This window comes from Sodiomyces alcalophilus (genome assembly GCF_042370955.1).
Source record: "Sodiomyces alcalophilus JCM 7366 unplaced genomic scaffold ACRALscaffold_5, whole genome shotgun sequence".
In the NCBI taxonomy this organism is placed as follows: domain Eukaryota; kingdom Fungi; phylum Ascomycota; class Sordariomycetes; order Glomerellales; family Plectosphaerellaceae; genus Sodiomyces; species Sodiomyces alcalophilus.
Window position 1 is genome coordinate 2321911 of NW_027263536.1, and position 72089 is coordinate 2393999.

The 72089-nt window shown below is 39.9% G+C and overlaps 3 protein-coding genes and 2 pseudogenes across 5 annotated transcripts; 3 read left to right on the forward strand and 2 right to left on the reverse strand.

The window, feature by feature from the left end:
* Positions 1 to 27818: 27818 nt before the first annotated feature.
* On the forward strand, positions 27819 to 36855 carry ACRALDRAFT_211872 (uncharacterized protein; the record flags this gene model as incomplete). The annotated part of the gene is made up of 5 exons (XM_071023800.1): positions 27819 to 27826; positions 34474 to 34535; positions 36571 to 36621; positions 36679 to 36690; positions 36731 to 36855. 5 exons carry the CDS (start codon positions 27819 to 27821, stop codon positions 36853 to 36855), a joined length of 258 nt encoding a protein of 85 aa, XP_070874230.1.
* ACRALDRAFT_t201 lies at positions 33549 to 33624 on the reverse strand (annotated as a pseudogene). The gene has a single exon. The product of its transcript is annotated as a tRNA-OTHER (tRNA).
* Positions 36856 to 39715: 2860 nt separating the features above from the next.
* Positions 39716 to 43223, reverse strand: ACRALDRAFT_1064907 (uncharacterized protein). Its single transcript, XM_071017063.1, has 6 exons — positions 42970 to 43223; positions 41367 to 42922; positions 41098 to 41285; positions 40893 to 41037; positions 40735 to 40843; positions 39716 to 40672 (listed from the first exon to the last, which is right to left on the reverse strand). Exons 1-6 carry the CDS (start codon positions 43145 to 43147, stop codon positions 39936 to 39938), a joined length of 2913 nt encoding a protein of 970 aa, XP_070874231.1. The 5' UTR covers positions 43148 to 43223; the 3' UTR covers positions 39716 to 39935.
* Positions 43224 to 49484: 6261 nt separating this feature from the next.
* ACRALDRAFT_t186 lies at positions 49485 to 49560 on the forward strand (annotated as a pseudogene). The gene has a single exon. The product of its transcript is annotated as a tRNA-OTHER (tRNA).
* Positions 49561 to 55964: 6404 nt separating this feature from the next.
* On the forward strand, positions 55965 to 58101 carry ACRALDRAFT_2053973 (uncharacterized protein). The gene has a single exon (XM_071021690.1). It carries the CDS (start codon positions 56092 to 56094, stop codon positions 57868 to 57870), a length of 1779 nt encoding a protein of 592 aa, XP_070874232.1. The 5' UTR covers positions 55965 to 56091; the 3' UTR covers positions 57871 to 58101.
* Positions 58102 to 72089: the final 13988 nt, after the last annotated feature.

Sequence of the window (72089 nt, forward strand, 5' to 3'; positions counted from 1 at the left end):
GTCTAGGTAGCGCTATAGCCCCTTATTAATATATTATTAAAAGGACACGGGGGCACCACTTAGTCTAAAAGGGTATACTAACTATTTAAATAAGCCGAATCGGGTTCGGAATATAGTCCTTACTTCGTGGCTAGCAGCTATTCGGATCTTATAGAAGGCAGCGACTATGTTAAGCTTCGTGAACCACTTAGCTCGCTTTAGGTTCCGGAGTATCTCTATAATTAAGGGAAGAGGGTAACGGTCTCTTTATATAATCGTATTTAGGGTATAGTAATCGTAATAGAATCATAGCCTACCTCCTGATTTCTTTACGAATAGAACTAGGGCTCCGGCGGCGGAGCTACTAGCTTATATAAACCCCTTATCGATTAGGTCGGTAAGGGTCTTCTATAGAATTAGCAGCTCTTCTCTAGATATATTATAGAGGGGGCCCTAGGGCAGTTCTAGTTCTTTGCTATTAGGCCCCGGAATAAGGTTTACTTCGTGATTAACTCCGGGCCGATAAGGGGGTAGGCGGTTCGCTTATAAGTTAGAGAATAAGTCGGGAAATTATCGTAGGATCTCCTCCGGGATATACTTCCGAGGGTTAACCGGGGACTTACCGCGGAGGGCTTTATTAATATCGTTAATACTAATTACGTAAAGCGCGAGTTCCTCCTTTCTAAACCATTATTTCCTTTATAACCGATATATAATACCGGCGAATACCGATCCGGTTACTACTTAAGCTCCACGAATTACTCTAATATTATTAGGCTCTGCTTCGCCTTATAATCGGATATTAATCCGGGCTACTCTATAATAGAGGCGACGCCTCTTTATATAATAAGTGATATTGTTATATTCTATCCAGGGTTTCTCTAGGAACACGTTATAATCTAATCCTGGTATTATATAAGCGAATAGTCGTTATATATATCCACCGATCTCGAGATCGTATACGGCGATACCTAAGCTTTTAGTAGACCCTATAGTATCGGAGAACCCCGAGAGGGGTCTTTTAGTCTTATTAACTAATAGGAGGCGGAGGGACTTTATAAGACGTTCGCTTATAGCTACGTAATAGTTATGTTTAGTATCTATAAGAGCGGTAATTAACTTCTTATTAATCCACGCTCGTATAAAAGCTAAATAACTATTACGCGACTACGATATAAACTCTTTTTGATCCCTTTATTCCTTTATAGTAGGCTTTAGTGCCCGATTTCGTACTAGAGCTATTCTTTTTCTGAATCTTTATTATTATCCGTAACTCCTATATAGATTATCTTATTATCCGAAGCTACTAAGACCTTAGCCACGCGGCCTTCCTTCTAATCTTCGGCGTCCTCTTTCTTTAAGCGGTATTTCCTAGTAAGGTGTCCCTTCTTCCTATAGTTATAGCACTCTCTTATCTCTTTTCTCTTAGTCTATACTCGATTAACCCCTCCTATCTTTACGTCACCATTATAGTCGTGAGCGTAATTATTATTATTATTATTATTACGGGGTATTTAACCGAAATATAGCCTTATAGCGAGGGCTTCGAGTCTCTAAGCGATACTCTATACTTTTACTACCCACGCGTAGTAGTTATTTAGGAGTTTCGCGGTAATAAGGGCGGTATAGAGGCGACTATTAGAAGCTCCCTTTAAGAATATAATCTTCGCCGTATTATCCTATTAACCTCTACCTATAATAGCTACTTATTATTTAAAACCGGGTATAAAGTTACTAAACGCTTAATCTTTATATTATCCTAATATTCGTAGGGCGTTAGCAGCGCGAGGGTATTCGTTAATATCCTTATAGATACGATTAAGGTAATTAAGAAAGTCTTCGGGGTTATAATAACCGTTAGTTCCGCCCGCCGCCTAAAAGGAGGTAATAACACGGTAAGGGGCTTTATTTAGATAGGCGTTAATAAAGTACCACTTCTCGCGAGGGCTCTAGAAAAGGTGTTAATCTAATAGGAGCTTCTCGCGTATTTCGGATAACCAGCTTATATACTCTAAGCGTTTTCCGTTAAACCTTTATAATAATAGGAGTGCTTTAGTTTATAAGTTCATAGCGGGCGTCGGGTTAGACGTATATATCGGGGCAGGCGTTTAGGAGCCTTATATAACCTCCTCTAATAGGGTAGCTAGGCGCGGCGTAGCTATACGTTATTAGTCTTATATCGCTTATAATAGTTAGTTAAGAGCGTTCTGTTATTCTTGGATCTGGGTAGTTAAGGTAGCGACCTAAGTCTATAGAGGGTTAATAATCTCCCTCCTCTACTCCGTAGCCTTAGGCGACTCGCCCGCTAGGCGTGACGGAGCGCCGGGAGGTGGATCGAACTAATAATCCATCTTTATAGGCGTAGCGTATAGGTTTCGCTAAGCTTTAGATATATAAGCGGCTGGTTATAAGTTATTTATAAAGTAAGGCCGAATAATTAAATTATCTAAAGCTAAGGAGAAAAGGAGGAAAAGGAGAAATCTCTATAGGCGCTTACGGCCTAAATATAATATCGCGGCGACCTACTAGATACGCGATATGATTAGTCGGAAGATCCGGTGCTCTACCGGATGATCTCCACGGGGTCAACCCGTAATAGTCGTATAGTATTAAAGAAATCGTTAATTTAAATCTCCTAGGGTTCGTTATATATCCCGACGTTATAATAGTCCTAAAGCCGGTCCTACTAATCGTTTAGCTAGGCGGCCACCTTCTATAGGTTAGTAGGCGGCTTATTCTTATAAAGATCGTAGTTCTTTTAGGAGTCTTTTATACGGGTCACGATATAGGGTGCGGCGTCGGCTTACACTACTGCGTAGATCTCTTCCGGGGTCGTGCCTTTTATTAGGGCCTTCTATCTCTTCGCTGCGATAGACTCTTCTACTTACTTAAGTATGCCGTTAATACCCTTCTAATGGGCCTTATAGTCCTTACGATCTTCTTTATATCGGCGGTAATCTTCGGTGTAGGCGGCCTTACCTATAACCGTTAGCTTAGAGACATTAGTAGGTTACCTGTTAACGTTAGCGATAAAGGCGTAGGAGGTAAATTCGGGGCGGGTAGCCCGCTACGGCCTAGGGGCTGGATCGTCAGGGCGTAGGAAGTCCTAAACTCTATTACTACGGGCCCTAACTTCGTAGAGGCGTTGCTATAGCTCCTAGTCTTCGTGGCTTATATAGATAGTCGTATTCAAGGTTATAGTGGTTATAGCTATAGGCAGCTCGGCGTAAATAGCTTTAATAGGTTATTAAGTAAAAATAAGACTCTTAATTATTATAAACAGCGTATAACTTAATTACGTTAAAAATAAGCAATCGATCTATTAATTTAATTAACTCTATAAAAATCTCTGATCGTAGTGTAAAAATCCTGCCCTTATTCCTATAGCAGGTCTTACGGGTTGTACCCCGATGACTAAGATCCGGTACAAGACCAGGATCCACCCTTCCCTTATATACGCAGCTCGTTACTCTGACAGGCAGTCAGAGTAATGCAAACTCTTTTGCCGGTTCCGTGGCAGAGGGGTTATGCTTTTATATAAACGGCCGAAGCGAGAGCTACCGCTTTAGCCCCCTTAGGGGGCCAGCCCGTTATAGCAGGTCTAATCCACTTTCGGGCCCGGAACAACCTGTTCCGAGCCTGTATTCGGCTAGCCTATGCGACACTCTATACTTCTAATATAGCTAGCTTAATTTACGCGATAATCGCGGGGTAAAGTAATCCGCGAGTAAAAGCTATATAAGGTTACTTACTCGGAACTATTTAGCGGGGATATAATATTTATTCGCTAACTCTTTTTATTATAGTTATATAGCTATTATCGAGGCTTAGGTAAACTCTATGGCTTCTTAGAGGCGGCGGAGCAGGTTATAGGCTATAAACTCTTAAATATCGCCGCTTAGTTTTTCGTGGATTTAGATCGGGTCTATATAGTATCCGTATTCTAGGAAAAACAGGCTTATCTTTATAATCAAGCTCTCTTAGTTATTTAACACTAGTTAGGCTATAGGCAGTAACTTATCCTAATTATCTTAGGCGTAGTAGATAAAAGCTTAGAGGTACGCCTATACCTTTTAATTCGCTTACTTAGTAGCGCTATCAGTCTAAAGGTAATAAGCCATACTTAATCGTTATTTAATTCTAGCTAATTTATAAAAGTATTACTAAAAGCGATTTATCTAGTTAGAACCTTCATCGCTTATAATTAAATAAGGTATACTATGAAACGGAAAATAATAGTATAGGGACTATTTAGCGTAAGCTTCCGCTTCTATAAAGTCTATCGCTTTAAGGGTAATAGCCTTCGTAAGTTAGTCGGTTATAACCTATAAATACCTATACTTTTTCTTTTTAGCGGGCGGTAGATCCGTTATAAAGTCTATTAATAGGTTACTCCTTATTCATTTAGGGATCGGAAATAGTTTTAAGAGTCCTTATCTAACGTTCCTCTACGCGTAACTCTAGTTATAGATATTATAGTTCCGTATAAACCTATATACGTCTCTATTTATCCCCGGCTAGAAGAAGCGTCTTATTATAAAAGCGATTATATTCTCTCGCCCTAGGTAACCTCTAATTATAGAGTCATATATAGATTAGATTACTCGCGTTTATAATATACTCCCTTCTTAAGCTCCTAGTACCTATAGACGGTCTTAGATTATTAATAGTCCTTATAAGGTAATCCCCTATTTAATAATCTAAGCTTAGAGACCTAATAAAGGGGGGAAACTATTAATCGCCCTTAAATACGGCTTATATAGCTTAGCGGTACTAGTTATCCTCTTTTACCGTGATATCCTATAACCGTTATAGCTTATCGTCGGCTTCGAATACCCGTGGGTTCTAATAAAGGAGGCGGATCTTTATAGGGATTAAGGTCTCCGGAATTAACTATATATACTATACTTATTCCCGTTTATTAAAAAAGTCTTTTAGTTTATTTTATTCTTTTCGCGAGAGAGTATTAGTAAGATAATTATTAGCACCCTTATAGTATTCTAGTATAAAGTCGAATTAGGCTAGTTCGCCGGCCTATCGGCTTTATCTCTTATTAAGTATCTTCTTTATTATAAAATACTCTAAGGTATTATAATCGGATAGAATTATAAAGCGACTATAACTTAGGAGCTCGGCTCTCTAATACGTTACGTAACTTATAATCGCTAATATCTCCTTATTATAAATAGGGTAGTTATACTCGGCTCCTATAAGTCGCCGCGTGTAATAGGCGACTATATAATGATATCTCTATTCGTCTTCTTAAACCAAAGCCCCGCCTAATACGAATCCTAAGTAGTCGGTTTCTATGAAGGTCTTATTACTTAAGACCTATTATTATAGGATCGGTTCCTCTTGGAACTTCTTCTTAACTTCTTCGAAAGCCGCCTATTTATCGGGACCCTAGGAGAACGCTTAGTCCTTCTTCGTTAGTCTTATTAATACTACCATAATATACATAAAGTTCTCTACGAATATACGATAATAGTTTATAAAGCCTAGGAAGCTTCGGACTCCCTTTACTAAGGTCTAGGCTTCCTATTCTCGGATCGCTTTTAGTTTATATAGGTTATATAAAACACCCTAACTAGCGGTAACTATAAACCCTAAGTACTTTATAGTCTTTATACTAAACTCGTACTTTACTGGGTTAAGCGTTAATCCTAGATCGCTTAGCGATTATAGTACTAGTTTAACCTTCTTCTTATAGTCACGGAGGGATCTACTTAAGTAAATCAGGATATTATCGATATAAGCGATAACGAAATCGTCTAGGTAGCGTTATAGCGTCTTATTAATATATCGTTTAAAGGACACGGGGGCGCCGCTTGGTCCGAAGGGGTATACTAACTATTTAAATAAGCCGAATCGAGTTCGGAATATAGTCTTCGCTTTATAGCTGGCGGCTATTCGGATCTTATAAAAGGCAGCGAATATATTAAGTTTTATAAACTATTTAGCTTGCTTTAGGTTTTAGAGTATCTTAGTAATTAATAAAAAAGGGTAACGGTCCCTTTATATAATCGCGTTTAGGGCGCGGTAGTTATAATAGAATTATAACCCACCTCCTAGCTTCTTTATAAAGAGAACTAAAGCTCCGGCGGCGGAGCTACTAGCTTATATAAACCCCTTATCGATTAGGTCAGTAAGGGTCTTCCGCAGGACTAGTAACTCTTCTCTGGATATATTATAAAGAGGGCCCTAGGGTAGTTCTGGTTCTTCGCCGTTAGGCCCTTATATGAGGTTTACTCGTAGTTAACTCCGGGTTAATAGGGGGGAAGGCGGTTTACTTATAAGTCGGAGAATAAGTCAGGAAATCGTTATAGGATCTCCTCTAGGATATACTTCTAAGGGTCGACTAAAGACTTTCCTTAGAGGGCCTTATCGAGATCTTTAATACTAATTACGTAAAGTATAAGTTCCTCCTTTCCGAACCATTATTTCTTTTATAACCGGCGTATAATACTAGCGAACACTAACCCGGTCACTACTTAAGCTCCAAGAATAGCTCTAATATTATCAGGCTCTACTTTACCCTAAAGTCGGATATCTATCCGGGCTACTCTATAATAAAGGCGACGCCTCTTTATATAGTAAGTAATATCGTTATATTCTATCCAAGGTTTCCCTAGGAATATATTATAGTCTAATCCTGGTATTATATAAGTAAATAATCGTTATATATATCCACCGATCTTAAGATCGTATATAGCGATACCAGAGCTCTTAATAGACCCTATAGTATCAGAGAACCCCAAGAGGGGTCTTCTAGTCTTATCGACTAATAGGAGGCGGAGGGATTTTATAAGACGTTCGCTTATAGCTACGTAATAATCATATCTAGTATCTATAAGAGCAGTAATTAACTTCTTATTTATCTATGCTTATATAAAAGCTAAGTAACTACTACGCGACTAAGATATAAACCCTTTTTAATCCCTCTATTCCTCTATAGTAGGCTCTAATACCCGTTTTCGTACTAAAGCTATTCTTTTTCCGAGTCTTCGTCGTTATCCGTGACTCCTATATAAGTTATCTTATCGTCTAAGGTTACTAAGACCTTAGCCACACGGCCTTCCTTTTAATCCTCGGCGTTCTTCTTTTTTAAACAGTATTTCCTAGTAACGTATCCCTTCTTCCTCTAATTATAATACTCTTTTATCTCTTTTCTCTTAGTCTATACTCGATTAACTCCTCCTATCTGTATATCACCGTTATAGTCACGGGCATAGTTATTATTATTATTACTATTATAGGGTGCCTAATTAAAATATAGCCTCGTAATAAGGGCTTCGAGTCTTTAAGTAATACTCTATACTTTTACTACCTACGTGTAATAATTATTTAGGAGTTTCGTAGTAATAAGGGCAGCACGGAGATAACTACTAAAAGCTCCCTCTAGGAATATAATCTTCGCCGTATTATCGTATTAACCTCTACCCGCGATAACTAGCTATTATTTAAAGCCAGGCATAAAGCTCTCGAATACTTAGTCTTCGCGTTATTATAATGTTTATGGGGTATTTGCCGCGTAAGGTTATTCGTTAACGTCTTTATATATACAGTTAAGGTAATTAAGGAAGTCTTTAGGGTCGTATTAGCTATCAGTTCCGCCCACCGCCTAAATGGAGGCGATAACATAGTAAGGGGCCTTATCTAGGCAGGCGTTAATAAAGTACCACTTCTCGCGAGGGCTCTAAAAAAGGTATTAATCTAGCAGAAGCTTCTCGCGTATCTCGGATAACTAGCTTATATACTCTAAGCGTTTACTATTAAACTTCTATAAAGGTAGGAGTGCCTTAGTTTATAGGTTCGAAGCAGGTATCGGGTCGGGCATAGGCGTTAGGGTAAGCGGTTAGGAGCCTTATATAGCCTTTTCCGATAAGGTGGCTAAGCGCGGCGTAGCTATACGTTATTAGTTTTATATCGCTTATAGTAGTTAATTAATAGCGTTCTATTATTCTTAGATCTAGGTAGTTAAGGTTACGACCTAAGTCTATAAAGAGTTAATAGTCGCCTTCCTCCACTCTGCAGCCTCGGGCGATTCGCCCGCTAACCATAACGGAGCGCTAGTAGGTAGATCGAACTAATAGTCTATCTCTATAAGCATAGCACGTGGGTTTCGCTAAGCTTTAGATATATAAGCGGATAGTTATAAGTTATTTATGGAGTAAGGCCGAATAATTGAATTATCTAAAGCTAAGGAGAAAAGGATGAAAAGGAGAAAACTCTATAGGCGCTTACGATCTAAATATAATATCGCGGCGACCCACTAGGAACGCGGTATAATTAGTCGGAAGATCCGGTGCCCTACCGGATTATCTCCACGGGGTCGACCCGTAACACTCATCGCCTATAGCAGGTTCTTAAGAGGGATAACGGAGACATAGATTATTAACGATAGTGTTAAGTTAGGGAAATAAATTTTTATATAAGCAGAGGTACTTTATTTTACTAGCGTATTGCTTATATTATAAGGTATAGATACTTATATATATTTATAGTCCCTAACCAGTTATATTTAATTATATATACACTAACCTTCTTCATCATTATAGAGGTATAAATACAGTTATACTAGGACGGCTACGCAGCGCGGTCTTAGGACTCCGACCTCCTAGGCTATTAGTTAGTAGAGCAGGTATAGCTTATAGATAAAACAGGCTACTAGAAGGGGATTCCGATTAGTTATATTTAGCCGAGGCATAGCCTATATGTAGCTTAGCCTTTAGAAGCCTAAGGTTAGAAAGTAAGTTAATTTATTATATTTATATAGCTCGGTTCGGTTAATTATAGGTTTATATTATAGTTATAAGCCCGGGTAGTAGTAGTATGCTAGTGACTTCCACTACTTATAAACACCGTTCCGAGTTATAATTCCTTTATCTCCTTTTTATTTATTTTATCCCTTATCCAGTTCTATTATATATCACCTAGTCCCTTATACCTATACCTCGCTTACTTTTCCTTTTTTAAGCACTATAGCCTATACTCTAGAGATCGACTATACGGTTAACGCATCGGATATGCCTAAGCTTATATACTCGAATCACTGGACCGGCTAGTACTCTACGGTTAAAAGCGCGGCGCGCACGCTAGAAATATAGTATATAATCGATCCGGATAACCCTGATTAGTCCACTGATATCCTACTAAAGCTTAATCCTATTTCTGAGTATTAGATCCGCGAGCGCCTTATGGTTTATAATAATAATACCGTCGTTAAAGAACTAACCGAAAATAAGGTCGAAGCAGCTCTGCTTAGGGCGTTATAGTCCTCGGATTTAAAAAGAAAGGAATACTAACCCCTTATTAGAAAGCTCGAAATAATCTTATCGCTTATCCGGAAGACTATTAACGCCGCCGGCTTTAAGATAGCTATCGCTTAAGCTATCTCGGGGACGCGGGCAGAGCCGCTTATATCTATAGTCCGCGAAGGTTATAATACTATTCGCTAGCTACTTAAAGCTCTTAATGACGTCTATACTCTTAATAAGCTCGCTATTATTTCGACTATCCAGAACGACTATCGATCTATTCTACGCGGCGCCTAACACGGAAGTATTAAGCCGGAGGCTTAATATAAGACTTAGATCTATTAATTATTATACGCTAGAAATTAAAAATAAAAGGAGGTTAACGAGATTTTGGTAATCCATGAGTTTATATTAGCTATATATTATTTTATACCCTAATAATCCTTTATTAAGCTATTTAAATTAGGCGATCATTATAACAGGAATATTTAGCCTAAGAGCCTCGATTATAGCTAGTCCTTTGTCGACTTTATCCACGATTTATAAGTAAACGCTTATAGTGGCTTAATACTATACGCTACGCTTAGCGGCTATTCTAACTAACTAAAGAATAGCGGTTAAGGGGGTCGGCGGAACTACGAATACCCCTATTAATACTGTATAGGCTATTGGTTTTGAAACCCAAAACAGGGCTAATGGTCGAATGTACAGGCGTAATAAGGCACTATACTAGTTAAAACAAAGCCCTCGTCCATAGTATTAGTATCTTACTCAAATCCTAAATAATTTAGGAATTAAGGTATTATCTATAGATAATGGAATCTTTACGTATTGTAAAGATAATGAAAAAGCTTCATGTTTATGTCACGTTGATGATATAATTATAATAAGCCGTGATGAAAAGACTATAAATTGGTTCTATGAAGAATTATCTAAGAATATATCTCCTAAAGATCTAAGAACCTTGAGTACGTTTTCAGGGTATTAAATTACTATTAATTCCCAAAGGAAAGCAATATATATAAGTTAAACGGCCTATACCGCTAGAATACTATAGCGGTATAAAAGACAAAGCCGTAAACCGGCTGATACTCTCACTATTACTAAAACAACTCTATTTTCTAACCAGGAAACTGCCTGCTAGGCTGATATAAATCAATATTGACAGGAAATAGGAGTATTATTATATTTATTACTAGATACTAGGCCTGATCTATCCTTTGCAGTTAATAGATGTGTAAGATTCATAAGCAATCATTCTAAAGACTATTTTATGGCTTTAAATAGGATCTGGGCTTATTTAAATACCTATCCTGATATCGGTCTTATTTACGATTGTAATAAGGACCTTAATATATTCGGCTATTCTGATTTAGGCTGGTTAGATATACTAGAAGACAGAACTTTAATAGGCGGTTATACCTGCTGTATAGGGTTAAATAATTCTATCAGCTGGAATTCTTAGAAATAAAACTCTGTAGCCTTATAATTTATAGAAGCCGAATATATGGCTTTAACTGAATCCTGTAGGGACGTCATACATATCCATAACCTATATTAAGACCTTATTATAGGCCTCGGGTTGGATAGATCTTTATAAACCCCTATAGTTTTACTTGATAACGAAGGGGTAAAGAAAATAACCTAAAATCCCGAATTTTATAAAAGGGTATAATATATTGATACGTAATCTTATTACTGCCCTTAATTATGCTTATACAGGAAAATTAAACCCGTATATATTAATACGGACTATAATATAGCCGATATATTAACGAAGGGCTTAGCTGCTCTAAAGTATAAGACTCTTAGTGGCTATATAAATTTGGGTACTATAAAAGAACTTCTAATAGAGTATAAAAAACCTGATTTTACTTTATTAACTGAATTTAAATATTAACAGTTAATTAATTAATAAAATCGGGGAAAGGTATAGGTTTTTCATTCTAACAAAAGGGAATTTTCCCACAAAGACTTAGTGGGTTTTTACCTATACAGGTTTTTCCTACTATAAATATACTTAGGATAGTTTTTCCCTAGTATCATGTTTTTTTACCTCAGTTAAAGAATCATCTTTTATAAGCATAAGTTGCTTTGAATTTGTTGACTTATCATAACTAATAAGAAGAAATGAAGAAAAAGGAAAGAACTCTAATACCTTTTATAACAGCTATTAAGTTAATCTAAGCTAGATAGTCTAGCTGATAAGAGGGTGTTAATATCTGCTATTAATAACTACTTTATAGTTATAGGCAGAGGAATCAAGAGTAAAAAGATATATATCTTTATACTGATTTACCTATCTTAATATCTGATTATTAATATAGGTATTTAGTAATACAGAGATATAAGATATAAGCCGAGATAAAAAGTCTATTATGCAATAAAAAGTCTACTACGTACTATAAAGAAGGCTATACTAAGTCTACTATATAATAAGCAAAGCTTATTATTACTGCTTTAGGACTAGTCTCCTTATATCCTGTTTGTCTATATATATCTGCTTTATCTCCTTCTTCTTTTACTCCCTTTCTTACTCTTGTTATAAACTACTATTATATTCTACTATCAGTATTATAGAATATTACTCTATTGAATTCACTCGACCTTCTATTACTTAAGCACCTCTTAATGTCTCCTTCTTTAACCTACGGCTTCCAGTTAAGCTTGTTGATTTTATCTAAATGGTTATATTAACGACCTAGATTAATAATAAAGATTGACAATGAAGATTAAAGATATACGAAGTAGATCGATAAGGTAGTAGGAAGATTGGGTCTGATTGGAACTATAGTCGGAATAACCAAGTGGTATAGTCGGAATAACGGGCCTCTAGATAAGTGGGTTAATAAGATAGGCAGTAAGCGTATTATGACCACCCCTTTAATCAGTCAGCTAAAGAGGTACGGTTACTATACCTATCTATTACCTGCTGACTACTAACGTAGGCGCCAGAGGAACGAGAACCTCGCGGGGAGGGCTTATATCGGTTATTTAATTGGTTATAAGAGCACTAAGATTTACCGGATTTAGGTGCCGAAGCTCAGAAGGGTCCTGTGTATAAGAGACGTTAGCTCTAAAGAAAGAATTCTATATAAGGATCGTGATATAGACCCACCTATTCTAATTAAGCTTTTTAAAAAGCCTAACCTGCCTAAAACCAAAGCCGAAAAGGACGCTGTAAAGACCCTTAGTATAATACCGGTTTATAATTAATTCGTAGCCCTATAATAGAATACGCTAATAGAGCTATTCCCGGATATCCGGAGGCCGGAATAGGTTAAAGTAATTAAGAGAGTTAAAACAGTTAAATAGGTTAAAGAGGAAGAATTTAAAGCAGCTATTAAAGTAATAGAAATTTAACTCCCTCCCTTAATTTTAAGGAGGTAGGCAAGTTATTATAGCCCTCGTAGCCGCGTAAAACGGTAGCTTTAGAGGCTATAGCGGTTACTCCTTCTACTATCATGGCTATAACGCCAGGTATAGTTACTACTATAATTGCCTTTATAACCCCCCTATAATAACGCCGCCAGCTTTACGTTAATTAACGCCCGCTATAGCTATTCTGCCTACTACTGCTTACTAGCCGGCCCTTCTAGCCGATCCTCTAGCTCGGATAAAGACTTCTCCGATTCCGACGGCTCTAATTATTACAAACAGCGTACAACTCAATCGCGTAATTTTGGCTATCGATCTCTTGATTCTATTGACTCTCTTAAAATCTCTGATTATAGTTCTAAAATCCTGCTCTTATTCCTGCGGCAGATCTAATTCTATTTTCGGGCCCAGAATAACCCGTTCCGGACCTACTTTAGGCCAGCCTATGCGATACACCCCCCTAACTAAATAGCTATTGAGCAGCTGCTTACTTACAGTTACTTATAGGTTTCCTCTATCGATATATCCTCTTCTATAATATCCACGTAGCTTTTACTGAACTTCTTTTCTAGCTCCTCTAAATACTCCGGTAAGATCTCCTCTAGCTTATTTATATAGAGACGTCCCTATATATCCATTACTCCTACCTATTTCCTAAAGCTTATAAACTTTTCTCTAGATAGTACCTTCGTTAACCCATTAGCGATTATATTAGCGCTTATAACGCAGCTAACTTTAATCCTTTTACCCTACTACGCCTCTTATAACTAACTATTATATATATCCACGTGCCGTAAATATATGTTTAATTAAGCGATCTCCGCTATTAGTAGGCATATCGTTTAGCTATCATTGTATCGTATCTTTAGTCGTGGATCGTCGAATATCACGCCTATCGCCTCTAGCAGCCTCTTCGTGAATATCCCTTCCTTCGCACCTTATACTCGCAAGAATAGCTCCGCCTCTATTATTAACGTTATGACTATTGCTTACTTATTTGCTCGGTAGGCTACTATACCTCTAAATAGACGTATTATAAATATCTGACTACTCTTTCGATTAATTAAGTTATCCGTAAAGGACGCGTCGGTGGATATACCTTAATAGAGTCGCCTCTACCTAATTCCAGGGCGTAGGTTTATATAGCTAGTAAATATTGGATTAAATAGTCGGCTGCTTTATAATACTAACGGCTCGGGTTTATATTAAATCTATAAAGTCGAGATACTATAAACGCGATATCGGGATATGATATTATTATAGCGTATAGAACGGATCCTATTTTACGTAAATAGCTTTTAACGGTAGTGGATTTTCCTGTATACGGTAATAGATTTACCGGCTTTATAGGGCTAGCGGGCCTATGGTTCGATACCGTTAATAATGGGCCTGACTAGGGAGCCTAGACGGATTGATATCCGGGCTATAAATTGAGGCTGGCAGTAGATTCATGGCTGTACGGCCGAAAGCTCTAAGTACCACAACTAATTTACATATACTGTTCGAGTCTTATTATACCTACCTAAGTATCTAGACACACTATATAAGTTCATTCATAAAGACATACCTAGGTACCCTTATTATTATAAGCCCGTAGAGTCAAATAGAGTTAGGATAAAGGCGGACGGTTTGAAACCTAAATTAGCTGAATGGAGATATATGTGTTTTGATAACAGGTGGAATTTGCTACTTAAGATATACATACAAAGTAGCTATGATATATATATAAATTGGCTGTGGTACTTGGGGAGATAAGGGGTGGCGTTATTGACCCACATCCAGCCATATTCTATAGCCCGGATATTAATCCATCTAGGCTCCCAAGTCAGGCCCTTAATAATAGATATCCTACCTTTATAATATAATCCCGTTATAATAGCTATATCTTCTTCGAGGCACGGTCCCGAATAACCTTAATACTAAGGAACTATTATAGTGGCTACCCGCGTTATAGGGCGTAGTGCTTTCGGAGGCTCGCGATAGCTTATTCTATCTTTTCCTTAAAGTCTTCCTTAAAGCCGATCACTATATCGTTTATATAGAAGAATAGGATTAGCCCACGGCGTATAAACAGCAGGGCTCCTACGGCACTATGTTAAACCCGTCTCTTTTTCTATAAAACAGAAGATATCTATATAAACTAGTTTAGTTCTTTAGTCTCGAGATCCTAGTCGGCGTCGAAGTATAAGGGAGGCTTAAAATCGCCTAAATTATTAGCCTTAAATCAATATATCCGAGTATTATACTAACTAAGGATAATAAGTACATCCGACTATTATAAATATAGGTATAGTTCCGGGTAGCTAATATCTTATATATTCTTTTTAGGGGGACCCGCGTTAGGAGGGCTATATCCGGGGGCACCGTTACCGGAGGGGGTACTCGCTACTATTAGCGTTCCGGATTCCGACTATTTCTAGTTCCGATTTCCTTTACTTAGTCGCGAGGGTAATATATAATATCGGAGGGTATAGGGCTCCTATAATCGTCGCGCTAGCTTATAATATCGGCTTATTAATTTTCCTAATTAGAGAATAGTATTCGGTTATTAGGCATTAGAGTATAGTCGGGTACTCCTTATAAAGGTTTAGCGTACTTTAAGGGAGGGCTTTCCGTTATATCTTCGGGGATACTACCAATTAGCCGTTTAACTATACTTATAGCGGGGCAGATTAGAAGCGATTCCGATCCCTTAGCCTGAATCTTTAGTTCTACTAGAGGAGAGTTTTAGCCGGCGGTAAAAGGGGCTAGCTCCTTTCCCTTTACTACGCTACAGGGGGTAACTATAGACTTATAAAGCTCTATATACTTAGGCTCTTTTTTTAGCTAATTATAGAATACTTTTACGAAGGAGTCGTAATAAGTAACCCACTTTGCGGGATAGGTTAGCTAGGGAGGCAGGATAGCTTTAGAGACTTTTTCTCTAAAGGTTATAGTATAGCTAGCTTTACTAGTACTAGGGAGATTCCTTACTTACTCGGCTATAAAGAGAAGTAGCCGATATTAGGGTAAAAGAATCTTTTCGGCTATATCTAGATAGGCGTTCGCTATCGCGGCGAGGGGATATACGCCTTTTAAATTCCTTAGTATTAGGGAAGAGTCTAGGAGGACGGGGTAAGGAGCGTCGGTTATTATTACGCGGGTTCCACGATAATACTATTTAGTATTAAATAAGTCGTTTTATATATAGGCCTATCCGATCACTAGCACTTATTAACTCTTATACTTATCGCTTACTCGCCTAGTCCTAATAAAGGGGAGGCGCTTTACTTAGTAGACTATAGGTAACCGGTACCGCTTTGGCTACGTGTCCGCTTAAGGCGCTATATACAGCTATTTAACTAAATACGGGTTTTAGTATATAGACCTCTACATATAACGCTAAAAGGCTAGTAAATATAATAAAGGGTATATAAGTAAGTAGTTCCTTATTACCGCTATTAGGCTATAGCTTAATAGTCGCTATTTATCGCTTAATCCTATTTAAGGGGAGGCACTTTATTAATAACGGATAGTTACTTACCTAAGGATCGTGTAACTAGAATAGTCTACACGGTCAGTTAATGGAATCGGTACACGAACCTTACTAAGATCGAATAATCTTCCTCTAGTTACTATTATTTAATATACACTAACCGTATATATCTCTGGCCAGCTAGTACTATAGGACCTATAAAAGGATTTAAGTAAGATAACCTTAGGGTGTAGTAAATAATATATAAATAGGATATATTCTCTAAAGGAGAGGGCGAGGTTCCCGTTCTATATAGCCACAGGGGAACCTCGGTCTATCTAGAACTAGGATGATGCTAGCACTAGTCCAGCGCTATACGGGTTTAGGTGCTGGTGTAGTACTAGTACTGATCTAGCTCTATACAGGCTTTAATACCGGTATAGTACTAGCGCTAATCCAGCTCTATACGGGCTTTAATACCGGAATAGTGTCGGATAATAGTGCGTAGCAGAAGCGTATAATAAACCTCGTACTAAAGGTAAAGAAACAGCATGCCTTAGATACGTCTTTAGGAAAGGAGAATAACGAGTTTACTACGGTTAATATAATTATATATTAGTAGAATTAACCGTAGAATTAGCTATAAAGAAAAGAAAAAGAATAGGAAGACGATAATAAAAACGAAGAGGTTAGTATTATTTTTAAAGACGTCCTCCCTGCACCGTTTCCTCTTCCAAACCGTCTAAATCCTTTTACAAATAATCTAATAGATATAGATCAGGTATTTATTATCTCTTCTAAAAATAAAGATACTAATAATACTAACCGTAATATAGGTTAGTTAGAGGAAAGGATTAATGGACTATAAGCAGAATACAGTATCAAATTAGATCTGAATTTCTGTGTAGATAGCGGGGCTATAGTATATATTATTATAAATAAAAGACTCTTTTCTACTTATAATACTAAGGGAGAACTGTTTATTAGAGCCAGGTAAAAGAAAGAAAAGTATAAGGTGAAGGAGACTACGTTATAAAATTCAGGAATATTAGAAAGCTTCTGGTTTTAAAAGAGTGCCTTTATATACCGGAAATAGGCACGAATATTATTAGCCTCTCCCGTCTTAATAGTAAAGCTCGCGGTCTTACTAGAAACAAAAGCTCTTATTATTTATTAATAAAAAGTCCCTCTTTCTTTATAAAACGGCTCTGCTTTATAACGGGCTATACTAGGCTATCGCATAGGCACTGTCGTACGGGGGGATTAAGTCTTATAAAATAAATATAATAAATATAGAAAAAACACAAAGAAACTGTTATAAAGAGCTATTTTACCTAGAAAATAGTCTTAAGACTTAACTAGGATAAAGAGGTTATACAAGTTTAAAGAATAAGTTTTAATGAAACTAAATAAATGAAGAAAAGGGTTAGTTAAACCTTAACTAAGGAATAATAAAATGAAGAAACGTTAGGAAGAGCTTTATAAATAAAGAGACCGTAATGACCGTCGAAGGACTACTACTATAACCAAAAACACATTGCTATGGTATAATAGAGTAGGTTATATTAACCCTGCTACCTTCAAAAGTCTCGATACTAATACTCTTTAATAAGAGTATAGTATCACTAACGAAGAGTTAGCTAAAATACAGAGCTGTGATGCCTATAAGAGAAGTAAGTCCATTACGCTTGCGAATAGAGATTTAGTTAATAAATATAAAGGCTGTTTCCATTTAGAAAAGGTTTATATGGATCGTTGCGGACTGATCGAACCGCTTTCTTATAATAAAACACGTTGGACTTTACTTATACTAGACCATTCCACCCGGTTTCTGTGGGTATAACTACTCTTAGATAAGTCTAAAACAACGGTTATAACAGCTATAAAAGAGTGGAAAGCTCAGGTGGAAAATGATAATAATAATAATTAATATCACTTCTTTATTAAAGAAGTAGATACTAACGGTGGAGAAAAATTATTAACGCCTCTTTTTAACCCCTCTATGCAAGTACAAAACATAATATAAAGCCACCGTACACTTATGAAGCTAAAGGCTCTATTAAACGAGTTATAAGAACTATAATAAAAAAGGTCGAGCTCTTCTTTTCCACTCAAGGCTACCTAGATACCTTTAGGGTAAAGCTATTCTTTCAGCTCTTTATATATATAACAGATCACCCAATTCGGCTCTTAATTCTAAGAGTCCTTATAACCTTTTATAAGGTCAGAAAGTTATTACTAATAATATATGGGTTTAGGGCTCTATTGGTTATTATAGAAACAACGACCTCAATATAAAGAGACTAGATATAAGGGCAGTATAAGGTGTTTTAACAGAGTTTAACGACTATAACTATAAGGTTTATAACCTAATAACTATAAAGACTGGTTGGCATTAAGACGCTTATATTTTAGAAAATCAGTTTCTTCACTCTTCTTCAGATAATTATAATAATAACTATACGCCTAAAAATAAATATAATAATAACCTCCCTCCTTATGTTAATACTCGGGCATATACTCAGGTTTCCCACTACGGGCCTTATTAACCCGTTAAGTATAATAAAGGAATCACTTTTAGTGAAAATACCGGTTAATTTTTATAAAATATTTCTTCGCGCGTTTCGAAACGGTCTATTAAGTCTATTCAACTTAAAGAGGAGAATAATAATAGACGACAGAGTCTACGGGCGGCGGGATATAAAGTTCCAGCTATTAATCATAATAATAATATTAATATAAACCATAGCCCGGCTAATAATAAGAATAGCCAAAGTACCAGGCTAGAAGTCTAAATACCTTTAAAACCATCTAAAGTGGACTATAAGGATTTAATATTCTATAATAATAGTGCGCACTTACTATATCTTATAAAAGATGTAATACCTAGAAACCTATAGTTTTAAGAAAATTACCTATTTCTTTTATCTATAAATTCACTTAGTGAACCAGCTACCTATAAACAGGCTATCAACTGCCCGGATGAAGATAAATGGACAGACGCGATAGTAGCAGAGATAACAGAACTCGAAAAGAGAAAGACCTAGGACTTAATAACTATAAAAAACACGCCTAGTAATTATAATAAAATAAAAGAAGACTACCATGTACTAGGAGGTTGTTAGGTCTTCAAAATGAAATATAATAGCTCTAGCGAAGCTATTTAATAGGAAGTTCGGTGGGTTATTTAGGGGTTTGATCAGGTTCTAGGTCTTAATTATCTAGAAACCTTTTCCACCACCTGCCGGCCAGACAACTATAAACTACCTTTGATACTAGGTGTGTCGCACGTCTAGATATCCAGGCAGTTCGACGTTAAAAATGCGATTATTAACGCCGATATAGATACACTAATATACGCTATATAACCTATGGGCTTCGAGAAAGAAGACGGTTCAGAAAATAATAATAATAATGACATAGTACTCAGCAAGCTTAGTAAAGGTTTATAAGGGTTAAAACAAAGTCCTAGACTCTAGTATAATTATCTGGTTAAGATATTATCTAAACTAGGTTACCGGGTCTCTAAATACTATAACGGACTTTTTACCTTTTATAAATATTATAACATTAAAAGAATAGAAGAACGAGCTATTCCTTTATGCCACGTAGACGATATCGTGGCCCTGAGCCCTTCTAAAAGCACTTTAGATTATTTCTTTAAAGAAATATTTAAAGATATTATACTTAAAGACTTAGGTAAAATGAATACCTTTCTAGGTTATGTAATAAATGTAAATAAAGAAAATAAGACTCTTTCGATAAGTTAGTTACCTTATACTAATAAGATTTTTAAAAGGTATAATAAATAAAGTCTAAAAAGGGTTAATACCCCTTATATACATAAGAAGGTCCTAGTACCAAATCCTGAATAAATGTTAACTAATAATATTTATAAATATTAATAGACAATCGGGGCTTTATTATATCTAGCCTTATATTTAAGACTAGATATAACCCACGCAGTTAACTAGTGTTCTCGCTATATAAGTAATCCCTCGCAAGAGTATTTTACTATGTTACATCGAATCTGGGCTTATATAAATATATATCCTCATATTAGTCTTCTATATAAATCTAATAAAGAGGACCTTAGTATTTACGGTTATTCTAATGCCAGCTTTTCAGATATAATCGAAGATAGAACCTCGACTTTGGATATATTTCCTATATAGAAGTAAATAACCCTTTAGTTAGAGCTTAACTAAATAAAAATTCGTTGCTTTATTAATAATAGAGGCCGAATATATGGCTTTTATAGAAGCTTCTAAAGAAGGAATCTATCTTTATAATCTATATAAGAATATACTATGGAATCTAGGTCTAGATTCTAATATAACAGCCAATAATAATAATAATAATAATAATACACCCTAAGGGCACCTCTAGGAAAACCCACGGCAGTACTCGCGTCGCTCTAGCCTTATAATGGCGGGAGTTGCCCTTCTTCTTAGGCTGTTTCTTCTTGGGCGGTATCTGGGAGGCTATTAACACCAAGCTTAGAACTGACACGCCCCCCCGCGGCACCCTATCGAAATTATATTAACGACTCCGGGTTATTAATTGTTTAATAGTTGTTTTTGATTGACTATAGCCTATCCTGTTAGCCCGCCTAAAACCGCTGACTTCCCGCCCGCGTTGCCGCGCTGCTACTTATAAATTAACGATACCGTAAGATAACGTTAAAATAAAAGACCCGGTCTATCTATAAACCATCCGACGCTTCGTTAGTACCTACGGTATAAAGCCGGGAATAGAGGTGGGAGTAGGGGGGCGGGCGGCTTAAAGGGAAACCTACGATATCACGATAAAGGGTTAAAAGAGGGAAAAATAAGAAGAAGGGCGGAGGCCCTTACGATTTTCTATTAACTTAGCTATAACTATAGGTGACTGCTAAATTCGGTAGGTACAGTGAGTAAGCAAAAGTGGCGATTAGGCGACCCACATCCAAATGTCATCACGAGAACCTCATTTTGACCCTTCGAATATAAATATAAATAACTTTACGAATACTACTTCTAAAATTTCGGAAAAATCAGATTTATAAAGGGGAGTGACCGTATAAAAGGAATATCTAGTTATATCTTTTTAATACTTTATATACCACCCCCTAGCCGCGATACAAGCCTTAACCCTTCGCGGCATCGACTTAATTAGAGCCTATAGAAGCTCCTCTTTAAAATCGTTCCATACCTCCTCCGCGGCCCGGCAGAGTAATTCGTAGAACGTTATCGTAGAGCCTATCCATGCTAGACTAGGATGCCGTAAATAGATCCTCTCTTTTAGTATTTTCTATAGGTTTTCGATAGGATTAAGATTAGGCGAATACGGCGGCTAATCCAGGATAGTAACCTTATTCTCTAGACCCCACGGCAGTAACTAATTTTGAACGAGGCGCGCCTTATATACGGCAGCGTTATCTTAAACGAATACGCTGCCCGGTTTGTATATCGTAGGAAGCGCTTCTTTAAGCGTGCGCTTAATAACGGCTGCCGTAACACCTCTACGCGGTGCAGAGGGGTCCCCGTAAAGGGCGATTAATTCGGTGCGTTTATTATATAAAAAGCCGGCCTAGAATATCTATGAATAGCGCGTAGGCTTATTATAAGGCTAAATAATATCCTGTTAAAGTCGCTTTCCCTATAAATTTATTAGTAAAGGTATAAACTCTTAATAAAGTTAACTTATAGGATGGCAGAAAACCTATTTCTGCCTCTGCCCTTCTCCGCGCGCGACTATAGTCTTATCCGAAAAGATAACCCGTTTCTACTAGTCTAGGGGTTTAGAGGCGTGGCGTAGGCACTACTCTAAACGTATTTACGCGTGCCTTAGGGTCAGGGTCGGCCGGTATAGCGCGCGGGAGTGCTGGAAGCCCTATAAACGAAGGTATTGTATAATAGTGTGTTTTAAGTAAGCAGGGCCTAGCTTAATCTTTAATTTAGTAGGTGATATAAAAGAGTTAAGTCCGATAGTACGTAGGATACGTCTTTTTTCGTATATATTAAGGGCCTATGGGCGGCCAGACCGAGGTTTTAATCGGGCTGATATTTATAATTCGTAGCGGCGCGCGATACCAGATACCGACCCTGGAGATATATTGAATTTAATCCCTACCTCCCTTTGACTAAGCCCACTAAAATAGGCGTGCGTAATCAGGGTCCGTTTATAAGGCGAATGCTTAACGCGCGGCGTAATTAGGGGCATTTTCTGATTTTTAACGAATTTTTGAAGTTAAAGGGTTAATGGTGTTAAAGGAGGAAAACGCGCTGTGACGCGTTAGTGGGGTATTTCTAATCGCCACTTTTGCTTACCCACTGTATATATAATAATAAAGGCAGGAGCCCCTGCTAAAACCCCGCCTAAAAGGAAGGCGTAAATAAACCGGCCACCCCGATATAGGGAGGATTCCTAGAGCGCGGGACCGCCGCGGACCTCTCTTAGCCCCCTGTATAGTATGCCGTATCCTAGGCTAACCCGAACCCCCTAGCCTGCTACCTTCCCGTTAGCTATTAGACTGGAGGTGTGATCCAGATACGTATTGAGTCACTATCGGGACCGTCGAGGCCCCGACGCGGCACCGATCCTAATAAGCAGAGTATAGAGGTTTTTCTACACGAACGGGTTTTTCCCCCCTATAACTAACTAAGAAGGACCGCATAGCCTAAGCCGGGCTCCTAGATTAGTTAGCTAGGATAGCGGAGTAAGAGAATAATAATAATAATAATAATAATAATAATAATAATAATAATAATAATAATAATAATAATAATAATAATAATAATAATAATAATAATAATAATAATAATAATAATAATAATAATAATAATAATAATAATAATAATAATAAAACTCTCGAGATGCCCACTATCTTAATAGATAGTGAGAGTGTAAAGAAGCTCGCCGAAAACCCAGAACTTTATAAACGGGTAAAGTATATCGATAGGCAGTATCACTACTACAGGCAATAGCTATATAATGATAATATAAAGATCGTAAATATTAAGACGAAATTTAATATCGCTAATATAATAATTAGTGGGTTTAGCAAAAGTGACTTATAATACTCTTTGCGGTTCTATAAACCTAGGTTATAAAGACGATACGTTGCCTGAGTATAATATGCTGCCTTATAATAATATTAAAGAATTACAATACTAGGTTTTAATACTTAGTATTCTTAGTTCTTTATACGGGGGTATAACTAGGTTTTTTATCTGCAGATTGTCCTAGATAGTAAAGGTTTTTCTGAACTTTCCTTTAAATAACTATATACTATAATAATAATAAGGGTGTTTGAATTTTTTCCTTAAATTAAAAAGAAAAGGTTTTTTCTAATTTTTCCTCTATATATACTAGTCTTAGAGAGACTAGGATTACTACGCTATAACATAACTATAACGTGACTAAGCTGTACTTATTATATAGGAGTCAGCTTACGGGGGGGTGTTGACATTATACATATAATAAGTAATTATTATAATAATAGTAAGTATAATATCTAAGTTAAAATAAACTCTATATAGTTATAGCTATATAACTAGACGTCCACTTTATAACTAACTTAACCTACAGTATAATACTAGATGTATTATACGCATATATATACTTAGCTTACAATATATATTATATAACTACACTAGGTATCGTAAATACGATATCTTGGTTATTACTTAAGCTAATACCGTGGCGTAATAACCGTCGCGTAGGCTGGTAACGTAACAGTCGCCACCTAATCTTCCAGGGTCGTTTGCCAGCCCCGGAACCAGGAAGAAGTCCCAGAAATCAGCTCTTTACACATACAGCTTCATACGAGCAACAAGCAGTAATCCTACGGATCGACGAATTCAATAGCTATTTGCTTGATTTTGCTCTCTTCCACGTGTATAGCCTACTACTCGTAGCCTAATTTACTAAAAGATCCTATAGGCCTTCTCTAATAAACCTACTACTAGATATTATAGTTCTGGCAGAATAATTAAGAGCATTTCTGCCTCGTTCTATTAGTAGTATATATCCCGGGACGTAAAGAAGTTTATACCTACTTATAGAGATCACTGGAGCATTAAGGGGAGGTAGTATAAGCCGTATAGCCTATTAGCTAGTCTTCTTATTCGATCTTGTCCGTTCTCGGAGATCTTAATCCATTTTATTATAGGCCTCCCTCCTGTTAATTAGAGCGGAAAGAAGAAGGATACGATTCTTATGGTGGCTTACTATTACACGAAGTATTCCTTATATATCCCTTATAATAGTGTATTAACCGCTAAAGCTTTAGCTAATATTTTATAGTTAAGAGTTTTTAGTATTTATAGGGTACCGGATAGTATTATTTCTGATCGGGGTTCTTTACTTATAAGTTTTAGTAAATTAGGCTATAAGTAATAGGCTGTTCGAGCGGAAGAGAGGAAAATTAAGCAAATAGCTATTGAATTCGTAGATCCGTAGGATTACTGCTTGTTGCGCGTATGAAGCTGCATGTGCGTGTAAAGAACTGACTTCTGGAGTACGGGTATCCCGGAGAACCCTGTCTGGTATCTGGCATAGGCTTTACTCTTTTAGGATAGGTTGCCAAGGCATATTTTCGGATATAAAATTAGACTCTGGGCGTAAGGTCCCAGTATATCGTTAAGTCACGTCGTAACATACAGGTATAAAGTAATAGACACGCTTAAGTACCTATATATCTCTCGGGTAGTCTCCTAGCTAAATAAGGTATAAGTCGGATTCCTAGTATATATATCCTAAGACGTAGCAGGCGCCGGGCAGCGTGTATCGTATAAATAGCGTATATAAAATTAGTAGTAGATCTATTAATCTAATTTACTCCATCAATATAATTAACTCTATAAGAGAAGGATCTAATCTGCTAGAGGATCGGGAAAAACTCTGCTCTTAACCCTATAAGTGACTTATACGTATCTAATCTAGGTATAGACTAACCCGTTCCGTCCCTGTTTCGCGACTCTATGATATACCAGGACCTTACGCCCAGAGTCTAATTTCGTGTCTGAAAATATGCCTTAGGAACCTATCCTAAAAGAGTAAGGCCTATGGCAGATACTAGACAGGGTTCTCCGGGATACCGGTACTCTGACTTCTGGGATTCCTTCCTAGACCCGGGGCTGGCAAAAGACACTGGAAGATTGGGTGGCGACTGTTACGTTAATAGCCTACGCGATGGTTATTACGCCACGTTATTAGCTTAGGTAATACCTAAGATATCGTATTTATAATACCTAGTGTAGTTATTATATATATATTATAAGCTAAGTATATATACACGTATAATACGTATAGTATTATAGTATAGAGTAAGCAGGTTCTAAAATAGACCCCTACTTATATAGCTATAACTATATACTGTTTATTTTAACTTAGATATTATACTTATTATTATAATTATTACTTATTATATATATAATATTAATAATAAGTAAGTTTTGGAGGACCCTATATAGACTGTTAGGTATATATTATAGGATGTCTGTTATATTCCACCCCTAAACCGATAAATAAACTAAGCGTTAGAATCAGAGTATTAAGTATTACCTTTATAGTTATTATTTGCGTAAGTAGACCAATTAGGTAGATAAGATATCCTTTACGTAGTTTATTCATAATATCGCATTGTACTCGGTAATTAAATAGATACTCCGTATAGCGTTAATAAGCTATAGTCCTTATAGGCCCGATAATATCCGGTTACCTAAATCATTAAATATCAGGGCGGTATCCTCTAAATAACGGGTAAAGCACCTAATCGCTAACCGTTAAATAATAAAAGCTTTTATTTGGAAGCCCTAAGAGTCCTATAAGAGGTTCTGTAACGCCGGGCGGACTTAATAGCGGTTTAAGGTAAGGGACTATATTCTAGTCTCCTCGAAGAATATTATATAGAAATAACCTAATAAGAAACTCTCGGATAAGTACCTCGGGCCGTACTATATTACCTTAGTCGTTAGTTATTATAGTCCCGCTTATAAGCTGGACCTCCTATAGTCGATAAAGATTTATAATATTTTCCTGATCCTTTTATCAGAACCCTAGCGGTCTCGGGATAATTGGGCTCCCGAGCCTATAAAGGTGGATATAGAGCTACAGGAGTCGGGAGAGTATAAGGTAAAAGAGATTTTAGCTTATTAGTTTAATAGGAAAAGGAGATAGTATTTAGTTAAGTGAGCGGATTATAGGTATAAGGAAAAGACCTACGAACTAAGGCGTTATATCCCGGAGGAAGTGTTTTAGGGATATTATGATTAGTAAGAGGAGAGGGCGCGGAAGGTGCGGAAGCTATTATAAGCCTATGGGGCCTCCTCGTTATTATTATTGGTTTATTATATTATATCCTAAATACTAAAGGAAAAAAAGAAATAGTGGAGCTTCTACTATATATATATAGTGCCCCGTCGTAAAGCATTATTAGATCCACTTCTTACCCCGTGCCTATAAGCCGATAAACTCCTTGTCGTCGTTGCCGTCCTCCGCCTTACCCTCCGCACTATCTCCGACCTTTAGTAAGTCACGAATCTAATAAAGGGCTTTCGTTTTACTTATAGGCCTCCCGAGTCTAGATATTAAAAGAGGTAATTTAGGCCTCCGCTACCGCGTTAGCCCCATAACGCTTAGACCTTATGGTATTAAAGTTCCGTGAATAATAATACTGGTTATTAGTCATAGTATAACGCAGCTCCCCCTAAAGGTTATAGGCGGCAGCTAGGAGAAAGAAGGCAGAAAACGGATACCACAGAAATAAGGGCGGGATAACTTATAAGTTACCTATTAGTAAAGCCGCCGCGCTCCCTAGCTCCGATAAGCGCTTCCTATATATTAATAGTAGTATAAGTAGTATAAAGATTTATCTATAATAGAGTTAGAACCGGGGCGGTTTATGCTAGGTAAGGAGTATAACTATACCTTTTTACACTTCTTACTGTTCTGGCTCTCCTAGTAATAGTAACACTTAAGTAACTATTTACCCAAGTTACGGCACGAATAAAAGATAATAGGATCTTAACTATCTAAGATAATATTAAGGAAGTCAGAATAGCACCGCTAATAGAGAGGATCTTAGAGGTCTCTCCTTATAATCACTTCCTAGACCGGGTAAAGGCCTGAGGGACCGCTGTTATTAGGAGACATAGTATCACTATAACCTAATTAGCCCCCAGACCTTTATTAGTAACGTTATCGTCGCCGAAGATATTATCACCTAGGGAGCTCTTACCTTTATTAGGGATAACGTTATCGTCCTCGCTTTTATCGCTACCAATATAAAGGATACTATCGGCGCTACCCTATATAATTATAGCCTTTTTATAGTCGACGATACTATTATCGTTATTATTATCGTTATTATTAACTTATTTAGTAAAAAACGGCGATTCGAGCTAACCGTCGCGTAATACGAGTAAAAACGATAGAACTAATCAGAGAAGGAACCTAACTCCCTCCTCTATACCGTGATAGTACCGAGTAGAAGCCGTAGTATAGGCGCGGGGGCAGATACGATAGAAGAGGTGGTAGCGACTAGCCTACTACCTAAAAATTCTTTAAACCGCCCCCGCTAATAATAACCACTACTTAACTCCTACTGCCCGAATTAGGGTAATCCCGTATATAACCAAACCGAGACCGATACGGGGGCTCCGCGGGTCCCTAGAATAAATATCTAATAAGTTAAGGTATTAATCTATAGTCTACTAGCTAATAGGAATATAATCGATTAGGTGGTGGAGCTAGTAAAGGAGCTTATGAAGCTATACTACTTTAATAATTAAAGAACCGTAGTGATGCCGATTATATACCTCCACGCTATTATATAGAGCGTGATTAGGGAGGAACTCTAAAAAGGAACGAAGCCGACCTAGGCTATAATACCTATAGCGCTACCCACTATAGCACCCCCTTAGGACCTAGCCCCCCCTAAAGTGATGCTAGCTAGATACTATAAAAATTAATTATTAAACACGGAGACTAGCTAGATTAGGCACTCTAAGCCTGGTCGCTAAAAGAGATTATGTAAGCTATAAACACGGCCGCTAGCTATAATAGCGCCGTAGCGGCCCGGAGACTACTTAGCGGCCATATCTATTTAACCTTTACCGAAGGGGCGTAATACTAGTCTACCTTCGCTAACCACTAAGTCGAATAGGCCTTTAGTGCCGGAGCTAAAATAGCTACCCGAACCTACTTAGTCTTAGTAAAGGCTATCCCCTATTTAATCCTAAGCCTATTATCTAAAAATAAGCTCCTATAATCCTTATACACCTTTAATCCCGATACGAAAATACACTAAGTAAGGACCCGGCTCCTTAAATACTATACTAATAAGGTAGTGGTACTACTTATCGAGACTACCTTACCGGAGGGTATAGAGAATCTTATATAGAATAGCCTCCTCTTTAAAGGAGGCAGCTACCTATATAAGCCCTATAACCTAGATATAAGCCCCCGACGGTGCTTTAACTGCCTATAGTTTAGGTATAAAGCTACCTAGTACTTAGAGGCAGAGCGGCGGTGCTATTATTACGCTAACTCGAGTCTGCTTACTAAAACGGGTTCGAAAATTACTTAGTATCGGCCTTAAAAGCCGCCTAAAGGTATACCGCTTATAACGGAAACCATAAAGCCTTTAACGATATGTACTAAGTCAGGAAATAGGAAGCAGTAAGAGCCCGGGAAGTATAGAAGTACTAAGTAAGAGAATTCCATATTATAAGATAGACCGAAGCGGTATACCCACGACCCCGCCTCTACTATCCTTTATTATCCCCCTCCCCTACCCTATTATAGGCCGTTCCTATTTACCGTAGCCCCGGTTATCCGCCGAAGAGACCCTATAAACACCCCCTGGCCTTTAGACCCCTAGAACCGTTCCTTATCCCCTATAGGACCGACTCGACCCTGATATAAAACGCCTAAGAGGCCGCGCGAGCCGAATTAACCCTAAATCCCTCCCCCTTTAACTAATAAAACTCCGTATCCTAACCTAGAATATAGGAGCTAAATCGGCCCGAGCAGAGCTTCCGCTATAGGCCTATACCGAGTATAATATAATAGCTATTTAAGAGCTAGGGCTAAACCCCTTTATAAAAGGACTAAAAGCCCTTAGTAAAGGCCTATATCTCCTAATCTAGGGAGGCAGTAAAGGCCTGCTTTATATCTATAAATAATACCCCCCTAGCATATGGATATAGCGGGCCTACCGGGACTCCTATACGGTCACTTTCAGCGTAAAAGACTAAGCCGTTATAATCTAGTCGATCTACTCCGAGAATTACTAATCCGCCTTTATCCCGTGGTATACCTCTCTAACTATAAACCTCGCCGGCCCCCCCCCCCGGGGCCGCTATATCCTCCTCGGAGACTTTAATCTCTACTATCCCCTCTAGGCTAGCTACCCTAGATTCCACCCTAGGTTTAGCACCCTCCTAGAGCTAACCTCCTACTAGAACCTTAACCTTATTACCCCCCCCCCCCGGGAATAACTACCTAGTATAGGCTAAGTAAGCGGCCGAGTATTATCGACCTTATCTAGGCGTCCCAGGGGCTTTATTACGGCTATAACGGTATAGATAACGAGGTTATTAGATTAGACTACCTCTCTTAAACCGCGATTATCCACCGTAACGCGAACAGCCCTACTAATGTAGTCTTACCGCGGCCCCCTAACCGCCTACGCTAGGTCTAAAAGGAATTTATATCTTCCCTCGCTTAGTAGGCGGCACTTTTATAATATATTTTTACTATAGTAATAAAGACTCTCGTAGCTTATACAACGCCTTCTTTAGCAATAATAATTAACCAGGCACCGCAGTCCTAGGCAGGAACCGTATATATATACCGTGTAGCAGGGGTGCGTGTATAAACGCGTTAACGATATCGTATTATATTAATGATAGGTTAAAGCGGGCAGCAATCGCTATTAACAGTCTAAAGGAGCGACCGGCGAGAGTCGCCGTATATATATCTTCTAACGAGTCTTAATACTATTAATCTCCGCGGACCACTAATCTAGCCTTATATGTCTATAAAAAGCCGTGTTTATTAAACTTATAGATTATTACCTATATCTACCCAAGCACCTAATACCCCTTTACCCTGTCTTTCGGCACCGTGATCCACGAGCCTATCTCCTTATAACTCTTTAGGTAGTCCCTTTAGGCTTATCGGAATAGGGCTTTATACGGGTAGCCATCAAGGTCTCTCTGATTTCGTGGAGGGGCCGGCAGTTACTTACAGTGTATTTTATGGGGTCTCTCGAGTATCTTCTTAATTTTTAACTTCGTTAGCGCCTTGTTATTTAAATTACGGACTAATAGGGTATATCTTCCTGCGTTAAACGCGGAGATCTGGATACGATTACTGCTATAGCTTCGAAATTTAGCTCCCCCCTGCTTTATAGGTATATAGCCTATAAAAGTAGCCGTCGTAAGCCCTGCCTAAGTAGGGGTTGCTTATAGAGTAGGAAAATAACTATCTAGGCGTTAGTGATTAATCGCGGCTGTGGAAAAGTCTTTTTCTAGCTCTGGCCTCGTAGGCTCTATGAGCTCCTCCTACTATTTCGGCCTCTCGGGCTTTATAAACGGTTCTACCCCCCGAGACTCGAGGCCGGTAGGCCTAGCCCTTATCAGAGGTTCGTTAACCTTACTGCCTAACTAGAGAATAGGCTTAAAGTATACTATTATATGTATATTAGGCGATAGATTAGCTCTATTTTACGGCTCGCCTTATTTAATTATATATGTTGCTGGTAGGCGGATCTAGTTAATGATATCCACTAGCTCCTCTTCCGTTAATTAGGGTAAATCGTCCTTTAAGGCTTCGAGGCTACTGTTAAAATACTCTTATTTATTAAAAAGAATATTACGTATACGGATAATACGATTACTTTTAAGGCTAGGGACCCAGATACGGTAGATATTAGTTAAATCGTATCCTATAAGGTAGCAGATATAGGCTCGCGGCGCTAGGCGATTTTAAAGCTTTCTAGAGCTTTTTAGGGCCGTCCTGGCTATAGGAAAAGCCTTATAACCGTAGGCCTAAAGGTGGGCGAGCTACGGCTTACGTTAATAAAGGACTTTAAATAGGGTCTTTTAGCCGAGCCGCTACTTAGGTATTCTATTATATACATAAGTGGTAAATAGGATAACCTTATCTTATAAGAAATCAGGTAATCGGGAGTGGATTCTTATAGCTCGTGCTTTAAATATAATAATAGCCCTAGATCTTTCAGCACCGCCGTTCTATACGGGGCTCTGTACAAAAGATGGCTCTAGTTAGATACTAAATCCCTTAGCTAAGCCATGTATTTTATACGATTATATTAGTTTATTATTATACTTAAAGGCCCGTACCCAGCGGTCAAACTAGCGCTAAACCTATTGGGTAAATTAAGTAATAACTATAGAGATCTCGGAGGCCTTTTTCGACGTTATAACGTAATAGGTAATAAAGCCGCTATATCGATCTATAAATAATATAATTTATACGTAGCCTTTAGCGGTTAGCTAGAAGTCCGTGAAGTCGATTACCTACCTCTTACCAGCGTAGCTTAGAGCTATTCGGGTCCGTCAGCTAATTTAATATAGTAGCTTAGATTAAACATAGGCGTTATAGTCCACCGTTCCGGGTCCCTTTAGTTTAACGCCCTATAACTACTCTTCTAGTTATCTTATTTTATTAGGGCCAGCGTGCCCTAGCCGAAGGTGCTATACGTTACTATCGGCTTAACTACCTTTTCTCTTAATCAATTTTCGAAGAGGCTCTGGTTTACTAGTCCGTAAGTAGACTAGTAAGATAGAACACTATTAACCTAGAAGAGTAGCGGCTAGGGCGTCAGTGATTAGAAAGAGCTTTATAACGGTTTAATCATAGTGGATACTTAGCCTATAAAGGATTAATCGATCGCGGCGCCTTATATAATCGTTTAGCGGTTCCTAATCCTACTAGTAACTCTTCTAACGTATCTTCTTATTAGAAACTAGGTTATAGATAAAGTCTTCGTAGTAGGCTATATCTTTTAGCCGGAACTTAATCAGGCCGGCCATTCCTTCTATTATTATAATAACGTCTTTATATCCCTAAATCGGTACCGTTATAGTGCCGGCGATTACAACATTACTAGGACGGGCCGGTCTATAATCCGTAAATCTGCTTTTATTATTAAAAACATAGGAGGTGGTACCTGAGTTTAGTATAGCGGACTACTATAAAGGATATACGGCGGCTAAGAGGGTAGCCGGCGCGGGCTTCTAGCCGGCATAACTCCGTATCCGTATATAGTCACGCCTCCTCTAAGACTTTATTATTATTATCGGTAACGGTCCTCTTCTTCTTATTTCGGGACCTAATCTTCTCTATAGCATCTTATAGGCCCCGGTCTATCCTAAGGGACGTCTTTACAAGCCTTCTAATAGAGTCATTAGCTTAAAAGCCCTCTAGCGCTAACTCTAGGAATAATATCTAGTAGCCTTATAGATCGTAGCCACGCGGATAATAGGCGGGGCACTTATTCTTATTACAGATAGATTATCTACGCTTTAAGCTTATACGGTTAGTTAACTTCCTTTTAAGGTAGGCGTTACGGCCCCGCTAGGCTCCGTTACGGTTAGCCCTCCCGGCCCTTTATAGCCTATTATTATCGTTACCTTCTCCTAGGTCTAGGGCCAGGAAGGCTATAGTTCTATGGCTTTAAGTAGGCAGCGTATTAAGTTATTCCGCTGCTTTCTTTCCTTCGGCGATAAGGGTTATCGCTATTACTATTTTATTTATTTATTCTTACTCTATTATCGCTTAGCTAATACTAGGCTAGCCTTCTAGGCAATAGTCTCTCTTAGATTTTAGAAGGGGGGAAAACCTCTTCGGACAAAAACCCCTTCCCCCTTATAATAATAAAATTCGTTCCACGTATACGGCCGCCGCGAAGACACTATACGGCCGCTGTATTTAATTCTGTTCGTATTACGAAGCCACTAATACAAGCTCCACACTCCTTCGTCCCAGTCCCTTATTATCCTCTTATTTATTAATTACTAAGACAGACCCTTAGTAATTAATTCTATCCTAAGCCAGCAACCCTATCTTCAGGATTTAACGTATCCTAGGCCCACGTTTAAGCTTTTTACGTTATTTTTAGACGGCCTTATACGTAATTATACGGTTCGTAGCTCCAATATTTCGTGTAGGTCCCGCTAGGATATTTTTACGCGCTCCGGAGCGCGGTACCGTCTCTATATACGTAACGGGCGACTAATCTGTTACGGCCCTATTAACGGTAGGGCCTACCTGCCCTAGTTTAGCGATATAGGGCGTATCGGCCTTAGCGGCAGAGCTGCCGGCGCCTATTATCGACTAGCTACGAGCCGGGCAGAGTAGGGCTATCGGGCCCCCCTTATTCAACCCTTATCGTGCTTACTAAGGCAGATAAGGGCCACCCGAGAATAGGGCCGGGTAACGCAAAAAGAAAAGCTTTTTACGCGCGCCCCTAGCCGAATTCGAACCGACCTAACCGCCTCGTGGTTATATACCAGGGCACTACCAGTACGCTATAGGGGCGATTACTATTTTAAGGTCTAGCACTACCTCCTTTATATCCACCTAGTTACCTAGGGTAGTTTATATAGCGTTAATGAAATCATTAATCCAGATCTCCCGGGGGTTATTATATATCCCGATATTATAATAGTTTTAAAGCAGTAGAGCTAATCGTCTAGCTAGGCGGGTACCTTCCTTAGGTTAATAGGCGGCTTATTCTTATATAGATCGTAGTTCTTTTAGGAGTCCTTTATACGGGTCGTGATATAGGGCGCGGCGTCGGCTTATACTGCTATAAAGATCTTTTCTAGCATTATGCCTTTTAATAGGGCCTTATGTCTTTTCGCTATAATCGACTCTTTAACCCATTTAAGTATAGCGTTAATACCCTTCTAATAGGTCTTATAATCTTTACGATCTTCTTTAGATCGTGGGTAGTCTTCGGTAGAGGCGGCCTTACCTATAGCCGTTAGCTCGGAGATATTAATAGGGTGTCTGTTTATATTAGCGATAGAGGCGTAGGAGGCAAATTCGGGATAGCTAGCTCGCTATAGGCGAGGGATAGGATTATTAGGGCGTAGGAAGTCCTAGACTCTGTTACTACGGGCCCTGACTTTATAGAGGCGTCGCTATAGCTCCTAATCTTCGTGGCTTATATAGATAGTTATAGTAGAGGTTATAGTTATAGTAGTTATAGCTATAGGCAGCTTGGCGTAAATAGCTTTAATAGGTTATTAAGTAAAGTAAGACTCTTAATTGTTATAAATAGCGTATAACTTAATTACGTAATTTTAGCGATTAATCTGTTGATTCTATTAACTCTCTTAAAATCTCTGATAGTAGTTCTAAAATCCTGCCCTTGTTCCTGCGGCAGATCCAATCCCACTTTCGGGCCCGGAACAACCCGTTCCAGACCTACTTTAGGCCAGCCTGTGCGATACTAGTAATATTATTACTCTAGCAGCTGCTAAGACTACCACTATAGGTTTATTATCCCCTAATTGGTTAGTTCTAGAAGATAAGATAACGGCTGCCGCCACGGCTACCGCTATGCCTGACGTAATAGTAGCTCCGGGCCTATCCACTATAACGACTCCTGCCGTAGCTACTTAGTAACTTCCTCCACCGGCTATCCCTTTATCTTCGGGCTCTTTAACGCCGGCTAGCCCTCTATCTTCGGACTCTTAAGCACCGGCTACCCGTCTATCCTCTTCCACGGCGAGTACCCTTCTATCGTTAGACCCTTCAGTGTCTACTGCTTCTAGTATACTAGCTGACACTATACTAGTAGCTGCCTCTCGGCCGCGACGTAACTACCGGCTACTGTGACGATATGCCGACTCTGCCTTCCTTTATCTTAACCGCTTCGATATACTAAAGAAACCACTGCTACGCTAGGATATACCCGAAGAGTCGACTAATTAGAGCCAGATAATACGGACTATATACAATATAATAGATTCTGGTTGTTTCTAAGGAGGTACAGGCTCTTCTTAAGATAGGTATATTTTGAAGCTAATAAGACGCCACTACCTTCTACCTTTCCGTGCTGCCCTTTAGATCTAATATAGGTATTTAAATATAAGGATAATCTATCTAGTTACGTTACTAAACTCAAGGCACGCCTCTATATTTGTAGTGATTAATAGCCTTAAAACTACCTTAATGCCTATGTCTCCGCCCTGGCCAGCAGGACCTTTAAAACGCTTATAGCTATTACTACCTACTTTAATTAGAGACCCGCTAACTTACTACTGTTGATACATTTATAAACGCTCGCCTTAATAAAGAGGTCTACGTTAAAGACCCGCCGGGACAGAATATCCTAGGCCACCTCTATTACTAACGTTACTAATAAGGCAAGATTAGAACTATTTTTAAGCCTTCCACGCCCCGGTAACTAAGAGATTAATCGGCTACGCTACGCCTTATATAGCCTACGGCGATCACCTAAGCTACAGTATCAGGAGCTCTTTTCTATGTTAAGTAAGTACAGGCTGGTATAATTGAAGGAGGACGACTATATCTTTTAAAGCGATAAGCTGCTCGTATTCTTCTACATCGACGATATTATTCTACTATATTATAAAGAGCACGTTAGTACTGCCGAAGATATAATTAAGCAGCTATAGGGACGCTTCTAGATCTAGGATTTAGGTCCGTTTAAGTGGTTCCTTATTATCCGGGTTATAAGAGATTATAAACGCCGAAGACTATAGTTATCTCCTAACAGGTATATTAATAAAAAGATAAAGGCGTTAAATATTATAACTAACCCACGGGTTACTACGCGGCTCGCCTTTCCGGATACGTTAGAGCCGAATAGTAAGCAGGCGTTAGAAGACTTTATCCACTTATATCTTTTAAAGGTCGGATCGATTAATTACGCCGCCTATTAGATAAGGCCGGATGCTATAGAGACTGCTTCTAGATTAGCCGAATTCGTTATTAATCCTTCTGGTTAATATCATAAAGCCGCTAACAGGTATCTTAAGTACCTTGACTTAATAAGGTCCCTATGCCTATCCTTTAGGCCATGAGATTCTAATAAAAACCTAATAAAATACGCCCTCTTTTATATAAGCGACGACGCCTTTAAAGACAATTATAGCACTCGGTATAGCTCTTAGAGATATATATATATGCTTTTTAGTGGTCCTATTAACTTGAAGCCGAATATGTAAATAAGCGTTATTATATCTAGCACCGAAGTAGAGCTCGTAGCTCTAAGCACCGCCGCCTAATAGTATATCGCGACGCTGTGATTAATAAAGGACTTAACGTTAAGCTTTAAGGTTAACTCTGTTAGTACTATACCTAGAAATAAATATATCTATATACGGTATAGTACGATATACGCAACCTCCTGTAAGTCAGGGACTTCCTAAGCCCCCCAGGGACTTCCTAAGCCCCCAAGGGACTTCCTAAGCCCTCCCGAGTCCCCCAGGGACTTCCTGAGTCCTCCAGGGTCCTCCCGAGTCCCCCAGGGTCCTCCCGAGTCCCCCAGGGACTTCCTGAGTCCTCTAGGGTCCTCCCGAGTCCCCCGGGACCCTAGGTGGACCCACGGACCTCCAGGTAGGCCCACGGACCTCCAGGTAGGCCCACGGACCTTCAGGTGGACTCATAGACCTTCAGGTGGACCCACGGACCTTCAGGACCTTCGGAGTAACCCACGGACCTTCAGGACCTTCGGAGAAACCCATAGACCCTCACCTATACTTCGAGGGTCTGGATACCAAATCAGTAGCTTGAATAAACCGTAGGAAAGGGTTATATATACCAGGCTGCCCGCCTCCCTCTTCCTTTCCTTTCTCTCTCTCTGTATCTTACTTCTGCAGTCTTCACAGTCTTCCACAATTCAAACTGCCTCTTTTCCTCTAGATCTTCCTCTTCCGTTCTATCTCTTCGTGACCGTTGTAAAAACTCTATTACTATCTATTACGATAATAACTAAACCCGTTAGCTACAGGAAAGTCGTCGCCTATAAGTGATATCGAAATTAACGCATCTCGATATCCAAGCCCTATAGATCCGGTAGATCGTATAACGCGGAACGATTAAAATTAATTAGATCCCTACTTATAAGATAGTTAGCGATAGGATAAGGAAGGCGCTATCGCCTTAAAAGCATGTTATTTTTTATTAAGATATTTAGGATAGAAAAGAGCACTGCCGGCTTGGTTTAGTTAGATTAGATCACGATTGCGATTAACGCCATAGTTAGATTGATTATAGTTATATAATCATTGTCATGTTATTTTAAGACTTAATTTAACCACGCTTTTAAGATTATAATCAGGCACGAGCTGTTTAATAAGTCGTTAACCTTTGGATTAATATCTAGGCTTAAAAACCCTTGATCTTTACGTTATTTTTCAGCTTTAATTCAATTAGAACTGTTAGGATTAATTCTGCGGCTCTAAGGCGGTGTATTAGGCATTTATGCCTAAGGTCCCTAATAAGGCCATTAGGTTCTAATCGAGGCCACGTTACTCACTGCCCCGAATACGGCGGTACTTCTGATGGATATACTATAGTGTTTTCCCCCTACTTATAAGTTTATATATAACATCGTAGACTTATACTCTTTTATAGTCTGTAATAAACGGAAGTTATACTTTATAAGATATTAGTATTCTGATACCTTATAAGTAACTTGTGACTAGCCGCTTATATATAGCATTATAAGAATAAAGACAAGAGCGAGGCAACCGGTAAAAGTAACCTATCAGCTTTTTAGAAGAAGGATTAATATAAAGCGCGTTAAAACGTTTTTAGTGGCGCGATAAAAAAAGGCTAGCTACGATATACTTATATAGCTATATAACCCATAAAGAGTATAGAGGTAATATTATAAGTAAGCTTTATAGGTTACTAAGATCCGGCCCTTACTACGCTTATTTATAGACCCACCTACCCTAGGCCCCGCTACTATATCGCCTATTCGTCTCTAATAGAGCCTATTATAGGCTTTTACTTAAGTTCTTACTTAGTTTAAATATAACCTAATATACGGTGCTACATAGCAGAATAACCCGTAACTAACTGTTTATATAAGCTTAATATCTTATAATTTATATATTAGTTAGTTATATTCATAAATATTATATCTATATTATAGTTATACTTACTTATATTACTCAGACTTACTTATAGCCTAGTTTAGGATTTTAATATTAACATAATATTATTAGTTTATCTAGAATAAGGCGGGCTTATAAATATGTAATTATACTAAAATTATACTTAGATTACGTAATTATATATAATTTCAGTCTATTTATTAACCCTAGCTATGGTGAGTAATTAAAAGTGATAAGTGGGCGACCTATATCCAAATATCATCACCAGAATCTTATTTTAACCCGTCGAATACGAATATAAATAACTTTACGAATACTGCTTCTAAAATTTCGGAAAAATCAGATTTATAGAGGGGAATAACCGTATAAAAGGAATATCTAGTTATATCTTTTTAATACTTTATATACTACCCCTAGTCGCGATATAAGCCTTAACCCTTTGCGGCATCGACTTAATTAAAGCTTATAGAAGCTCCTCTTTAAAATCGTTCTACACCTCCTCCGCGGCCCGGCAGAGTAATTCGTACAAGGTTATCGTAGAGCCTATCTTTACTAGAGTAGGATTCCGTAAATAAATCCTCTCTTTTAGTATTTTTATAGGTTTTTAACAGGGTTAAGATTAGGCGAATACGGCGGCTAATCCAGGATAATAACCTTATTCTCTAGACCCCACGGTAGTAGCTAATTTAAAACAAGGGGCGCCTTATATATAGCAGCGTTATCTTAAATGAATATACTACCCGGTTCGTATATCGTGGGAAGCGTATCTTTAAGCGTGCGCTTAATAACGGCTGCTATAACGCCTCTACGCAGTGTATTAGGGTCCCCGTGAAGGGCGATTAATTCAGTGTGTTTATTATACGAAAAACCGGCCTAGAATATATATAAATAGCGCGTAGGCTTATCACGAGACTAAATAATATCCTATTAAAGTCGCTTTCCCTATAAATTTATTAGTAAGGGTGTAAAGTCTTAATAAAGTTAACTTATAGAATAGCAGAAAGCCTATTTCTGCCTCTACCTATCTCCGCGCGCGACTATAGTTTCATCCGAAAAAATAACCCATTTCCACTGCTCTAGGGGCTTAGAGGCGTGATAGAGGTATTATTCTAAACGTATTTACGCGTGCCTTAGAGTCAGGGTTAGCCGGTGTAACGCGCGGAAGTGGTGGAAGCCCTTTAAATAAAGGTATTATAATACAGTGAGTTTTAAATAAGGAAGACCTAGTTAAATCTTTAAATCCGTGGGTAATATAAAAAGGTTAGTACCGGTAGTACGTATAATACGGCTTTTTTAGTATATATTAAGGGCCTAGGGGCAGCCAGACCGTGGTCTTATTTAGGCTAATATTTGGGTTTCGTAGCGGCGCGCGATGCCCTATATAGACCCTGGCGATATATCGAATTTATTCGTAACCTCCTTTTAACTAAGGCCACTACGATATACGTGCGCAATCAGGCGAATACTCAACGCGCGGCGTAATTAGGGGTATTTTCGGATTTTTAACGAATTTTTGAAGTTAAAGGGTTAATGGTGTTGAAGGAGGAAGACGCGCTGTAACGCGTTGGTGGGGTAAATTTAATCGTTAGTTTTGATTACCCACTGTACCTACTATAAGGTCTGAGCCTGCGTAGAAAAGGGCGTGATCCCTCCCTGGCCTCTAAGCTATTCCATTACGATCAGATTTCACGAGCTCAACCCCTCGGCTACTCGGCTTAAAGGGGGCCCCATATTCTAATTAGCGGGACATTAGCCAGTCAGCCCCCTATCCAAGTTATCTTTACCGACGTCCACCCCGGCAATGAAAAGAGAACTCACGCCTTCTAGCAACGCGAGAAAGACGCAGAGTAAGCTCGCGATAGCGAAGTGACTAATAGTAGACCCAATATCTAGCCACGAGCCCTCATCTCTCACCACCCAGAAGAAATATAGCGTTAGTAGATCGCTCACGGCCATGACAACCATGAAAAGCGCCGAGGGAGCGACCCCTAGGCGCCTGTTGAGAATGCCCAGGTTGGCTGAAATGAGTGCAAATGGAATCATGAGCTTGATGATGAGTAAGAGTCCTTGCCAGAAGGGATCGAATAAGGGCATGAGGCGGTAGACGCTGTCCAGGCTGAAGGACGAGACCGAGGCCACGTTGCCCGTGCTAAAAAAGGCTGACTGCAACAGCACGAAGAAGAAGAGCGCCACACGTGCATCCGCGAGACTCAGGGGTCGGTATGGCAGAAGTTCAGACAGAGCTTCTCGTTCGTTCGCTACACGGTTTTTCCTTTGATACCCTCTGGCTTCCCTGAGGTATATCTTGTGCTCAAGGTTGACCCAGACCACGAGGAGAATACTGAACGCCACGTAGAACAGCCCTTCGTACGAAATCGTCAAGATGACGAATGTTGGGGCGCATGTGAGAAACATCACCATCAATCGATGTATGTAGTGGTTATTGGGCTGCAGCCGATGTGCTAGAGGCATGAGGAGGGAGACCACTGACCAATTCAGTCAGTAACCCGTAAGATGTAGAGATCAACCAGCTGTTGGCATGACATACCCAGCACCGCCCAACCCACAATCAAGTTGCCGGGCGGAAGACCCTGCTTCGCCTGCAAGGAGAACGAGCTGGAGCGAGTGACCAACATCGACAAAAGTACGAGACCCACCTGTAATGCGTTTTGAGTAAATTGCTGGAAGGTAGGTACGATGACTTACTTGAACACCGGTTAATGCTCTGGAGATAGGTAATGGGGCAGTTTCAATTCCGGCGCGGCCGCCTGCCGGCCATGACGTCAATATGCGATCTTCAAGGCCGAGATATGCAACGCCTAAAACGAGCATCAGGATCCCTCCAGCCAAGCTAGCGAACTTGTTAGCACGGTTGCTAGGTGACGCCATGACAAGGTCCTTGAATACTTGCATTAGGTTGATGTTTTCGACTTTGTTGGCGGGCAACAATGTGAAGATACTCATTGAAATGCATGACAATGTCCATGTGGCGGAAACGAGGATGTTTTGTCGCACGAAACTGGTTCCGTATGACAGAGGCCAGAAGATAGCCAGTAAGTAAAGTACGGTAAGAAGTTCTCGATGAATATATCCTACGGCCTTCATCCATGTTTCATATTAATGATGTTGGCTTCAGCGTGTGCCAATGTCAATGGGCTAATGTCAAGGTATGGCACTCACCAGCGAAATGATGATTCCAAGGTAGGCAGTGGTGTTAATCAGGAAAGACGCCATCCCAGAGCCAGTCGTAATACGACCAAAGAGGATTTTCCGACCTTTCACAATGCTATACCGCCGCGCATAGACCTCCTCCCAGAAGACAACCGGGAAGAATGCGTAGGCGTAATAGGTGAGGGGAGCTTCGGAGACTAGGAACGATGCATAGAGCATGGCCAGAATGGAAGAGAAGAAGATCGTTCCCGTTAAAGTTCTCGAAGGATTCTCCCTGCCGCCAAGTACATGAATGTTGATAACACCGGTGACAGCATAGGCCACCCATCCGAGATACCCTACGGTGATCAAGGTACGGAGAAAGAGCCAGTCGTATGTTTGAAAGTATTTCATTCCTTCAAGTGCTGTTCTCACGAGAGCTGCAGACTCTTCAATGGCTTCCTCGTGGGACTCCATGTCGATCAAGGTTCGTATGTCGGAGAGTCTGCGATCCATGGATTGATTCTCACCGCTTAGTGGTCCATATGGTCTGAAATGGATGTCCTTGCTTTTCTTTAGCTCTTCTTTCACGCGATACATCTCGAGAATTTGACGCGCGTTCAAAAGGGACGCCTCTGCCTTGTCCTTGAGGTCGGAGGAAATATATGCTAGGGGAAGCTCTCCAACCGAGTTAGCAGGAAACTCGGTGCCTACGAGATAAGCCATCAATGCGGCAATGTCAGCCTGTGCAACGTCATGACGTTGGACTTCACCCATATTCCAGTCTAGGGAGTACTCATCGTGGCCAGCTGCAATTAAGCCACGCTGAAGAACGGGCGGTGCAACCCCTGAGCCCCAAGCGATCAAAGGTGTGCGGGTGTTGTCGGGATGACCATCGCCATGGCTACCCCAGTCGCTCATTCCGTGGTCGGCAGTGAAGACAAATGCAGTTCGACTATCCCCATAGAAATCCTCGATCAGTTCGGTGGTCTCCTTTACCCCCTGGTCCACGACTTTGATGTTATTAAGATACTCCTTGGAGTATGGCCGGTAGGCGTGGCCGGAAGTGTCAATTCCCAGCAAGTGAAGAAAGAAGACCAACTTATCCTGCCGTAAAGCAGCGTTGAGTGATTCGTTTTTTTTTGCCTCGGCAAAAAACTCTTTGACACGATCAAAGACCCAATAGTCGAGCTTTAACGGGTCCTGAGAAAAGTCTTCGTATTCATGTCCGTAGGTAAAGGCATCGACGCGCCCAGCAACAGCTCCTTGTTGGAACATTGGCAAGATATCGGGGCTACCCCAGCTCCATGTATGCCGACTACGGTTGAAAACGCTGTCGAAATTGACAGGGTTTAGCTTCCACCCTGTAGCCACTGCCGAGACGTCTTCATATAACCCCGCAATGAGCGCTACATGGCCGGGACGGGACTCTGTCGGCACCCTGGTATGGGAAACTCCAAAGGTTCCATGATGTAAAATTCGAGATCGGAGGAAAGGGGCGAGAGGACGAGGTTCGAGGCTATCCGCATTCTGGGGGTACGGGTCCGGGAACCACTGAAACGCTTTATCCGCGCGGAGCCCGTCGCCTCCAGGGTATTAGATAGGTACAGCACGAGATGAGGAGAGCCCATACCGACAAAGAGGACAAGACGGTCAGCTGGTGCTTTGGCACCAGGAGCGCGTTCTGGTGGAAAGAGACGCATCCCAGCAACGATGGGACTGACGAAGTATATGTCAAATATAGAGTAAAAATAAACGACATGAAAAACCACGGCGATGGCTAGAAAGCCATGCCGGAAGAAAATTGCCATGGCGGAAGATGGACTGCAGCAGAGTGGTGGGGTGGTTGATCAATTAGCGCATGGGTGGTTGCCCTCGACCATGGCCTACGCCGGAAGCTGTCAGAAGAAGCTCAAGACATAGTCAGCCAGATGTCAGGACTAAGTGAAACAAAGTGCCAATGGCCCGTAACAGGAACGGAACTAGGTATTCCAGGTCCGATGTTATACATGCGCCAACCATAGGATAAAAAGTACCACTATTTGCAAGCGGGCTGTCTACTATTTATAAGCGTCTTAAGCCTATTTAGGAAGGTTACGCGAGCCCGCGCAGTAGTCTATATACGCTATAATCTTAGCTGCAGATATCCCGTACCGGTATATATCATGACAGCATTTTTATAGTGTTAAGACAGGCCTTAATCGCTACGACTTATACCTGATATTCCATATAGCAAAATCACAGCCATTTTAACTCTTTTTTTATTATATTAAAGTATCTTAGAACGCGTTATATCCTTTACTTATCCGAAACCCGTAATCCTGGTATACACCTACCCGGATAAGCTACTCGTAGCCGTTAAGGCGTACTATTATAGCTATGGCTTTAGTGTTATAAAGTCAGGTAATAGAAGACTTAGCAGCGGTATAGTCTCTTAGATTACCCTCGCCTATAACCGCGGCGGTGCGTAAAGGCTATTTAAAGTCGTTATAAGAGCTACTAAAATAACTAAAATTAAATACCTTTAGGCTATAAAAATAATACTAATTAGGGAGGCGTGGTATTTCTTTATCGGCGATAAGGACTATTATAACCACCCTCTACTTATATTAAATATAGCGGCGGTATTAATAACCGCGAGGCTAGATTCGTAATAAGCGATTAGAGTATCGCGGATTAAGATAATAGTTAAGTAGTTATTAGGTATAGGCAGAATAATAGCCTTTTAAATTACTATATAACTTTAGTAAAAATTTAAGTATAACGTCGCTAGCGGTCTTAGACTTAGCCTATAAGATATCCGTAACTATTAATAGTAGTTACGGCGGGAGAAGTATATCCCTTTATTATCGATATAGTATTTCCTTAAGAGGTTAGAGGCGGGATCGTTAGGCGAATACTACGTGTATAAACACTTTAACTACGATATAGGCCGTATTAATATAATCTTTTAGACTTATCGAGACTATATTAATTAATAAAGAAAGAATCCGGTGCTTTAAAGTATAGATTATACATATTCTATTAGTAAAAGCTCCGTGATTATTTACTATTAACTAACCTTTACTTAGGTGAATCGATTTAATATACCTCTTTTCGAGGTTATAGGCGTAGCGGCGGACTATAGCTCCTATAATTACTATTTTGCCCTAGTATTAAGGGGGACTTAGGAGGCCTTTAGATAGATCTATAGCCGGATCAGGGAGGTCTTCGTAATCGAGGATATCGAGTTTCTAAGTTCTATTATCACTAATTTCGATAAGGCCCTTAAAAATACGTTAAGTGTTATTTTCCTAGCTATTAATTAATAAATCTATATATAGCATATCCTAAAAGATATTAACCTTTATATTAAAAAGAAATAGATTAGCCCTCTTAAGGGAACTAGTCTTTTCCCGGCGGGTAAGTTTATAATCTTTTTTTTAGTGGTTACTCTTACTTATTATATATAGAATATTCTTTATTTATAGGGTAAGGCTATAGGGCGATAAAAAACTTTCTTATAATAAATACTATTAGTCCTACTATCGCTTTACTATCCTAATCTGGACTAGTATATAAAACTTTTCTACTAACCGAGTATTAGCTATATAAAATTTAGAATATAATAATAACGCGGAATATAATACTAGCGCCCGCGAAGAAGACTAGGATAACGATCTTATCGCCTCTTAACTTACCCGTAATCTGGAAATCGCCGCCTTAATTACCGGCGAAGTCACGGATAGCGGCTATACTAGAAGATAGTAAAATTCACGTGTTTCGGTATAGGCGTTATATAACGGATCGACTATAAATAAGTTTATAGACTTATAGAAATCGTGTATATACGTAATAACCGAGGACGAATTTAATAAGTACTAGGACTTATTAAAGAGATGGTTCGGCCACGAATAAATCAGTAAGTCTTTTCCGCCGCCCTACTCTCTACTACTCTATTATTTATTATCTTTAGTAACCGCCGTATTAGCTCTCGTGGATTATCTTAAATAGACCTATCTACTATATTATAATTAGTTCTATAACTACATAGTTAAGCACTTCCGTAACTACGGTATTAAGGCTATAAGTTATATAGAGTCCGCCTATAAAGAGCTAAAGACCTATCTTCTTAGCCGCCTAGCTAACCTCGATAAGCTCTTTTCCTAGGTATATCTAATAGTAATAAAAAAGACTAAGCGGCTAAAGATTAGTTTAGCGGAAGCGGGTAAGAAATATATAGTAATTTATATAAATCGACCTATTATTTCTAATCTTATTTTTAAGGTCACGTTTAAGGCGCTAGAGCTTATATAATAGTAGTATCTAATTATAGACTAGGCGTTTAGAACTCGCTAGCCTCTTCCCGACTATACAGAGACGTTTTAGGCATAATTCGGGCTACTATACTGTTACACGATATTACGTTATTTAGAGGCTATAACCATACTAGAATATACTTAAGTTAATCCTTACTAATAGGTTAATCAGAGCCTAGTATATGTATCTGCACCTCTCGCGCTATCCTATTTCTAACCTTTTACTACCTATTTTAGCCCGAAATACAATAAATACGCGAAAGAACCCGAATCCTAGATCCTCTTCCTATCCGATCGACTCGGATTCGATTAAGGGAGCTGCCTGCCACTTATAGCGAGCTATAGCGGCCACGCCCTCCCGGCACTTAAGTGCCCAGAACTCAGGCGGCTAGGCCTTAAGGCCCTAGGGCTCGAAATAAGCGCTTATTATCGTAGTATAAAAGGGATTAACTAAGGCCACGGCGTAGGAGAACTGATCCGGTATAGGCCATTACTATTACTACTATAAAGACTACTCGCGTATTATTTACTAAGCTTAGGGCTAAGATAGTTTTAGCACTTACTAGTAGGTATCGCTATATACTTTATAGGCAGGCGCCTAGCTAAATATAGTGGCCAGAGTCTTAGTAGGTATATTAGTCTACTTAATAGGAGGTATTCCAGGTATATATAAATATACCGCCGTTATATTAATAGGCGGCTAAAAGTGAGTTTTAGGTTATACTATAGGCATAGGTAACATAGCGTAATCAGTGGCCTTAGTCGAATAATTATTTTACGATAAACAGCGATTAAGTTTAGGATAGGCTTTAATAAGATAGTCGATTCAGAAATATACTATTTTACTAGTAAATTTAACTTAATTTAGGAATCTTAAGTCTTACTCAGACTTACTTAAAACTTAATACTATAAAAATTTCATCGTGATATATACTGGTACAGGACATCTATAGCCAAGATTATAGCGTATACAAACTACTACGCAGGCTCGTATAACCTTTCTAAATAGGCTTAAGACGCTTACAAATAGTAGACAGGCCGCTTGCAAATAGTGGTACTCTTCGTGATAAGCTCGGGAGAGAAAACCTTATTATAATATAATATAATATAGGGAAACTGTCAGGCATTTATGCCTAAATGCCCCGATAAGCCTGTTAGGTATATTCGCAGAGCCACGTCACACACTGCTCCGAATACAGCGGTACTTCTATTAGATATATTATAGTGCTTTTTCCCCTCTTTTACCTATATATTTAATATCGTAGACTAGTACTCTTTTATAGTCTATAATAAACACAAGTCACACTTTGTACGATATTAGTGTCGTAATAGTTATAAGCCCGGCGCTCTAGTAAACGCCTCTATTCCGGTCGATCTAATAGTTCTAGGCACTATGCCTCTCTCTTTTAAAGCCCTCTTTTTAAAGCCCTTAATCGTTACGATAGAGCCTCTCTCTTTAAGTCCCGCTCTGTTATGGATAGAGTCGTCCACCAGCCCGTCCGCCTACCCATTATCACTAACCCCTTTAACCGCCTCTATCTATTCCTCCTCCTCCTTCTCCTTCTCGTCCACGCTATCACGATAACCTCGGTTATACTAACCTCCTCCAAGGACTAGCACTAGTAGTATCTGCGTATAATAAAAGTCGCCCTCTCTAATAAGGTTACGAAGCTCGTAGACCCGGATCGTAACGATAATAAACGCCCGTAACGCCTCCAAAAGGTTAACCCTCCCCCCGAAAGCAAAGATAGTAATTAGGATTAACGATATAAGCTATGGCTCTATGCCTATAACGAATATAAGCAGGAAAAGGCCGCGGCAAAGGCGGTACTAGATTATATCACTACCATTATAGACCAGAGCCTCGCGGAGTCCTTTGCCGGTAAAGATAACCCGAAAAAGATCCTGCGAATTCTAAAGGCACGCCTTAAGCCTACTAACACCGCCTAGAGGTCACTTATTAAGCGCTGTTAGGACGATTATATATAATCTATTAGGAAGATGCCTTATTAACGCTGGCTTAACGATTTTCATAAGTTATATAAAGAGGTAAAGACGTATTAGGTTCGCGCGATCGATTCGAAGATAGATTAACTTAACGGATTTTTTAACGCGATCGGATCGATTTCCCCGGAATAGTCGGAGGCCCGGTTTTCCATAATATTAACGGAAGAAGACGAGGCTAAACTGCCGGATATCGAGACCGTTATTAACGAATATACTACCTGGTTGCGTTATAGGCACCCTCTACGTTTAGATCGGAAGCCGGGATTATTATCGTTTTATATAGCCACGTTCCTAGGAAAAGATAAAGAAAGTCAGTAACTGGATCGCTAAAAGAATCGTTAATAGGGTCAGGGTACCAAAAGGGAATTTATCTACGATTACCGTATAGCCCGGAAGACCCGAAGCTACTATAAGCTAATTTAGACCTGCCCGAACGTTAACCTGGCCCCATAAGGGAAGACCTTTAAGTTATCTAAGGAGACAGAAGAATACTATAACCAGATTATCGCTAGCTAGGATAATAAACACCGAAAGAGGTTCTAGAGTAACCTTAAAAAGGACGCCGAAAGTAAGAGAAATAAGGGTTAATTGAAGTCACCCTCGAAAGACCCTTCTAAGGAGTTATCTAATTTTATAGCCACCGGGAGCGCCGGTTCTTCGGACTCGGATTCGGATAATAGAACCGGATCGTACGGTATATACAGCTTTTTATTAACCGGAGACGCAGATAGACCCTTTAAAAATAAGCTATTAGTTAATTCCGGCACTATAAGGCATATCACTAATAAGCGCCACCTTCTAGAAGACTATCGGCCCGCGGAAAAGCTCGTAACGTTCGATACCAGTAAATAAGAGTCGGATCCGGTTACCGGATTCGGAACCATAAGGCTATAAGTTAAAGATCGGGATCGTCAGCCTTATACGCTGATTTTAAAGGATATAGCGTATATTAAGGGATATCCTATAACCCTTATATTAGCCCTCCGCCTGCTTCTAAAAGAATCGCTCGTTACCGGTAGATAGACATTAGAAATCAAGGAAAAAGGTAGGACTATTACCCTGCCTTTAAAAAACGTGGAAGGTTAGTTTACCCTCTAACCAACGGCTTAACAACAGAGCTTTTTCAATAGCTCGAGAGCGCCGATTATAAGCGTCGCCGATGCTCGTTTATAGCATAAGCGGCTAGGCTACGCAAGCGCCGAAGCCCTTAAATATATCACGACTACCTGCATAGGCGGCACCGTGTCTGGAGGGGATAATTTTCCCCTTATAATAGAGTACGAGGGCTGCTCCGGTAGTAAGGCCCGAAGGCCAGTATTACGAAGAACGCCTAACTACCAGCCCACACGCCCTTAACAGCGTATAGATATCGATATCTTCTCTAACGACGAGTCCTTTAATAGGCTTACTAAGCTAATACTATACCACTACCCCTATACCCACTTTATAGTAGGGGACTTCCTAAAGGACCTTAAGTCAGCCTTTCTATCGGTGACCTTCTTTAAGCTATGAACGGTATAGTAGTATCACTACTCTATTATAGTAATACGCCTAGATAATAAACGAGCCCTATAAAGCAATCTTAATAACTAGGCGTATACTAAAGGGATCCTGATCGAGAGGTCGTTACCTAATACGGCTATATAGAATGCCGGAGCCGAATACTACGGGGCTATTATATACGCTATAGCCCGGGCCCTTGCTATCGCCTCCGGCTTCTAGTAGGATATATAGCCGGAGATTATAGCCGCCGCGATATATCTATATAATCTGATTCCACGCCGGGACCCTAGCTAAAAGTCGCTAAAGGGTTATATAGATAATTAGGTTAATAAGATAGGTAGCCCCTATAGGGTACTGGTAGTGCCCTGGTATATAACTATAAGGCAGTTAGGTCGGTTCGAATCCGGCTAGGGGCGCGCGTAAAAAGTTTTTCTTTTTACGTTACCCAGCCCTGTTTTCGGGTAGCCCTTATCTGCCTTAATAAGCAAGATAAGGGTTAAATAGGGGGGGCCTGATAGCCTTACTCTGCCCGGCTCGTAGCTAGTCGATAATAGGCGCCGGCAGCTTTGCCGCTAAGGCCGATACGCCCTATGTCGCTAAACTAGGGCAGGTAGGCCTTACCGTTAATAGGGCCGTAACGGATTAGTCGCCCGTTACGCATATAGAGATAGTACCGCGCTCCGGAGCATATAAAAATATCCCGGCAGGACCTATATAAAACATAGGAGCTACGAACTATACGTTATACTATGTATAAGGCCGTTTATAGATAATATAAAAAGCTTAAACGTGGGTCCAGGATACGTTAAATCCTATAGATAGGGTTACTAGCTTAGAATAGAATTAATTACTAAGGGTCTATCTTAGTAATAAATAAGAGAATAATAGGGACTAGGATAAAGGAGTGTGGAGCTTATACTAGTGGCTTCGTAATACGAATAGTGTTAAATATAGCGGCCGTATAGTATCTTCGCGGCGGCCGCGTACGTGGAACGAATTTTATTACTATAAGAGGGGAGGGGTTTTTATCCGAAGAGGTTTTCCCCCCTTCTAAAATCTAAGAGGGACTGTTGCTTAGAAGGCTAGCCTAGTATTAGCTAAGCGATAATAGAGTAAGAATAAATAAATAAATAAAAATAATAAGATAGGTATTAAACGTATTACTAGTACCCCTCTAATCGGTTACCTAAAAAGGTACGGTTACCGTGCTTATCCTTTAACTACTAACTATTAACGTGGGCGCCGGAACAATAAGAAGCTCGCGGAGAGGGCTTATATTAGTTATCTAATCGGTTACGATATATCGGATTTAGGTGCTAAAGCTCGGAAGGGTCCTGCGTATAAGAGACATTAGCTTTAATAAACAGATCCTGTATAAGGATCGTGATATGGACCCACCTATTCTAATAGAGCCTTTTAAAGAGCTTAACCTGCCTAACGCTAATAATACCGAAAAAGACGCCCTAGAGACCGTTAGAGTAATGCCGGTATACGATCAATTCATAGTGTTATAGCAGAATACGATGATAAAGTCATTGTAAGATATTAGAAGACCGGATCAGCTTAAAGCAATTAAAAGAGCTGTAGCTATTAAAGCAGTTAAAGCAGTTAAATAAGTTAAACAAGAAGAGGTTAAAGCAGCAGCTATTAAAGTAATAGAAAATTCGACTCCCTCGCCTAGTTCTAGGGGGGTGGATAAGTCACCATAGCGATCGTAGCCGCCTAAAACGGCAGCTATAGTAGCTACCCGGGTTACTCCTTCTATTATAGCAGCCACGGCTTAGGGCTCTACTATAACGCCGGCTATAATTACTGCGATAATTACCTCCAAAACCTCTTCTAAAACCTCTCCTAAAACAACGCCCTCTTCTTCTTCTTTTTCCTCTCCTATAACAACGCCTCCAGCTTCACATTAATTAACGCCTACAGCAGCTATTCCAGCTATAGCTATAAGCCAGTTACTGCCTCCAGCTCCTATAATATTAGCAGTAACCGCCGCTACCTCTAATAATAACTCTGATAACTCTAATAACGATAATAACTCGGATAAAGATTCTTCCGATTCCGACAACTCTAATAATACTATTACGCCTACCGCCGGCGCCTCTACCGGTACCACTACGGCCATAGGTTTATTATCCCCTGATTAGTTAGTTCTAGAGGATAAAATAACGGCCACTGCCACGGCTACCGTAACAGCAGCCCCCGGCCCTTCCACTATAACCACTCCTACGGCAGCTACTTAATAGCTACCTCCACCGGCTAGCTCTTTAACGCCAGCTAGCCCTTTATCTTCGGACTATCTAGCGTCGGATACTAGTCTCTCCTTATCCACGGCGGGTACCCTATCTCCAGCTACTACTACGCCGGCAGCCTCCTCTCGGCCGTAATATAACCGCCGGCCACCGTAACGATACGCCGACTCTGCCTTCCTTTATCTTAACTGGTTCGATATACCGAAGAAGCCGCTGCTACGCCGCGATATACCCGAAGAGCTATCTAATTAGAGCCAGATAATAAGGTCTCTATATAGGACGTAATAGGGTATAACCGCCTCTAAAGAGGTACAGACTCTTATTAAGATAGGCACGTTTAAAGCAATAAAATAACACACTACCGTTCTAAGCCGCCCTTTAGATCTGATATAGGTATTTAAATATAAGGTTAATCTATCTGGCTACGTCACTAAATTCAAGGCACGCCTCTGCGTTCGTGGTGATTAACAGCCTTAAAATCACCTTAACGCCTACGCCTCCACCCTGGCCGGCAGGACCTTCAAAACGCTTATAGCTATCACTGCCCACTTCGATCTAGAGACCCGCCAACTTGATGCCGTTAATGCATTCACGAACGCCCGGCTTAATAAAGAGGTCTATTTTAAAGACCCGCCAGGATAGAATATCTTATAAGCCGTAGTATATATTACTAATAAGGCCGGATTAGAGCCGTTTTTAAGCCTCCTACGCCCTTCGAACCATAGGATTAACCGGCTACGCCGGGCCCTATATAGGCTACGCCGATCGCCTAAGCTATAGCACTAGGAGCTCTCTTTTATTTAAGGTAAGTATAGACTTATATAGTTAAAGGAGGACGATTACGTCTTCCGAAGTAATAAGCTGCTTATATTCTTCTACGTTAACGATATTGTTCTACTATATCACATAGAGTATATTAACGCCGCTAAACACCTAATTAAGCAGCTATAGAAGCGCTTCCAGATCCGGGATTTAGGTCCTATTAAGTGGTTCCTTAGTATTGGGGTTATAAGGGATCGTTAACGCCGAAGGCTATAGTTATCACTTAATAACTATATTACTAAGAAGATAAAGGCGTTAAATATCGTGAATAGCCGAAGGGTCACCACGCCGCTCGCCTTTCCCGATACGTTAAAACTAAACGGTTAACAGCAAGCGTTAGAGGACTCTATCCACCTAGATCTATAAAAGGTCGGATTAATCAATTACACAGCCTATTAAATAAGGCCGGGTATCGCGAAGGCTGCTTCTAGACTAGCCGAATTCGCCACTAATCTATCCAGTTAGTATCACGAGGCCGCTAACAGGTACCTTAAATACCTCGACTTAATAAGGTCCCTCTGCCTATCCTTTAGGCTACGGGATTCCGATAAAAACCTAGCTAAATACGCCCTCTTTTATATAAGTAACGCCGCCTTTAGAGACGATTATAAGACTCGGTATAGCTCCTAGGGATATATAACTATACTTTTTAAAGGGCTTATCGACTAGAAGGCGAATAGGTAAATAAGCGTTATTATATCTAGTATAAAAGCAGAGCTCGTGGCTCTAAGTGCCGCCGCCTAGTAGTATATCGCAATGCTACGATTAATACAGGACCTAATATTAAGCTTTAAGGTTAACCCTATCACTACCTACTACGATAATAACCAGACCTATTAGCTACTAGAAAGCCCTCGCCTATAGGTAACGTCGAAATTAAAGCATATCGATATATAGGCCCTATAGATCTAGCAGATCGTATAACGCCAGGAGATCGTGATTATTTAGATCGCCACTAATAAGATAGTCAGCGATAGGATAATAAAGGCGTTACCGCCGTAAAAGCATGCTATATTCGTTAAGATACTTAGAATAGAAAAAAGCCCTGCCGGCTTAGTTTAAACGGATCGATTACTACCGCCTTAACGGCGGTTTAAACCGATTACTATCGACTTAACGGTGGTTTGGATTAGACTACGATCGTCGCGATTAACACGATCGTTAGATTAACTATAATTATATAATAATTATCTCGTTATTTTTAGGGTTAATTTAACTACTGTTTTAGGATTATAAGGCACGAGCTATTTAATAAGCCGTTAACCTTTAGATTAATATCTAGGCTTAAGAACCCTAGATTTTTTTTATGTTGTTTTTAAGCTTTAATTCGATCAGAACCATCAGGATCAATCCTGCGGCTCTGGGGGGGTATGTCAGGCATGTATGCCTAAATGCCCCGATAAGCCTGTTAGGTATATTCGCAGAGCCACGTCACACACTGCTCCGAATACGGCGGTACTTCTATTAGATATATCATAGTGCTTTTTCCCCTCTTTTGCCTGTATATTTACTATCGTAGACTAGTACTCTTTTATAGTCTATAATAAACATAAGTCACACTTTGTGCGATATTAGTGTCCTAATAGAAACACTATGGCGCCCGTATATTTTAATATCGAGCCCGTAAAGGTGGAGCATATTCTCTTACTTACACACGGCCCACCTTTTAGCGGTAAATCGAGGTCTCGGCGGGCCTAGGTATATATAGTTATATTATACTAATTCCACTTTAAGCGCGCCTCCTTAAGTACTATCTAATCTAAGGCTCTATTGATTTATAACCTAGGTATAGAAGAAAGCGCTTAAGGAGGAGGCGTTAAAGGCATCTTCTAAACCCGGTAGCCTAGAAGGATATACTAGAACTGATAACTTGGAATTGATATAGTATAACTGTATATACCTTAACCCGTCGACGCCTTGTTTTACCGTAAAAAGATAGATCACTTATAGGTAAGAGAGTATTAAGGATTATAACTCCACTTTTACGGGCTCGATATTAAAATATACGGCCGCCGTAGTGTTTCCTATAATATATCTATACGGGACATCTATAGCTAAGATCGTGGCGTATACAGACTACTACGCGGCCTCGCGTAACCTTCCTAATTAGGTTTAGGACGCTTGTAAATAGTAGACAGGCCGCTTGTAAATACAGTGGGTAAGTAAAAGTGGCGATTAGAAATACCCCACTAATGCGTTACAGCGCGTTTTCCTCCTTTAACACTATTAACCCTTTAATTTTAAAAATTCGTTAAAAATCAGAAAATGCCCCTAATTACGCCGCGTATTAAGCATTCGCCTTATAAACGGACCCTGATTACGCACGCCTATTTTAGTGGGCTCAGCCAAAGGGAGGTAGGGATTAAATTCAATATATCTCCGGGGTTAGTTTCTGGCATCGCGTACCGCTATAAATCATAAATATCAGCCCGATTAAAACCACGGTCTGGCTGGCCCTAGGCCCTTAATACGTATAAAAAAAGACGTATCCTACGTATTATCGGTATTAACCCTTTTATATCACCTACTAAATTAAAGATTAAGCTAGGCCTTGCTTACTTAAAACACACTATTATACGATACCTTCGTTTATAGGGCTTCTAGCACTCCCGCGCGCTACGCCGGCCGACCCTGACCCTAAGGCACGCGTAAATACGTTTAGAGTGGTGCCCACGCCACGCCTCTAAACCCCTAGACTAGTGGAAACAGGTTATTTTTTCGGATAAAACCATAGTCGCGCGCGGAGAAGGGCAGAGGCAGAAATAGGTTTTCTGCCGTGCTATAAGTTAACTTTATCGATACGTTATACCTTTACTAATAAATTTATAAGGAAAGCGACTTTAATATAATATTATCTAGCCTCGTAATAAGCCTACGCGCTATTCGTAGATATTCTAGGCCGGTTTTTTATATAATAAACGCACCGAATTAATCGCCCTTCACGGCGACCCTAATACACCGCGTAAAGGCGTTACGGTAGCCGTTATTAAGCGCACGCTTAAAGAAGCACTTCCTACGATATACGAACCGGGTAGTGTATTCGTTTAAGATAACGCTGCCGTATATAAGGCGCGCCTCGTTTAAAATTAGTTACTGCCGTGGGGTCTAGAGAATAAGGTTACTATCGTGGATTAGCCGCCGTATTCGCCTAATCTTAATCCTATCAAAAACCTATAGAAAATACTAAAAGAGAGGATCTATTTACGGAATCCTAGTCTAGTATGGATAGGCTCTACGATAACGTTATACGAATTACTCTGCCGGGTCGCGGAGGAGGTATGGAACGATTTTAAAGAGGAGCTTCTATAGGCTCTAATTAAGTCGATGCCGCGAAGGGTTAAGGCTTATATCGCGGCTAGGGCGTGGTATATAAAGTATTGAAAAGATATAACTAGATATTCCTCTTGTACGGTCACTCCCCTCTATAAGTCTGATTTTTCCGAAATTTTAGAAGTAGTATTCGTAAAGTTATTTATATTTGTATTCGAAGGGTTAAAGTAAGGTTCTCGTGATAATATTTGGATATGGGTCGCCTAATCGCCACTTTTGCTTACTCACTGTAGTGGTACTCCTTTTCTTAGGTCTAAGCCCACTAAGATAAGCCGAGGACCGGTACTCGGCCTCTAACAGCCGGAACCTCGTTGTTCCGCTCCGTTCATAGCAGCCCATAGCCACGGGCTCAAGGTAACGCGACGCGAATTATCCGTCTCATTTCCTCTTAACTTGGAACCGTGAGGCATATGCTCGTCTACAGCAAGTTATTTTTTACGGAGAGCTGGAGAATTTCTAACCAGATATCTCCCCTGTTCTGCTCTTGTTAAGGCACTATTAAACCTTTTACCCTAGGTTCGCGACGTCCCTCTCCTTCCAATGACTGACTGGAGTAAGTTGAAGGTGGTGGAATTGCGCGCTGAGTTGAAAAGTCGCGGCCTTCAATGCTCGGGACGGAAACAAGAGCTCGTCGAGCGGCTCCATGACGACAACAGTCAAACCACCGACTGTGGATATGAAGGGCAAGATTATTCTGTAGATCATGAACCTGATGCCACCGGTCCCCAGCTGGTCGAAAGACCTCAATCCCCAGCAAAAATCACCAACAATGCCTCGCCAGAACCAAATGCACCAACCACTTCCCTGTATTCTACCCAGGCTCGGTTAGAAATTAGACTTCCCGCCAGCACCAAGTCACAGGCCATTGGGAGTGATTGCGCAAAGTCCGCTATCGTACCGACCCCGGAACCTTCACAGTCTTCTGAAGTCCTGTTTGACATACAAAAGCGGGAGCGACGTTCTACAAGCCCTCCCCCGGACCCAAAGCGTGCCAAACCTGAAGACGCTAGCCCAATATATGCCACGACCAGCGAGCCCTGTGCCCGGGTCGAGGATTCTGAGGTACCTTCAAAGGAAGCAGCCGGCTTCCATGAGCCCACGGAGCCCGACGTTGCTGAGGACAAGATGGATCTTCCGCATCACAGAGACTCTCTGCAAGGACCCGAGAATATTTCTTGTGATAGCCACCAGAACCGGGCAGCGATCAATGTCGATGCCTCCGAATCTGCACCCAACTCTAATGACTCGTGCTTTGTGGACAACAACGCCGAAGGCAATAAACGAGCTGTGGATTCAGCCTTGCACCCAACTACTCGAGCCTTGTACATAAAGAACTTCATGAGGCCACTCCGACCAGAAACCGTGGAGCTTCATATCAAGCGCCTTGCAACGCCTCCGAACCAAGGTGTCGGCGAGAAGCTCATTGAACGATTCTATCTGGACCAGATACGCAGTCATGCTTTTGTCGTTTTCTTCGACAGCTCAAACGCGGCACGGGCTCGAGCTGGTTTACATGGTGTAATATGGCCTCATGAGAGCAACCGCAAGCCTTTATGGGTGGACTTTATTCCGCCCGAGAAAGTCAGCGGCTGGATTGATGAGGAGAAGAATGAACGACATAGAGGCCTACGCAGCGGCCCCGCGCCCAGATGGGAGATCAGGTACAACAAGGATGAGGACGGAAACGTTATAGCCGTCCTCGATTCCGGAACAGCTCCTCCATCCATTACCAATCCAGGACCAATACGTCCCGAACCACACTCGGTTGTTCCGTCTGGTTTTCCAAGTAGCAACGCAAACATAATCCCATTAGGACCTCGCGGTGGCGCAGGAGAGCTCTTGAGCTGTCCTCCCGTCGGACCGCGGAACCAAAGGGAAAGCCGTGGAAACGAGACACGAAGGGCTGGGCCCGCTGGCCCCATTCGTACGACCCGTAGCGGCCCTCGAATTTCTTATCAGGCCATATCTGACGATCTCGCCAGTCGACGTGTGATGTGCATGCGGTCACATTACACGCGAGACAGCGATCGTGACCTGGGAGCTGAGGATGAAATTAACAGATACACCTTTGAGTCGGATGCCATTTTCGTAGATCGTGGCAAGGAGGTCTTTATTGGAATCCGTCCTCCTCACCGCGGAGCAAATCGGCAACGACAGCAGCCAGGTGGCGTCCCCCCGGACCGAGGCCCTCCGCCTCACCGTGTCTTCCCAAGGCGTGGCACTCGTGGACATTCAGGCAGTGATCGGTATCTTCCCGGTTTCGATGACAGGGGTCCATTCTGGCAAGGCGGCCGAGGCACACTCCACTTGTCCAGATAAACCTCGCGACGGTGATTCTAGGCGCTCGGGGTACTACAATAGTGGTAGGCGTAATCGATGGGGCGACCCATCTAGTGAGTGAGGTTGCTATGTCATGACTATCATCGTAAGATAGTAAAGGATTCCACCGGCCTTTGTATAAGACTTCTGCTTAGGCCCTGTTCGCGGATTATTAAAGCTTTTTAAAGAACGTTAAAATAAGTATATAAGGTATATTATAGCTATAACGCTAATTTAACCCTAGTCTTTTTCTACTATATATCCCTCCTGTATAGAAATACGGAAGTATCTAAGATAAAATATTAATATAATAAAATATATAGTATTATATATTTTATCTATAATAGCTACTAGTTTTCACTAATAGGGGATATTATAATTATATATATATATTATATTATTATCACCTAACTATATAGGATAGCTATCTAAGTAATACCCCTTCCTAGATTTAGGAGGGGAAAATAATTATAAGATAAAAACATATCCCCTCTTAAAGTTTATTAAGGGAATATAAGGCGGCCGCAATAATTGCCCTTTACCACTATATATCTAACTCAGTGTATATTCTGAGTTATACCTCTAATATAATAATAACTAATAAGATATTTATAGTTAAGCTAGTAAAGAGCGTTATTAGGAGCAGTATACCTTTAAGTATAAAGGCTAAACTAACCTAGTATTAGAATAGGTTCTTGAGAGGTATAAGCAGATATAGGTTATTTAGAGGATTAAGAGAAGATCATATAGCAAAGTTTAGCTCAGTTTATAGAGTTAATTAAATTATTAGACTTATTATGAATTTTCTATATACTATCTCTATAATAATTAAGAGTCGTATCTAAGTAAAGACTAATATATGCTATATTCGCTAAGCTATCTATAGTATTAACCTATCTATTAGTACTATACTCAGAAAATAATATAGCTATATATATGGTATAGTACGATATACGCAACCTCTTATAACCCAGAGACTTCCTGAGTCCCCTAAGGACTTCCCGAGTCCTCCAGGGTCCTCCTAAGTCCCCCGGGACCTTTAGGCGAACCCACGGACCTTGCCAGGCATTTGTGTCTAAGGTCCCCGAAAAGCCCAATAGATTATATTCGAAGGACCACGTTATATACTGCTCCGAATACGGCGGTACTTCTAATAGATACACTATAGTGCTTTTACCCCTCCTTTATCTATATATTTAATATCGTAGACTAGTACTCTTTTATAGTCTGTAATAAATATAAGTCACACTTAGTATAATATTAGTGTCGCGATAGTTATAAGCCCGGCGCTCTAGTGAAACGGCTCTATTCCGGTCTATCTAATAGTTATAGGCACTATGCCTCTCTCTTCTAAAGCCCTCTTTTTAAAGCTCTTCATCGTTACGATTAAGGCTCGTTTTAAGTCCCTGCTCTGTTACGGATAGAGTCGTCTACTAGCCCGTCCGTCTGCCTATTATCACTAACCCCTTTAACCGCCGCTATTAATTCCTCCCCCTCTTCCTCCTTCTCCTTTTTCTTCTCCTTCTCCTATTCCGTTTAATTTACTACTCTTACACGCTATCACGATGACTTTGGTTCTACTAACCTCCTCTAAGGACTAGTATCATTAGTATCTGCAGGTAATAGAAGCCGCCCTTTTTAACGAGGTTATAGAGTTCGTAGGCCGGATCTTAATAACAATAAACGCCCGTACCGTCTCTAAAAGGTTAGTCCCCTTCTTGAAAGTAAGGACAGTAAATAGGACTAAAGATATAAGCTATAGTTCCATGCCTATAACGAATATAAGCAGGTAAAAGCCGTTATTAAGGCAATACTAGACTATACTACTATCACTATAGACCGGTGCCTCGCGGAGTCCTATACTAATAAAAACGATCTAAAGGAAATCCTATGAATCCTAAAGGCCCGCCTTAAGCCTACTAACGCCGCCTAGAGGTCTCTTATTAAGCGCCGTTAGGATCATTATATATAATCTATTAAGAAGATACCTTACTAACGCTAGCTTAACAATTTCCGAAGATTATATAAAGAGGTAAAGACATATCTGGTTCGCGCGATCGATTCAAAGATAAATTAGCTTAACGGACTTTTCAACACGATCGGATTAATTTCCCTAGAATAGTCGGAGCCCGGTTTTTCTATAATACTAATAGAAGAGAATAAGGCTAAACTACCAGATATCGAGACAGTTATTAACGAATATACTATCTGGTTATGTTATAGGCACCCTCTATATTTGGATCGGAAGCCGGGATCGTTATTATTCTATATAGCCGTATTCCTAGGAAAGGATAGAGAAGGTTAGTAACCGAATCGCTCAATGGATCGTTAATAGAGTTAGAGTCCTAAACAGGAATTTATCTACGACTAGGATATAAACCGGAACACCCGCACCTATTGTAGACTACTTTAGACCTGCCTAAACGTTAACCTGGCCTGCAGAGGAAAGTCCTTTAAGATATCCAAGGAGGCGGAAGAACGCTATAGTTATTCGAATAAAATAAAGAGTTAGCCCTAACTTTTATAATATACTGTTATAACTGCGTTAAAAATACTATAAACTTAAATACAAATAACAATATACACTAACCGTATATATATCTGGCTGGCCAGTACTATAGGACCTATAAGAGGATTTAAGTAGCGTAATCTTAGGTTGTAGTAAACAATATATAAATAGGATAGATTGTCTAAAGGAGAGGGCAAGGTTCCTGTCCTGTATAACTATAGGGGAACCTGGGGCTATCTATAGCTGGGTGCTATACGGGTTTAGTGCTAGTATAGTGCTGGCCCTAATTCGGAGCTATATAGTTTAGTTCCTGATATAGTGCCGGGTAGTAGTGCGTAGTATATACCCCGGGAGAGATAAAGCCCTGCGTTCCGCGGGCTTCCGCTCGTCTTATAGTCTACGACGTCTAACTTAGCCTCGGCGTGGCCGATTATTATACTAGTAATATATAGTAGACAGGGTTAGAATTCTTTATTTTAGCCGAGGCTAAATATATAATAAAATAACTATAGTACACGATAGCGCTCTATAGCTTAGTCCCCTAACTCCGTTAGGCTCCGTTTATAGTACTAGTAAGTATACCCGGCCGCCTATTCCTCTATTATAGAATTACTAACCTAGGACCCGTTAATATCTGCTATTAATAACTACTTTATAGTTATAGGCAGCGGAATTAGAAGTAGAAAGATATATATCTTTATACTAATCTACCCATCTTAATACCTAATTATTAATATAAGTGGTTAGTAATATAGAGATATAAGATACAAGCAGAGACAAAAGTCTATTACATAATAAAAGAATCTACTACGTAATATATTATGTAATAATAAGTCTACTACGTAATATATTATATAATAAAGAGTCTACTGCGTAATAACCTAGTCTACTATATAAGAAGCAAAGCTTATTATTACCGCTATAAGACTAGTCTCTTTATATGCTGTTTGTCTATATATATCTGCTTCCTCTCCTTTATCCCTCACTCCTTTTCTTACTCTTCTTTGGTATTATTACTGTATTCTACTATTAGTACTATAGAATATTACTCTATTAAATTCACTTAGCCTTCTATTACTTAAGCCCCTTTCACCATCTCCTTCTTTAATCTACGGCTTCTAGTTAAGCTTATAGACTTTATTCAAACTCTTATAGGTTATAAGCCCGGTAAGCTTAAATACACGTAGGCGCTAGGTTTTATAAATCCCTTTACTTATTACTTAAAGCTCGAAATCTATCTCTTAAAAACAACGAAGAAGAAGTTCCTTTCCTACTAATTCTTAAACGCTACGCTCTTAATATAAGAGCTTCGCTAATCGAGCTTTTTAGGAGTATTTAGTATTTTCTGAATTAAAGCGGACTCCTTCGACTAATAGTCTTAGACTCCCCTCCTTTTCTTTATAAGGATAACCTCTTTTTTCTCTCTTACGACGATTATTTAGTATCCTATCTCGAAAAGAGGTAATAAGAGTTTATTTATAAAAAGGAGACCTATTTCTTAACTCCTTATTATATCCTAAACGAAAATCTTCGACCTTTTATCGACTACTAAGAACCGTTCTTCGAAGTAATAGAAATCGAGTAAAATATTAAATAGAATAAAAGAAATTAATAACTTCGCTGTCCTTTTACACTACCTACCTATCCTTTTCCTTGGCTAAGAAATAGCCTAATTAACGAGTCTAAAGATATTATCGATCTTACTAACGATAATCAGAATTAATTTTTATCCTAAAGTAACTTAGGTCCGGGTATCTACTCTCCTGGATTATTACATTAGGAATTATTCTTATACGGTTTTTTTCTATCGGTCGCGTTTCTAATTTATCAATCCACGGTTCTTTTCTATCGGTCGCGTTTCTAATTTATCGGTTCCACGATCCATTCTATCGGTTTAATTACCTCTTCCGACCGACAAAGGTTATATAGTTCCGTTCTATCGATTCCACGATCTATTCCATCGGTTTAATTACCTCTTCCGACCGACAGAGCCTACACGGTTCCGTTCTATTAGTTCCACGATCCATTCTATCGGTTTAATTACCTCTTCCGACTAATAGAGGTTACACGGTTCCGTTCTATTAGTTCCACGATCTATTCTATCGGTTTACTTACCTTTTCCGACCGATAGGGGTTATTTAAATTACTACCTTTCGAATCGATTCGATTACCTATTATAAAGAAAAAATCAGAAAAATATAAAAACATAAAAATAAGTACTGTATCTTACTTCTGCAGTCTTCACAGTCTTTCACAAATTCAAACTGCGTCTTTTCCTCTAGATCTTCCTCTTCCGTTCTATCTCTTCTTTACCATTGTAAAATTTCTATAGGAGGTTCATTAAGGGATACTCTAGAGTAATAACGCCGTTAACTATGTTATTAAAAGACAGCTAAGCGGGTAAAAAGAAGGGACCTTTTAAGTTCCCGGATAACACTAAGCGGGCGTTTAAATTACTAAAGGTCGCCTTCGGGTCGGCGACTATTCTATAGTATTAAAATCCAGTACTAGACACGAGGGTCGAGATAAACGCCTTAAATAAGGCTATATCTAGGATTCTAAGTTAGAAATACAAGACGGGATAGCGACCGGTCACTTACTTTTCGCGGAAGCTTTCCGAGATAGAGTAATAATAGGGTATAGGGTAGTAGGAGCTACTAGCTATAATAAAAAGCCTTAAGTATTAGCGATACTATCTTAAAGGCACGGGATAGGCGTGTATTATACTATCAGACTATTAGGCGCTTAAGGGTATACTAAACGCGTCGGCGTAGGACCTTCGCGAAAGGCTTACTAGATATATATACCGATTATTATTATTCGACTTTAAGATTTAATACTATCTGGGTAAGATAAACCCGGTAAATAGCCTATTAGGATAGCCGGATTATATAGTGGATAAGACGCTATACGATAATATGCTTCCTATCTTATCGTAGAGATTACGACTAGTTAGCGACCTCCCGATAAGCGTTCGTTAACGGATCGCGAGTATCCACCTTACCCTAATAAGTAACACGCTGAAGATCGTATACGCTTAAGCTACTCTGGTAACGCTATCCGAATATAGGCCTAGTAAATATAAGCGGGTATAGACTTTATAAAAGTGGGCCCTGCCTAGCTTAAGAGATCAGGACGGAAAAGGGCTATAACCCCTGCGTCTTACCGATAATACCCGGAATAGTATTATCGTTATTATTACCCGCTCCCGAATATAAGATATAGGGTATAAGGCGACTACCTAGTAAAGGATCGCTGATAAGATATCGCCGATACCCGAGGCTAAGACTAGGGTTACTATAATACCGGATTAGTATATCCTATATTCTATAGCTAGAGAGCTAGCTAGGAACGAAACGGTAAGCCGGTATACTATTAGTAAGGAACTAGAAGATCTGGTCAGAGGGCTATGGACTATTAACCCGGATTATATATCCTTAATTAAGAATATTCGTTAAGGGACCGGAAAGAGAGCGGGGTACTCTCTTAGAGAAAAGGATATACTATTATTTAAGGGACGGCTAGTACTGCCTCTATAGGGCGCTCTAAGGGCGGAGGTCCTACGATAATACCATGATAACCCCAGGGCTAGGTATATAGGAGCGAATAAAGCGCCTAAGCTAATTTTAAGAAAGTTCTACTAGGTAGGCTTAGCGGTGGATATTCGCGATTATATTACCGTATATTCGGCGTGTTAAGGGGTATAAGTACCACGATATAAGCCGTATAGTTAGCTATAGACGCTACCGTTACCTATATATCCGTTTTAAGAGATTAGTATAGATTCTATTATAGGTCTGCCGCCTATAAAAGGGGCCGACGGGTAAACGTATAACGCTATCCTAGTAATCGTTAACCGGTATCTTATACCCACTGTTCCTAGACCCGCAAAAGGCGGTTGCGCCAAGAGGTACCTTTACTGTGTGCACGTCCCTTTTTGTTGCTTTTCGCCCGTAAAGATAGTAGTCCATAGTATAGAAGTGTCCTGCTGCCCTAACAAATAGTCTTTAATTGTCTTTATTTATCGGACAGGTACTGCTATTTGTATAGGAACACACGCCTAATTGGATGTTACTCCCCGATAACGACCTGAACGTGCGCAACACTTGCTACTATACTGTCCTGTTCGTACTAATTCTGTTTATGATAGTCCTGTTCGTAATAATCCTGTTCGTAACTAATCCTATTAGTAACTATTATTAGAATTATACTTTAATTTTATAAGATCCTACTCTTAATTATAATTATATATTATACTTTAATAATAACCTCCACGTGTATATATAATACTTAATCGTATTATATTATTAAAGTAAGTTAAGAGTATTAAGGAAATATAATAAGGTAATATTAATATTAATAATAATAAATAAACTTTATATTTTTAATAAAAAGGAAGTAAAATAATAATTTATATAGTAAAGTATATAAAGTAAATTTTAAGAATATATATAACTATCTATATTATAAAGAGTATAGGTAGATTATTAATAAAGAAATTAATATATATTAGTTATATAATACTTTAGGATTAGTAAATATAAGCCTTAGTATATAGTATAGTATATAGTAAAAGAATATATATTAAGATAGAAAATTAGCTATAGATACTATAAGACGTATTTATTTACTTTATTTACTTATAAATATCTTAGGAATAACTATATAGCTATAAGAGGCATGAAGAGGTCTTGTCAATTCGTGTCATGAGTCTCTGGGCTTCCTACCAGTGTCTAGTACGAGCTTGTCGCGTAAGCTATGGAGGCCTCTTGTGAAGAGGTTCTAGAGGCTTACGTGTTAACTACTAGGTGGCTTTGTGTTAGAGAAGGCTTATCGTGTATTTAGAATACGAGAGCTAGCTTAGAGTATATAGAGGGGGTGGTAGCCTTTATAGTAAGGCTACCTTATTTATAAAGGTCCCTTAGTTACTTTAAGAGGAGATTATATAACTAATACCTTCTTATTAAGTGGCCTCTAGAGGTCTATAAGTAGAGACCTCTATGCCCTTATCTTCTTAAAGGAACTTAACGAATAATCTTAGTATAATACCCCCTCCCTTAGTCTACTAGTAGGCCTCCTTATTCGTTTTATAATAGCTTCCTTTACTCCTTACTTTAATCCTATAATATTTTATTCGTTCTCCCCTTCTATACGGGTATAACGATTATCGGAAGCTATTAGTAGACTTCGATTAAGCACTTTATTAGTTATCCTCCTAATAGGAACCCGCCTTTTATTATAATATAGGTCCTAGACGCTATCCTCCTCTTAGTCCTAAACTAGAACCCGAGAGCTTTAGACTTAGTGACCCGCCTTCCGACCCCGAAGAATTTAACGGTAACGCCGTTATAATAGCCTCCCGTCCTTTACCTCCTAATAGCTAATCCCTAGGAACCCCTAGTCCTGCTATTATCGCTACTATACCGTCCTTATATTATCTAGCGGAACGGTTCTATCCTTTACCTGCTTATTATACTTAGGGAGAGTCCTTAAGAGCGGCTCGCCCTCCCTAAGTTAAGTATTCTGACTTATTATTAAGAAGTCTAAAAGGGAAAGGAAAAGAGACTTCCTTATCCCCGGCTAACCCTAGGCCCCGAACTTAGGTCCTATTTAATTACTTAGTCGGGTATTATAACCCTTAGTAGGAGGATACTCCCCTTAAAAAGCTTACTAATAAATAATTAGAAGCTATCCTGTTATAGATCGCTAGCCGAAAAGATCGAGAAAGACAGGAAGAAAAGCTGCGTTATCTATAATATAGGGAAGACTTAGATAACGATTATCTACTAGCCGACTACCGGAAGCGTTATCGCCGTTAAGACTCCTTTTCGCCCCCTAGTTAAGGTTGTTTATTATCGCCGCGGCGTAAGTATAATAACTAGGCTAAAGTTAATTACCCTAATCCGAGATAGGATAATAAGTCCTATAATTAGTTCTAGACCTTTATAGAGGAGCTATAAAAAAGGTTTAATTTAGATTATCGTTATTTTACTACTAAGAGGCAGAAAGTATACTTTATTAGTGGGTATCTCCCGCCTTTAATAAAGTCTAGGTAGCGTGCCTATTAGCGGAGAGTCTATAACCCTATAAAAGGGGGGAAACCCGCTTAATAGGTCGATATTTATAAATTCCTTACTAGCTAGCTAATAGACTATAATACTTATAAGATATCTATTACGGAATAGCTCTTTTTATATTAGTCTATATAACGCCCTAACTAGTCTTATAGCTAGTTCCTTAATCGTTTAGACTCTTTATTTAACGAAGTCTCCTTAGAGTTCCTTAATAAATAGCGTATATAGCTTATTCTTATAAAGCTATAAAAGCCCCTTCGCGATTAGATTACTATTAGTGGCCTCCCTCGGGACTACGCGCACCTTAACGTTTTAGCTTATTAAGCCGAAGTTAATTTATCCCGGTTAATAGAGGTCGAGTCGCCTGCCTTTAGCCGCCCCTTAGCCTATCGTCTAGCTTTCCGTTAAAGCGTAGCTACTAATAATAGCTCGCGATCCTCTTAGCCCTCTGCCTCTACCCCCGCCACCTTATCCTCCTTTACCCTATCTACCTCCACTTCTACTTAGCCTTCTTCTAATAGTCCTTTTATTACCCCGTTAACGGAGAGTCCCTCCTAAGACTCTACTAAACGCTAGCCCCTTTTAGAAGTCGAATATTACTATTATTATTAGTTCGGTTATTATAAGTCTATATACCCTAAATTAGCTAATTCGGCTTCCGCTAATACCTCTGCTTCTAACACGCCCGGTAATAGTAATTATCGGCCGTATAACACTTATACTCCGCCTACCCGCTATATACCACCGCCTTAGTCTAATCCTAACGATTAGTATATTAGTTTAAAGAAATAAGTTATTAGTTAGGTTTAAGCTAATAACCCGCTAGCAGGCCCCTAGGATTAGCCCCTACCTAGCTCGCTATCCCTAGAAACTAGGACCCTTAAGACTAATCTCCTAGTATAGCTAGGTGGTAGTTAGAAATAATATCTCGCGTCTATAGATTATAGAGCTAGTGTTAACCTTATTAACCACCACGCCTTACCTTTAGGTATTAACCTAACTAGCCTACTAAAACGTCTAAATTAAGGACTTTCCGAAGTCGAAAAAGATACCTATAGTTCTATTACTTTATTTATTAAGGCCACCGATAATTAGGGCCGTACTTATATATATCGTACTTTATTTCGTATTATCGACCTTACTAAAGGTTCTTAAGTCCTTCTAGGTATCCCCTAGTTAACTACCTATAACCCTTATATCGATTAGGCTGACCGCCTTTAGAATTTTCGTATCGATAAAGAAGACTTTGGATTAGCCACTAATAAAAGAGGGATAGTCTAAAGCCCTAAAGAAATCAAAAAAGAAAGAAAACGCGCCCGCGTAATTATCCGATTAGTTAACTTAGTAGTGGCCCCGTAGGAGGATACCCTCTATATAGGCCGTGTTACTATTCCCGATTCCGACTTAGCCGCCCGTTCCGATTCCGTTCCTGATTCCGTTCCGCCCCCTAGCTCTTTTTCCGTTAATTAACGTAAATCGTCCTTTAGGGCTACGAGCCTGCTATTAAAATACTTTTGTTTATTAAAAAGAACCTTACGTGTATAGACGATACGGTTACTCCGGAGGCCGGAACCTAGATACGATAAATATTAGTTGAATCATATCCTACGAGGTAGCCGATATAGGCCTATGGCGCTAGCCGGTTTTGAAGCTTTTTAGACCTTGTTAGAGCTGCTCTAGTTATAGGAAAGGCCTTATAACTAAAGGCCCGAAGGTGGCCTAGCTACGGCTTACGCTAATAAAGGATCTTAAACGGGGTCTTCTAGCTAAGGCGCTATTTTAGTATTCTGTTTTATATATAAGCAGTGGATAGAATAACCTTAACCTATAAACAATCAGGTAATCGGGAGTAGATCCGTATAGCTTATGCCTTTAGTATAATAACGGCCCTAGATCTTTTAGCACCGCCGTTCTAAGCAGGGGTCTCTGCTATAGAAGACTCTAGTTGGATACTAAATCCCTTAGCTAAGCCCTGTATTTTAAGCGATTGTATTAGTTTATTATTACACTTAAGGACTCGTACATGGCGGTTAAATTAACTTTAAACCTATCGGATATATTAGTTTATAACGGTATAGATATTGGAGGCCCTTTTCGACGTTATCACGTAGCAGGTAATAAAGCCGCTATATCGATCTATAAAGAATATAATCCGCGCGTAGCCCTCGGCGGTTAGTTAGAAGTCTATAAAGTCGATCGCCTACCTCTTAACTGCGTAGCTTAGAGCTATTCAGTTCCGCCGGCTAATTTAATGACTTATCTTCGATTAGGCGTAGGCGTTACACTCTACCATTCCTGGCCCCTTTAGTTTAACGCCCTATAACTACTCTTCTAGTTGCTTTATTATATTAGGGCCGGCGTGCCCTAAACGGAGATACTATAGGTTGCCGTCGGCTTAGCTAGCTAGTCTTTTAATCGGTTTTCGGATTAGTAAGGTCGGGGCTAGAAGAGTAATAGTAGCAGGGGCGTTAGTGACTAGAAAGAGCCTTATAACAGTTTAATCGTAATAGATACTTAGCTTATAAAGGATTAATCGATTATAGCGGCGTATATAATTATTTAGCGCCTCCTAATCCTACTAGTAACCGTTCTAACGTATCTTCTTATTAGAGACTAGGTTATAGATAAAGTCTTCGTAGTAGGCTACGTCTTTTAGCCGGAACTTAATCGGGCCGGCCGTTCCTTTTATCGTGATAATAACGTCTTTATATCCTTAAATCGGCACCGTTATTATACCGGCGATTATAACGTTACTAGGGCGGGCCGGTCTATAATCCGTAAATCTACTTTTATTATAGAAAATATAGGAGGTAGTACCTAAGTCTAATATAGCGGACTACTATAAAGGATATACGGTAGCTAAGACGGCGGCCGCCGGGGCTGCTAACCGGTATAGCCCTTTTCCGTTACTAGCGCCGCCGCCGCTATCTTCGTTATTATTATTATAAAGGGGTGGATCGGAGACCCAGTGCCATATCGGTAGGATATCACGTGACGTTATAAGACGCGCGCATCGTTTTTTCCATTTGTCTTATACATTAGATATACGTGGGGACGCCACCCAGACACAGAGGATCCTTATCATCCCACACAATCATTATCCTTTTAACTCTAAGTTTTACCACGTTTATTATATTAACTTCGTTTAAGCTACGTTGCCCTAATCAGAGCAGCGCGCACCTCTAGGAACCTCTTTTAAAGGTCTCCTTATTATATGTGTTATTCTGGTTATATACACTTCGTGGACTTAAGCACTCCTGTTATCGAAGACTTATCTAAGATTATACTGCCTAAGCCGTTCTGTATAGTAACGGCTTCGCCTTTCTTTATTATTAGTTACTTTACCGTAACGGACGGTGTTTAACGCCTTACCTTGCCTTTTATAGAAAGCATTTATAAGCTTTTCTAGCTTCGAAGACTTTTTGATTTTAAAAAAGACTTTGTTATTATTATCGGCGGCTCTTCTTACTATATATAGTTATGCCTCCTCGAAGACTTTATTATTATTATCGCCGTTACCGCCGCCGCTAAGGACTTTATTTATAAGCGGCTGGTCATAGGTTGGTCGTACTAAGTAAGGCCGAATAGTTATATTAGCTAGAATTAAGGAAAGGAAGGGAAAAAGGTTTATAAAGAGGCGCAGGATTTACTAGGTTTATACGAATCCGCGGTAAGGGCAGCGCGAGGTCCGAGTATCGGTTCTGCGTGCTAATTAGCGGTTCCGGCCTTATACCGGAACTATACTTTTAAGGGGTTAACCCGTAATATTACCCCCCTCCCCCCCCTTCCGGGGCCGTAATAACTAAGCGCTAAGCCTATTATTTTCTAAACGCGTTATAAGGGAGGCGTGCGTCCTCCCTTATATCGGGTATATCCATGTCGCGCGGCATTCGCGGCGACTTCGCTCCTAGGTCGCTAGCGTTCCGCGTTACGCCGAGCGCTTACCCTTTATATCCTAAAACCCCCCGTTACTCCTTCTTCTTTATTCGTAAGCTATTATAATAAATAGCTCTATAGGCTTTTATTATATTCCGTAGTTCGATATTATAGTATAAGCGTAACTTCGCCCGGTTTTTTATTTATAGTTAATTCTTCTTCTATAAGCCTATAACGTTATTTTAGTATTAAGCTCCGTCGCTTATTCCGTGCTTAGAGCTATATCGTTCTTTACTAACTCGCGGCATAGTTATTCCGTACTTATAGTTATCTTATTAATCTATAATCTATACCTTCGTTTATCCTCTTAACTATTATAAGTTCCTTAATAAGCCCTCGCGTCGAGCCAGCTAGATAGTAGCTAATAGAGTACGTGTAGATATCTTCTCTCTGTTATAGCGCCCGCCATGCCCGCGAGGGCACTATTAAAAAGTAGCCGGTTAATGGCGACGTCGCGCCCCCCCCCCCCCCCCCCCCCCCGCCTCTAATAACGAAAGTCGTGGTTAATCCGTTAAAAGCATAGCTAAGGGAGGTCTTGCTATTATAGCGAATACCGGTAAGCGTCCGGCTAAAGAGGAGGTTTATAACACGGCCTAGTACTTCGCCGTGAGGATCCTACTAACTCTCCGGTAGGCCACGACGCCTTCTAAGCGTTAATATAGCCTGGCTTACCCCCCCGGCCGCCCCCGCGACGCTTTCTATTACCCTTATACTAATCGTATAGCCGGCGTTAATTAAAAATTTTACTAAATATACTATAACTAATCCGGGCCTAGCACGGCCCGTAATAAGCCTAAATGCTACGAATATACTATAGGGTCTTACCCGTGCCGCCCTATGAGTTCCCTATAAGTTATAGATAAGGTCGTTATAACTAACCTTCGTAGCTCCCTGCCGCCGCCGTGCCCTTTATTAAGCCCCTAGCCGACACGGGTCGCGCTATACACGATAACCCCGATAATAACGATATAAGTATCTTCTTCCTTTTTAGTATCCCTCTTTAGGTCGTTACTAACTCGGGCCTAGCTCCACGAGGCCTATAAACTAGCTTATAGCGACTACTACGCCTCCCTATCTAAGGCCGCCTCCGCCCCCGCCGCTAACTCCGCCCCCGCCTCTATTAACGACGGCGAGGGTCTCCGCTATAAGGTAGCGGCCCTCCGCCGCGAGGTTTACTTATAGGGCGTAGCGATAACGCGCCTCCTAGAGGGTATCCTTGCCGCCTTTTAGGGAGGTAGCGGTCCTACTATTAGCGGTAGTAATAATAATAACTAAGAGGGTCTAGACGGTAATACCGCTAATTAAAGTCCTCCGCGGAGGCACTATCTATCTCCTTAAAAACCGGTAGGGGGGCCAGTAAATTCCCCCCCTTTAATTAATTTACGATTATAGGTTATGCTCCCCTTATACCAGGGTCTCCTTATCTTCGCGTATTCCTTATAACATAGTCTTATAAAGGCCCGTTATTCGTATCGGCTAGGCCGTATTTTGCTTCGAAAATATCTAACGCTATAGTGTCTTTTATAGCGTCTAATAGTTCCTAATTAGGTTCTACGTATCCTGCCTAGCGTACTAATACTTTATAGTATACGCCACGACCTCGCCGCTTATTCTATATATATAAGATACTTCCTACCTCCTACTCTTCGTCGCTATAAAGGGCGTCCCGGATTAGTTCGGGCTATAGGTCGGTTATAACT

Excerpts from the sequence above, each read along its gene's own strand:
- ACRALDRAFT_2053973 (XM_071021690.1), top strand. The coding sequence starts at position 56,092 with ATGACTGACTGGAGTAAGTTGAAGGTGGTGGAATTGCGCGCTGAGTTG.
- ACRALDRAFT_1064907 (XM_071017063.1), bottom strand. The coding sequence starts at position 43,147 with ATGGCAATTTTCTTCCGGCATGGCTTTCTAGCCATCGCCGTGGTTTTT. Across the intron at positions 41,286-41,366 it reads TTGGAATCATCATTTCGCTG|GCCGTAGGATATATTCATCG; the intron begins GTGAGTGCCATA and ends ACATGGATGAAG. Across the intron at positions 40,844-40,892 it reads GAGCATTAACCGGTGTTCAA|GTGGGTCTCGTACTTTTGTC; the intron begins GTAAGTCATCGT and ends AACGCATTACAG.